This window comes from Vitis vinifera, chromosome 7, assembly GCF_030704535.1.
Source record: "Vitis vinifera cultivar Pinot Noir 40024 chromosome 7, ASM3070453v1".
NCBI classification, from domain to species: Eukaryota; Viridiplantae; Streptophyta; class Magnoliopsida; order Vitales; family Vitaceae; genus Vitis; species Vitis vinifera.
Window position 1 is genome coordinate 22,870,401 of NC_081811.1, and position 72,089 is coordinate 22,942,489.

The window sequence follows — 72,089 nt, forward strand, 5'->3', positions numbered from 1 at the left end:
TCAATAGTTAATTTGGACTCTTCTCCCTTCTACCTGTTAATTAATTAAACCCTAATAAGACTAATTAATTAATTAGAACCCAAGTGGACTAGATTAAGTAACTCAAATCCAAATTAGGTTCAAGTCACTTAAACTCACAAGGAAGCCTATATAAATCCTCTTAGGGGTTTATGGCTTCAATTTGGTGCTCTTCGTTTTGAGATTCCAAAGGGGAACTTTAACTTCCCTTTCTAGAGAGGAGACTATCCTTCTCTAGTGCTTATATCCATGAAAGAGAGTGATTTGGTGGAAGGTTATTTAGTTGACAAGACTTGTGATTCACCCTACATGACTTCATATATGATTGAAATTGATATGAGAACATCAAAATTATAGGTTTGATATTTATTCTCTCTAGATCTATATTATTTATGGTTTAATTATCATATTGTTTGGTTGCGATTAGATCTAGGGAGTCCTAGGATTGGTAGCATGCATCCTAAGTGATTCAGGGTTGGGAATGAAGAGATTTAGGGATTCCCTACATGTAATATGTGGTAGAAACATGATAATGACATATGGATGAAAAATGGAGAGCAAGACAAATTTTTAAAATTTTCTTGCTTTAACATATCTTGAGAAATGTTTATAAAATAGAAATTAAAGGAATTAAAGTTTGCCTTTTATAGTTTGAGCATAATGTAATGAATGGATTCACTTGTGCATTGTTAAGAGATTGACCCTATTATCTCTCTTTTTAACTTATTGCCCATTCTATTAGATGGTTGAGACTAAGTCACCGTTGCCTTCTATTTGCCCCTTCATAGAAAGGATAGGTATCTTGTTCTTTCATCCTTCATATGTCCTCAAGAGGTATAAATATATATCTCATCATCATAATACTTCATAATCGTGTGTGTGGAATCAAGATACTACCATTGCGTAGAGACCATGGATAGACATTTGTTAGGGATATCCATCCTCTCAAGGAGCTATTCCACGTGTCAAATATCTATGGGGTCCCCCCATGATATATGTTTGGCTAGCTTGAGGCTAATGTAAGACATATGTCACACCCTACTTCAAATGACCCTCCTCCCTTAGGCTTATATAGGGAGCATGAAACTTTTAGAATCTCTTGGAGGCATCCACTAGTGGAAGAGTGTGGAAGGTTTTAGAGATGCCTAGAGACGTCCACACATCTTTACATTAAGGTGGAAGGCATAAGAAGAGTAAGACATCCTAGAAAGTTCCAAAGACATCATGAATATACTTGTACATATATAGCTTGTACATAGTTTTTGTCTATGATGTTTTAGAGAATTCTTGATTTGTAAGAAACCCTCAAAGGTTTCAGAGAGTTTCTAAGGTGTTTATAAATAGGTGAGGACCTCATTTGGCTAAGACATCAAGCAAGTGAGCTTCCAAAGCATTGTAAAACATCCTTTGTGTAATAAAAACTTCTTTTCCTTAAGTATTGCCTTCGATTCTCTTAGCTTTCAAGTTGTGTGCCTAACTTAGCCTAACTAGCTAAGTACGAGGGGAAGGTTGACTTAATGACGTCAAGTGTCTTGAAGTTGTCTAAGTAATGCGCATGAGCTTAGGAAAAGCCTAAGTCTATGACACATAGCTAGCTTCTTCAATCTCTATATCTTTCTTTCTCTTTTCTTGTATTGTAGTGTAATCTTAGTGCTAACCTTAAGAGTAAAAATGAATCTTTTTAAAAACCCATATTTGATATCCCTTTTGATTGTAGGAAGAATGAAGTTAGTTAATGGATGAGATTGCCACACATCTCCATAGAGTTGTAGATTGAAGACATGGAAAGAGGGTTTTGTTGGAAAATTATGTTTCAACAAATTTACTCACATATTCTACCTCTTCTTAATTATATTTATCATTTTGAATAATGGGCTTATAAGTTTCATATAAAAAATTAAACATCAACTCTTAACTATTGCTCCATGAGCTTCTCATCATCGAAGTTGAAAGATTGGGCTTGAATTTATACCTTACATGAATGATTGTGAGGTTATGTTATTTTCTGAAAAGATTTATTTTAAATTTAAATAGTGAAACATTCTCTCAAAAAGAAAATTAAATAAAAGAAAAGTCTTTAACTTTCAATTATCTTGTGAATATGCAATCAAGTATATCATAAAGTAATTCTTTTTTGACAATTAATAGAAGCTTTGTCCGAAAAGGGGAAACCTAGGGGAGGCCCATTTCTTTTCGGCCTTTCCGACACTCAAAATGGGCAGAGTAAATTGGACTTCAGGCCACAGTCTTGGAATATTAAACTGGCCCAGCCTTGATCAGCAAAGCCTGTAATTGGGCCGGACTGCCTAGGTTCATCACTTCCACAGAAGAAAGAGTCCAATTTCGGGTCGTCCCTCTTCGATTTCCCGTAGCTGGCTTTTTTTCCTCGATCTCTCCTTTCTTCCTTGCTGTTCAGATGAGCTCCCACCTTTGGAAGTTAATTTAAGTATCAGGTATCGCAATTCTCTTCCATCAATTACATCAGCACCATTAGATTGTTATCTCTCCACATAGATCTGAATCAATTCGCTCCCTCCTCTACGACACCATTTGGTGATCTTTACAGGAGAAAAAGCATAGGATCCATGGAGTGGGCGACGGTGCAGCATCTGGATCTGCGCCATGTTGGCCGAGGTCAAAAGCCGTTGCAGCCGCACGCGGCCGCATTTCATCCAAGTCAGGCACTCATTGCCGCGGCCATAGGAAACTACATCATAGGTATGACTCTAATTTTCTTTCACGACAACCCATACACAGAACACTCCTTCACCGCGAGATCTGCCGTCGCTGATTTGGTCCTAATGCTTATATTCTCAAATTCATGTGGGCTACTGAATAATTTCTTTGTTTTATAGGCATTTATTAAAACCATTTCCTAAATTCTCGTGGTCAATAGCAATTATCTTTTATTGTGTTAGCGTTATTATTTTAGTTAGATTTCTTATTTTTTCTGTTATTAAGAGACTTTTAGTCTTTGGCAGCACCTAAGTTAATGCTAGTCCTAAAGCTTTTATTTAACCTTCCCCTGGCATTCGCTAAGGAGATTCAAGTGCCCCTTATGTTTTTATTCTTTATGCAGAATGTCTTGCTAGGAGTATTTCCAAAATTTCCAAGGAATCATAGTCCTTTTTTGCACGAGTAGAGCAGTTAGAAAGAAAAAACGTGTGTTGTTATGGTTCCAACATGCATTGGGCTTTCCCCAAATTCCATACTTGTTTTCTCTGTGCTCATTCCAGATTAACACCCAGGCATTGTTGATGAATTGTTCATGAATGCATAGGATAATAGGAAAATAGGGGGAGTTGATCCTATTATTTAAGTGGTTGAAGTATCATATCTCTCTAGTAGTTTGCATTTTTGGACCAATTTCCCTTAACAGAAGAAGGAAGAAGAAAATTTCATGTTATTGGTTGATTGAACTGTTGCACCTGTGATTTTCATTTGAGTATTAATCTCTAAGATTTTGCCTTTTACACTTGAGCTGAATGATATGGTGGATAATTATACATTGAGTTAAATGATATAGTGGATATGTTTATTAACTGGGCTAATCCTATATAAGCTAATTGCTCATCTAACACTCTAATGTTGATGTATTTTATAATACAACAAAGCTGTATGAATGGATGTAATTTGTTAGAGATAGATGATGTAAGGTAACTCTTGTTACCATTGCTCCTTGTTGATGCCTGAAACCTATTAACAAGCATGTGGACAGGATTGCTAGGGTTTGACATAGCAAACCCAAAGAACCTGAATTGCTATGGAACTATAATTAGGGATATTTAATTTTTTTTGCCTACCAAAAAAAAAAAAAAAAAAGAAGTTTTTTGGCATCTAGTTGTTTTCTCAGGACTGGAAAAGTCACATATGTGTCTCACTGTCTACTGTAAACAATTGTCTGTTGAGTATTACTGTACATTCAGAAAATTTTTCAACAAATGCACACAGAGATCTATGCGTGCATCCTTGCTTTTGCTGTTATAAACAAATGTGTCATATGATGATCATTTTTTTTTCTTTGGTATGCAGAATTTGATGCACTTACCGGAAGCAAGGTGTCTTCCATTGACATTGGTGCTCCTGTTGTCCGTATGTCTTATAGTCCTACAAGTAGTCATGCTGTGGTTGCTATTCTTGAGGTTGGTTCTGTACAAAATACTTCTCCTTTTAGGCTGTTTGGATTATATTAGGCATCTAGAAGTCACCAAAGGTAGAATATGTTTGATGGTTTTGAATGCAAATATTTGTGCTTCTGAGTGTCTACAGTTGAGATATTTAAAGCACAATAGTTTCATTGCAAACAGAGGGAACTGTAGCCACATTAGCTGTTTTTTCTTGATTTCCATGAAGTTGTTGTTGCAATCATCTAATATGAGACATAGTTCTAGGCTAATTCTAGTCATTACATTACATGCAATTAAAATTTGATTTGAATTTTTATTTTTTGGATAAAATTTGCATTTTGTGTTGCTTTGTAGACATTATTGTTTCACTAGTCATCTTTTTTTTTTTTCCTTGTAAACAAATATTTTCTTTTTATGGAGGTTGTGATTATGCATATATAACTACTTAATTGTTTCATTCTATTTGTCTTTCTATTAGTGGGATAGATTGTGACCAAAAGTACCAAATGGTGAATCCATGTGCAATGGAAGCATAAGAGGCATGTTTAAAAAAAGAAAAGCCAAAAAGAAAAGGAAAATGAAGCAAATAGAAACCAAAAGACTATAACAACTCTAAACAAGATAAACCATAAATAAGATAAAAAAGGGCACCTCCTTAGACCATATGATGAACCCAAGTGCTTTGGAGGTATGCAAGAGACATGTTAAGCATAAGGAGCCAAAAAGAAAAAGGAAAATGAAGCAATAGAAGCCAAAGTACTATACAACTCCTAAAACAGGATAAACCTTCAATGAAGTTAAGAAAAGAAAGCCTCCTTGGACAATAAAAGACATAGACCGAGAAATAAGGATTGCATATCCTTTCTTTCAATCTACTCTCTGAATTTAACACCTATCTAATATACTCATGTCTTTCCTTCCAAATGCATCTAGTAAGACATAGGGGAGCTTATTGTCGCAATGTCCTTTTTTTCATATTGAACTTTCCATGCTAACTAGAGAACAAATCTTTTTCTGGTTTGGAAAGATCCAAGTCACACCAACATCTTAGGTGTGGGTGACCTTGGCTCTCTAGTTGCGAAACAATGATCAAGAGATGGTTAGTTGTGTCCTCCTGTTTGCAAATAGTGCACATCCCAAATAGGTCCTGATACAAAGAAGGGCACCTTTGAAGGAACTGTTAGATCTTGGACTGCATAAATCGGGTTTCCACCCTCAAGCTAACGCCTTGGAGTGGGATTTTGGTTGAAATGTCTCCTTTTGAGTTAAGCTTCCATCTTATAATATCCACCCTTTCTTGATTAACTTTGAGGAGTAATCATGATCATTAGAGCAGTAACTACCCCAAATTCCCAACCATTTATGTTTCTAATAAAAGGTAGAGGTTAGCAAATCCTTTCCTTTAATCTTACCATAATCCATCATTGTGACACTTTTGTTTCATTAATAGTGAATAGTTATTGAAGGAAAAGTTTAGCGTTCTTCACACCTTACCATCTCCCACTAAGAAGCAAAAGAACATGGAGCAACCTATTCAACATGTCTTTGTACTCTTTCGTTATCCTTTGTTATAAACCTGTACATTGCCATTGATTTAGCATCGTGCGGAGTTGATGATTCTCCATTCCTGTGAGGCCACATGTCTCGTGTCTCCATGTGTTTGCCATACATTTATCTCTAAATTGCTTCTTGAATTATGTTAGGGTAGCACCTTAGCATGGATGCCTACCCAATGCCCAGGTTAAGTGCTAGTAAGCTATGTGATCAGACTAGACAAAAAGATACCTGGGAGGTAGGCACACTTTGGCCATACCCAGTATGACTATATAGTTAAATCATGAAGTGACTTTTTCCTTTTTGGCAACCCCTATTATAATAAAGAAACCTTCAATGGAAACCTTCAACATGATGGCATAATGGAGCTCTCCTGGAAGTGTTGGTACAGGGTGGAATCGAAGCCCTTTGAGATTTTGAAGGAGATGGTTAAAGGCAAGGAAGTTAGTCTACTTGTGGAGAAGGGATGACGTCTTTCCTCTTAGGTCATCAGAGAGGCCTTGCTATGTTGTTGAAGGGGGTTGAACTTTGCTGTGACAATAATACCATAAGCCTTTTTGAGTGGAGTGAAAGGAAGGGGTAGAGTTTTTAAGCTGGAACTTCAAAGCAATAATGCATGTAGTTGTTTGCACCGGTCTGTATTGTCGGTAGCAGGGAAGATATTCTCCTTAATCTTTCCAGGAGGAAGGGGTATTCTAGGGGGTTGGAAGACTTTGACAAGCAAATCGAGGAGCATCAGTGTTGCTCTAGTAACCATTCTTGTGAAGATGCCCTGGGGGGATGTTCATCAACTGAGTGGTGTGCAGAAGAGACCCCTCTCAAAGGTGTCTTTTATGTAGTGGTGATTCCAAAGGCAAGAGGGAATTGGTTGAGGTAGTTTGGATCCAGCACAGGAGAGGTGCTTCTTTGCCACCTCTGACAGTAGTACCAAAAGCTCTTTAGGATGGAGTGGAAGGAAGAGAGGAGAGTTTTTTAAGCTGGAACTTTGAAACAATAATGTGGGTGGTTGTTTGCAGTGGTCTGTATTGTCCATAGAGGGGAAGAGATTCTCCTTAATCTTTCCATAAGGAAGGGGTATTCCAGGGGGTTGGAAGGCTCTGGCAAGCAAATTGAGGAGCATTGTTGTTGTTCTAGTAACCATTCTTGTGAAAGCCCTTCGGTAGGATGGTCATCAATTGAGAAGTGTGTGGAAGTGGCCCCTCTCAAAGGTGTTTTTTGTGTGGATGTGGTTCTAGAGGCAAGGGGGAAGTGGCTAAGGCAATTTGGATCCAGTGCAGAAGAGGTGCTTCTTTGCCATCTCTAGGTGGGATGATTTTTTGGTGACATATTCTTCACCAAAGAAAGATTTTCCTTTTCTTCTCCAAGATGTGGGTTCCCCCATTTTTATTGAGGTAAGGTGTATTAGTTTTGCTAAGGTAGTAGGGGTCCCTTTATTGTTTATTAGGCCAAAAGAACTGCCCATACTCTAAAGGATTCTCCTCAAATTGTTGAGGTAAGGGTTTCTTCCCTGGTCTGGCCTCATTACATGGCCATCTCTTAATAACCTCCTCACACTCCCTCTAAATTGCCCTTTTTGGTTGTAGAACATTTATGCTATTATGCTTGCTTGTGATATAGAGGGTGTCTAGCATGAACTTGGTGGCTAGATTAGAAGACTCACTTAGATGGGGATAGATGTGTATCAAGACCATGTCAATGAGATAGAGACAAAAAGGGACCTGTCAGTACCTGAAGGACACATGTTAATGACAAAGTGTAACATGCTATCTTAGGATGATCTACAGGCCTATACTTCCTTGTTCCCAAGGCTTTGCAGGCCTTAATTGTTAGGTGTGTACCAATCTGCTAGCCTGTTTGGTTGGACTCCTATATAAAAGGCCCAAGAGGGCTCATTGATGGTACAACAACTCCAGAGCTCATAAGCCCTTATTCTGGACACCTTTGGGTATTCCCGAGTTCTCTTCTTGGGGCTTTGATTCCTTGGGTCTGCCGCCTCTCAATTTGCTTTACTTTTCTCTCAAACCTCAACATCCCACCATCCACATGGTTGGGTGACCTCTCCTCCTACTAAGCACCTTACCCAAAAGATAGCTTTTTATTATGTATTGGTTTTTGCTATGTCAGAATGGACCATATTTACATGATTTCACGTTTTTCTTTTTGTTGTCCATTTCTTGATATTTCATTGTCACTTCAGTTATCACCAGATGTAAGATTGTAAGTCATGGGTATTAAGTTTCTTTGCAGTATGTGGTTATTTTGAAAATTCTTGTTGTAATAATTTTTGTTGAATTTTGTTTCCTGACACGAAACATGGGATGAAAAATAATAAGTTCTGTATGTTAGATTGACTATACACAGTTTATATAGGAGATTACAAGAGAAGAAATAGGAAACAAGAGACATAATAGGAAACTAACTTATTCCTAAATTATAAAACTATCTATTTACAGAAATAGGAAATTAACATAATAGGAAAATAATTCTTCTATTCTATTTACAGCTCAACACTCCCCCTCAAGCTGAGGAATAAATGTCTTCCATTCCCAGCTTGAATACAAGATTGTGAAACATTGAACTGTTCAACCCTTTTGTTAGGATATCGGCTAATTGATGTTCTGATGGAATATAGGACATACACACTACTACTTATCAAAAAAAAAAAAAAAAAATAAGACATACACACTACTCCTTCCTTCAATTTTTCTTTAATGAAATGCCTATCAATCTCAATATGTTTTGTTCTATTGTGTTGTATAGGGTTATGAGCAATATTGATAGTTGACTTGTTGTCACAATAGAGCTTCATAGGACCATCCCACTTGATTCTCAAATCATCTAGTATAATCTTTAGTCAAAGTAGTTCACACAACCTTGAGCAATGACCCTAAACTCTGATTCTGTAGACGACCTTGCTACCACATTCTACTTTTTACTTCTCCATGTTACCATATTACCTCCAAGAAAAGTACAATACCCTATAGTTGATTTTCGATTCACTAGGGAACCTGCATAGTCAACATTGGTGTATGCTTCTAGAGCAAGAGTATTGTTCTTCTTGAACAAAATTCCTTTCTCGGGGTTGCCTTTCAAGTAATGTAACACCCTGTAAGCAGCTTGAAGATGAGGTTCTCTTGGATCATGCATGAATTGACTGATCACACTCACCGAGTAGGCGATGTCTGGCCGAGTGTAAGCAAGGTTTATGAGCCTACCAACCAGCTTCTAGTACATTCTTTTATCCACCACTGGTTCTTCTTTATCTTCTCCCAACTTGTGGTTTGGATCCATTGGGGTAGAGACTGGTTTACATTCAATCTTCTCTGTTTCTGCCAATAAATCAGTCACATACTTTTGTTGAGAGATGAAGATCCCTTGTGTGGAATATGCCACCTCAATACCGAGGAAGTACTTCAGTTTCCCTAATTCCTTTATCTCAAACTCCGTTGCTAATCTCTGCTTCACTTCATGCTTTTCTCTCTCATCATTTCCAGTCACTATGATGTCGTCAACATAGACTAGAAGAGCAGTTACTCCCCCTATAGCCGAGTGCTTAATGAAGAGAGTGTGGTCACCTTGACTTTGTTTGTATCCAGATTCTTTCATGACTTTTGCAAATCTTTCAAACCAAGCCTTAGGAGATTGTTTTAGCCCATAAAAGGGCCTTTTTCAACTTGTATACCTTGTTACTTGTGTTTCCCTCAAATCCCAGTGAAATGTTCATGTAAATCTCTTCATCTAAATCACCATGAAGAAATGCATTCTTAACATCATACTGTAGGAGTTGTCAATTGTAGTGGGCAGTCAGTGACAACGGGATTCTTATAGTATTCAGTTTTGCAACTGGAGCAAAAGTCTCCTGATAATCAACTCCATAAGTTTGAGTGTACTTTTTGGCTACCAATCTTGCTTTATGTCTCTCAAGAGATCCATCAACCTTATATTTCAGTGTGAAAATCCACTTGCAATTAACAATGTTTTTCCTTTTCGGTCTTTCAACAATCTCCCATGTTTTATTCTTTTCTAATGCATTCATCTCCTCTCTCATAGCATCCTTCCACTCTTTTTTTGTCAATGCCTCAGAAATAGTGTTAGGGACGATAGTGGTGTTTAGACTCACAATAAAATTCTTGTGGGCTGGTGATAGGTGCTTAAGAGACACATAGTGTGATAGTGGATAGAGTGGTCGGTTTGTGCATTCTCTGGTGCCATTTCTGACAGCAATGGGAAGGTCTAGGTCTAGGTTGTCTGTTGAGTCAATGGAAGTTTCACCAGGTTGTGTATGTAAAGGTGGGTCTGATCTTATCGTGATTTCATTCCCAGGGTCTGAGTTGGATTCTTGGACTTGCTTTTGTTCTAGAATGACCTTTTCCCTTGAATACATCTTAGGAAACTATGGAAAATTGCGAGTGACACTGGCTAGAATAAGGGATGACACGGGTTCGGTGGTAAAATTGGGTGACTTAGGTGTTATTGACTCGGATGACTCAGGTTCTTCATCACCATGGGTTAAGACATGAGGAAGGTCAAGAGGTTCAAAGGACTCACAAGGACTGTCTTCCATAATTGAAATCTCCCCCTGAAGAGAGGACTTGGGGAAAAAAGGTTTATTTTCTGTGAAGGTGACATCTATAGAGATGTAAAATTTTCTGGCTGAGGGATTGTAACACTTGTATCCTTTTTGAGTGGATGAGTAACGAAGGAAGACACATTTTATGGCTTGGGGGTCTAGCTTGTCTCTATGTTGGCTGTGGACATGAACAAATGCAGTGCACCTAAATACCCTAAGAGTGAGCCCATTTGAGGTTCTGAAGTGTGGATAGAAACTATTAAGTATCTCTACGGGGCTCTTGTTGTCTAGCACTCGTGAGAGAATTCTATTTATCATGTATGCGGCAGTAATAACAGTTTTCCCTCAATAGGACTTAGGAACATTCCTTTGAAAGAGTAAGGCTTGGGTTGTGTTGAGTAAATGCCCATTTTTCCTCTCGGCTACCCCATTTTGTTGGGGTGTGTTAACACATGATGAGTCATGGAGAATGCCCTATGTTTGAAAATAGGGTGACAAAATCCTGTTGAAGTAATCTCTAGCATTATCTGTCCTAAAGCTTTTTATTTTAACCCCAAATTGGTTTTGAACCATTAAGTGGAAATTAGGTATAACAATGCTAACATTAGATTTTTGTTTAAGAAGAAAGATCCATGTAACCCAAGTGCAGTCATTAATTAAGGATACAAACCAACGAGCCCCAAAAACATTAGGTATAGTCGAAGGACCCCATATGTCACTGTGAATCAAATGAAAAGGATGAGAACCTCTTTTATTGCTAATAGGAAAAGATACACGAGTATGTTTTGTCAATTCACAAGTTTCGCAATGAAACTCAAAAATATATAATCCTTAAAACAAATGAGGAAACATGACCTTTAAAACCCTAAAAGATGGATGACCTAGACGTAGGTGATACAACTAAATGGTATCTTTATTTGAGGAACTGAGAAAAGACAACGACAAATTATTACTAGTTTTCTGAGATGATTCAAGGTGGTAAAGACTGTTCCTTTCCTTAGCAAGTCCAATCCTCCTCCCTAAGCCTTGTTCCATAAAAACACAATAAGAATGAAAAAAAATAGCTTAACATTTAAGATCATGGGTAAGCTTTTGAATGGAAAGAAGGTTGGCTGACAATTTTGGTACATGGAGGACATTTTTAAGAATAAGGGTAGGTGTGATGTATATGTCTCCGAAACCTGCAACGGTAGCTAAAGAGTCATTGGCCACTGCAATATTCTTGTTACTTGGGCTTGGGGTATAGGTATGTAAAAGTTGAGATTTGGAGGTCATATGGTCTGTGGCACCGGAATATATTATCCAAGAGTCATCATAAACCCTGTGTGAGGCATTTATGCAAAAAGAGAATGAAGGTGTACCTAAAAGAGCCAAAGAACAAGTTCCAGTAGGTTTGTCAAGGAATCCCAACAAGCTTCTCAGCTTCTCCATTTCTTCACTATTGAACCTGTCTGTTGCTGAATTTTCCTCAGTTTTGGGCTGCTCTGCCATCTGTGCTTGAGGCCTTTGCTGCTCTTCACGGTTTCCCCATTCACGACTTGGTGGTTTACCATTCAGCTTCCAACACTTCTCTTTTGTGTGCCTTGGTTTCTTGAAATAGGTGCACCAGAGATTGTCTTTGTTCTCCTTCCACTGATTGTCTCTACCTAAGTGTTTAGGCAAATCATTCTTTCCTTGCTCTGAATATTCTGTTTTTGCAACTAAGGCTAATCCATCCAAGGTTTGTGGTTCAAGCATAACACTCCTTTGACTTTCCTCGCCTCAAATTAGTGCCACCACCTCATTAAAGCATGGAACCTCCTGCTTGCCAAGAATCTGGATTCTCACTTGATCAAATTATGGGTTAAGCCCAACAAGAAAATCATAGACTCTATCTTGTTCAATGAAATCCTTTAGAACAGCGGCATCCTCAGGACATTTGGTTTTTATCACCCTATAATGATCAAGTTCTTGCCACAAAGCTTTCAATTGATTAGCATAATCAGTAACCGTTTTACTTCCCTGTTTTGTAGCAATCGTCTTCACCTTAACCTCATATACTTGAACCGCATCTCTAGCTTTTGAATACGTCTATTGGATTGCGTTCCAAATATCCTTAGCCGTAGCCAAGAACATTCATGTGTTGCTAATCTCAGGAGTCATAGAATTCCACAGCCACACCATAATCATAGAATCTTCTTCATCCCATGCTTCAAAACAGGGATCTCCTAGTTTCGGCCCTGTACCCATAAGATGGTTGATCTTCCCTTTCCCTTTTAGCACAGTGCGAACAAGTTGAGACCATTTAAGGTAATTTTTTCCATCCAACCTATACGCAACTTGAATGTTTTGCAATTCCCCAGGTTGTTGAGATCGAACAATCTCCTCCGATTGTGCTGTAGTAGTCGTCTCTACAACCTCCGACATCTTCCACGAAAAAAAACATGATCTCTTGGGAATTAAGGCAGATTGCGAAACAAAAAAACCAACAGCAATGAAGGCTGGTAAAAGAACACGTGAATAAAAAAAATCCAGCTATGAAGGCTAGAAAAATGGCGATGAAGGCCAAAATGATGCCCAGGTCTTAAAAACCTACAGCTCTGATACCATGACACGAAATATGAGATGAAAAATAATAAGTTTGTATATTAGATTGACCATACACACAGTTTATATAGGAGATTACAAGAGAAGAAATAAGAAACTAACTTATTCCTAAATCATAAAACTATCTATTTACAGAAATAAGAAACTAACATAATAGGAAAATAATTCTCCTATTCTATTTATAGCTTAACATTTCCTCCTTATGCAGGTCAATTTTTTATGTTTATTTTAATGTATTTTGTTTTCCATTTTCAGGACTGTACAATTCGGTCCTGTGATTTTGACACTGAGCAAACATTTGTGCTGCATTCACCTGAAAAGAGGATGGAACAGATTTCTCCTGATACAGAAGTTCATCTTGCTTTGACACCTCTCCAACCTGTTGTGTTCTTTGGTTTCCACCGAAGGATGAGTGTAACAGGTTTGATGTTACTTCCTATAGTTATCATTCACTGAATAGTTTTGCAGTTATGGTTGTTAAATTTTGAAGTTTCTGTTGTATCAAGTACCTGTGTTCTTTATGTTTTTGTGCCTAGTAGTGCTTCTAATTCTTGAATTGTTTCACTGCATGAAGTTGTTGGAACTGTTGAAGGGGGGAGAGCACCAACAAAAATAAAGACAGATCTGAAGAAACCTGTTGTCAATCTTGCTTGCCACCCCCGCCTTCCTGTCCTGGTAACATGTTTAATTTGGTTGAGATTGTCCTATTTAGCACCGGATATGCATGGTATCTTAAGTGTGCAAACCTTTTGATTCTTGCGCTGATGGATACGTTTAGCAACTTTTTGCCTTTCATTTTTCAGTATGTAGCTTATGCAGATGGCTGGATTCGAGCTTACAACATTCAAACATATGCTGTTCATTATACACTACAACGTGAGATGGGTGTAACACTGTCTTTTTTGTTGAATATTTGACAGTTTTAATCCCCTTTTAACATAAAATTTCTCCTTCTTTTCTCCTTGTTCCAGTTGATAATACCATTAAGCTCATTGGTGCTGGTGCCTTTGCTTTTCATCCAACTTTGGAGTGGATTTTTGTTGGTGATAGACGGGGTACACTACTTGCATGGGATGTATCAACTGAAAGACCCAATATGATAGGAATGTAAGCTCTTTATGGTTATCTTTTCTTTAGTTGTAAAAGCATGTGATTTCAGAGTTTTCTGGTCATTTCTATAATAATTGTTATAATATTCTTAAAATCCAAATGTTTGGTATTAATTAGAATGGTAAAATAAGAGGCTGATAGGATGTCTATCAATTGGTTCCCGGTTTTGCATTTCCAAAAAGAAGTATTATTAGAGAAATGCGTAAAAATGTGAAATAGGAGAAGAAAGTGAAAATAAAAGATTGTATAAATGGATAAGCTTGTGTCATCTTGTAACTACCCCATTTCAATTATGGCAAATGCCCAATGGCTTGGTCCCGTTACCTTACAATTGTGCCATTTGGCATTGGCCCCATTACCTTGGTGCTTGGTCCTATTACCTTGGTGCTTGGAACTATTACCTTGGTGCTCAGTCCTATTACCTTGGTGCTCATTATGATGATGATTATTATTATTTTTATTTTTATTGTTATTTTGGGGTCCATGGTGCAGCAACATATACATGGTGTATACATTTGATACTCACCAAAGGAGACTATCTTCCTAGTATTATTATTATTTTGGGGTCCATGGTGCAGCAACGTATACATGGTGTATACATTTGACGCTCGCCAAAGGAGACTATCTATGTATGCATTTGACGCTCACCAGAGGAGACTATCTGTGTGTACATTTGACACTCACCAAAGGAGACTATCTTTTCTAGTAATCTTATCTTGGAAACTAATTAAATCACCAAACTTGAAGAATTTTCACATTTAAATTCCAATTGCCTTTAGCTGTATAACACCTAAAAACCACATTACTCTGAATACACATACAAGATCTTAAAACACTCTTCCTAATTCAAAATGAATCATAAGATAGTTTGTCCTACGTAGGCTGCTTCATTTGGTATACCATTTCTTTAATTAGAAGATTCACTTTTAAGATTTTATTTAATCCCACAGTCACATTGCTGGTTGCAACTGAATCCAATCCACTTCTGGCCTCTGGAAGCATTCTATTCTTTATTCATTAATCATTGATAAACAATGGAGTATGTGGTATTCACTGGACATAAAAAGCACCCTCTTGAGTAAAAGCCTCCACACAAGGGTTACCAGGAAGAGGATCTTGATATGTATGAGCTATCAGTCTTTATGCAAAAGAATGCTGTACGTATAACCTAAAATTTTCTTGCCAACCTATTCAAGGCTGATTTCTAGATGTCAACAAAAAGATTGCTACATGCATATTTTATCTTTTTTGGGCATATGGAATTGAACCTGCAACCTTGCCTATCGCTACTCCAACCATTTCCCACCTAAGCCAGGACTCAAGTGCCTACTTATGTCATATATATTTTGCTTGACTTTTGTAGGATTTGCACTTAATATTTCCTTAGATTTCTGACATGCATGATTGACTAATGACATTAACAATTTTGATGACTATCTTGCAAATTTGCACTGCTCTTTCTCTTATGCTTGTAGTAATGTACTATGAGGCCATGATTTTAAGTGATATATGACAGCTGGTTTCTGAAATTTATCCACTGAATGTGGGAGCTCAGATTGATTATTGTGATGGATGAGCTGGGTTTTTTTAATGGGTGTTCTTGGATGGGTAGGTCTTATCTTCTTGCAGGTTTAAGATGTTTTTAGGTATAGAGCTGTATAATATCTAACACAGCTTCTAAATTCATTGCACTTGCTTTACAATTTCATGCATGAGATTATTGGTTTTCTAGAAAGTTGTGATTTTTCTACTAAAATATTTTAATTCCATGTTTATCAGTGTAATCATCATTGTTTTTAGGAATTGACATTCTAATGGTTCATTTCTAATTGCTTTTCAGTACACAAGTTGGCTCTCAACCAATAACATCAGTTGCTTGGCTCCCAGTGCTGCGGTTACTTGTCACTCTTTCCAAGGATGGAACTCTTCAAGTGTGGAAAACACGAGTGATGCTTAATCCAAATAGACCTCCTATGCAAGCAAATTTCTTTGAGCCTGCTGGTTAGCTGATTTGCTTGACTCTTTCTGCCTTTGCTATCAAAAAAATGATTCTTATGTGGTGAAATTTCTAGGTACATATGCTGAATTTCACTTTGTGAAAACAACTGTGGTTCACATATTTCTCATGTTTCATTCTGCAGCAATTGAATCAATAGACATCCCTCGCATTCTATCTCAGCAAGGTGGAGAGGCAGTTTATCCCTTGCCACGAATTAGAACTATAGAAGTTCATTCAAAATTGAATTTAGCAGTGTTACTGTTTGCAGTTAAGTGAAGCCATTTATGCCATTCATATCTGGTTTATTAGTTACAATCTGAAGAGTAAGTGATGTTCTCTGTCTACCAGAATATGACTGGCGGAGATAATTTGAAAAATAGAGCTGCATACACAAGGGAAGGAAGGAAACAACTTTTTGCTGTTCTGCAAGGTGCAAGGGGATCATCAGGTGATTGTTTATTCATATCTGAATATGTTTGTTTCCAAAATTTCTTGTGCAGTTGAAACTAAGCCTCAACTTCTTTGGATTGAACCCAACCCAAAACAGTTACACTACGGTTGAGAAATTTAATCCAACCTAAGGTTGGTTGAGGCCTTAGGTATCTCAACCTGAGACATGCATATGTTAATATTTTACCTATGTTTGATGACATTACCATATTTATTTGTGCAAAAATGTGCATATGTTTTGTTGGAAAGCATACAAATTTTTTCAAAGTAGTTTTTCTTACCTGTAACATTTGACACTAGTAATGGTAGTTCTACCAGCCACTATTCTTTTGCCACATCCATTCTTTTTGAGATCATTATGGTGCTTAAATACAAAGAATGAATGGATATAGGAAAATATGGAGCAAAAGTTAAGGCTCATCCTAGCAATTACAAACATGATGGGGAACCCTAATTTGAATTGAATCGGAATGTTTCTATTATTATGTAAGCTTAATTACAAACATTTTTTTGCTTGAGAAGCTGTTTGGGGGAAGATCTTAACTGTAGACACCTTAATAAAGAGGAGATGACAAATGGTTAATAGATGTAATTTTTGTAAAGAGAGTGAAGAATTGGCTGATCACATTTTGATTCATTGTACCAAGAGAAGAGAGCTTTGGATCTTTTTATTAGCCCTCTTTGGGGTGGCTTGGGTTTTTCCAAATTCAGTGAGAAATCTCCTCTTTCAATGGAAAGTTAAGGGGTTCCAAAAGAAGAATAGAGCAGTTTGGTGCTTGGCTCCCATTTTCTTATTTTGGTGTGTTTGGAAAGAGTGTAATTGAAGAATCTTCAAAGATGAACTCTCCGACCAAGGTTTAAAGGATTTCTTCTTTTAGACTCTATTTGAGTGGACTAGGGGTTATTTGGAGTTGGATTTCCTCTCTATGTTGATTTTCCTAGAAACCCTTTTTTTTTGTGGTTAATTTTGCTTTGTTTGTTTGTGAGGACTTTCTTTGTTTGAGGTGTGTGTTGGTTGTTTTTGTGCATACAGCCTGTATGCGTAGGGCACACCCCTTCCTTTTTTGGCGCTCTTTAATGCATGTTCTTGTTGTCTATCAAAAAAAATAAAAATTGCAAGGGGAAAAGAAAATACTAATGAGAACAAGAAAGAGAAAATAAAGAAGGAAAAGATAGAAAAATCTTAGAATCTCATTAAAGCCTCAACTAAAGTATGCCAAAAAAATCATTTTATTCATTTATTCATTTATTCATTGATCTCTTGGTTACATCAAGTAGCCTTATTTATAGGTTTTAGAAAACCCAAAAGACTTAACAAAATATAGAAAAACAAACCTAATCTATGTGGTAACTTATTAGTACTCCTCATTTTTTTTCTTCAAACTATTAAATCTTCTACTTCAAACAAAATAGAAATTTTAAGATATAAAAACTTTTTTAAAGCCTAGAAGTTTTAAAATAATAGAAAACTTTAGAAATTGAAGATATTTGAAAAATACAAAAGTTTTTAGAAAAAATAGAAACTTTAAAGGACAAATATCATTGATTTCGAAAAGTACGAAAGTTTTTAGAAAACTAGAAACTTTTAAAGGACAAAAATCTTTATAAAGTATTTTTTAAAATTAAAACTTTTTAGGAAATAGAAGCTTTTTAACAGTAGAAATATTTTAGGAAAATAAACACTTTTTATTAAAATACAAACATTTCAAGAATTAAAGTTTTAGAAATTGGAAACATTTAGAGTATAGAAACTTTTTATAATAAAAAATCTCCTGGAGACTTTATAAATTCAAAATAAGACTCAAAACATTATTGCTTATGAACCTAAAGAAACTAAAAATCTACAAAATTTTACTTTTCTTCATTTTCTTGAATAGATCTTATCATCTTGAATACTCATTTCTTTATCAAGTACCGTTTTATTAGTACTTTTTTTTTTTTTTGATGAGAAACAACAATGTGATATATTGAATTAGGAATTAAGAAGTATAATAGAAGGATAAGGAATCCTCCCACAAACCAAAGCTAAACATAAGGAATATTAACAATCATAAACCATTAGGTAAATACAAAAAGCAATCTCTCCTTACTAGTCCATACCCTTGGAACTACACACTGCTAACCAATCAAGTTGAACTACATTAAGGGGGATGCCCTTAAAATTTATGGTGCAAGAGGTCTAAAAAGAAGCAATGGAATGAATGGTATGCCAAAGAACCTTTAAAGTTCTTGCCTTGCTTTAAAAAATCCTAACATTTCTTTCCCACCACACAATCCAAATTAAAGCAATACAAGCAGTTTACAACAATACTAGATCTCTCATAGAGCTTCCTAATACCTTATATGAAATGGTTATCATGTCATCTTGAAACGTTTAAAATTGAAAGACTACTTAAGTTTATATAGGAATATTCCTCGGGGAAACCTAATCCATCTTGGCCAATCTAAATAATTTGTACCATAATCCTATCGTTATATATATATATATATATATATATATAATTTGTAAACACCCTCTTAAAAGATGTTCAATTATATACATGCATACATACATACATATATATATATATATATGTATGTATGTATGTATGTATGCATGTATATAAAAAATGTAAAATAAAAAGTTGTGAAAGCAATAAACGGTTGGGAGTGGTAAATAATTTCCCTGAATATATCAAGATAGTTTGCCTAAGGTAGGTTCCTTAGTGATGTTGGAATGAAGGTTAGAGAGTCAATTGACCACATTTTGCTACATTGTAACAAAGTGAGGATTTTGTGGCAGCTTTTGTTGTCCCTTTTTTATGTTTCTTAGGTGTTGATTTCCTCTATAAAAGAGACCTTGCTAGGGTGGGGTCACTCCTTTGTTGGAATGAAAAAAAGTATGGGCAAGTTGAGAAGGGGTGTTGAACTAAAAAGTGAGAAAAGGGTACGATGTGGGGTGTAGAAGGCAATCAAAGGTAGCTGAGAGATTTTCAAGATTAGAACTGGGTTTAAGGTTGGGTATGGGAACATGGTGAAGTTCTAGAAGGACAAGTAGTATGGGGATACGTCCTTGAGGAAGTTGTTTCCAGAGCTATATTCCATAGCTACCTCAAAAGATGCTGGGGTGAGTGATCTTTAGGAGGATGGTGGCAGGAGTCCTAAGTTTACTAGGCAGTTACATGATGGGGAACTAGAGGAGTATAAGCTTTCTTTGGGAAGTAGTTTAGACACCCCATCTCTCTGGAGACTGCTGACGTTATGGTATGGTTGCCTACAAAGGATGATGCTTTTTTTGTTAAGTTCTTCTACTCTCTTTGGCAAATAAGAGAGTGGAGTCGTTCCCTTATGACATAGTTTGGAATTCTTATGTGCTTTTGAGAATTAGCTTTTTTGCTTACGAAGCAACTTAGGTCAAGATTTTGACTCTAAATCATCTCAAAAGGAGGGGTTGGAGGATTCCTAATAAATGTTACTTGTGTAAGGAAGAAGAAGAAACAAGGGACCATATTCTCATTCATTATTTGAAAGCTCGCCTTTTGTGGCAATTGATTTTTGCGCTTTTCAATATCCAATGGGTAATGCACTCTTTAGTTAGAGAGGTTCTCTTGAGCTAGCACAGGTCCTTTGTTGGTAGAAAGTGGAAAAAAGCTTGGAGGGTTGCTCTATTGTGTTTGTTTTGGACATTATGGCAGGAGAGGAATAGAGGAGCTTTTGAAAACTATGAAAGCATGGACCAAACAATTATAAATTCTTTCTTATATCTTCTTTGGGATTGGGTTAGATTATATTTTGGGGATGGTTCTTTGTTGCAATTAGATTTTGTGGATTGAGTAGACTCTTTGTAAGGTGCGGTAGCGGGTTTTTGTGTTTTCATGCTTCTTTTTCGGTCTTTTCTTTATTTTGTATATAATGTGTATACATTCTTCATTTTAATACAATTCTTATTTACCTATCAAGAAAAAAAAGGAGTTTCACAATCCTATATAAACTTGAGTAGTCTTTCAATTTTAGTCAATGTAATTTATTGAGAATTAATAGTTATATAGCTTCTTAAAGGTGTGATTGTTTGGGAACCTTGGTATGATCACCTAGGATTATTAATTTATTTATTTATTCCTTTTTTTCTTTCTCTTAATTTTTTAAATCTCTCATCACATTGTACAGCAAATAGAGAACTTTATAATATTGGAATTTTTATGGTGTTGTATCAGAATTCCTTCCTTACTAACATTGACTACACAAATTAATCAAAAGCAGAAAAATTGCACTAATATAGAAAGCAAAAGCAACTGCACAACTCAAAGTAGTTACTAGGTTAATCTGAAAACTAATTGGATACGACCTAGGAAGGAAGAAAATCCCCTACAAAAGAATCCAATGCTTGGTTCCATACTTTACTAACGTATCGACCATGTGATCCAAGCAAGGAACTTAACAAAAGAAACACTAAACTCTGACGCAATATCAAAAGTTTGGCCCAACCAGCCATCAAACTTTAACAAGTCTCTTTCCTTTAAGTCACCCAAGATAGGACTTCATGAAATGTCCTTTACTAGAAGATTTGATAGATCCATAGTTTTAGCTAGCTTCAGGCCTTACAACAAGGCTAGAATCTCAACCTTATCTCAAAAAGGCTGAGATTTATTTTCACCCCATGTCTGTAGAATGCTCTCACTAGTGTAGCACATTGATATGTGAGTGTTCCTCCAACCTTTGGTTCTCCTGGGCTACTAAAAATGCATCTGTTAACATTAATTTGACATAATCCACTAAAGATAGAATCTATATAGAGAGTGTCTCCTCATCCAACTGAGTAGATCTACATATTAGCCTCCAATCTAGCGATATAATTTTCAAAAGGGTGCTTAGTAATGCTACATGAGTTGAGGCCTGGAGAGAACAGGAGAAATAAAACAAATCCCACTCTACCTCAAAGATCTTTATCTATCCTTGTATATTTTGGCATTCCCTCTCTCATTAATACAAATTAATGCGAGGATAGTAAGATACCACACTAACTTACCTCTAAGAAGTCCTACAAAACCCTTAAAAGAAATGATCAACATCCTGACCACATTCTTTGGTGGAACCCAATCAACCTCAGTAATCTTAACAACCCATTCATAATGCCAATGCTACTAGGCAACTCAAAAAAGATGATCCACCCATTTTTGGTCTTACGTTTCTTTAGATTTTGCTTGTTGCTCCTATTAGATTTTATTGATTGTTTTGGAGAAAGATATGATATGTTTTGCATGTTTTGTTTATTTTGTCAACCTATGATGCCATTCATATACATCCTTTGTACTTTTTATCTTATTTTTATTCTTTTGTAGGCATATACGTCCTTTGCACTTAGGTTGTGCTCCCTTTCCTTTGCTAGGCTTTTTGTTAATACATTTCTTTTATTTGCCCATCAGGAAAAGGGGAAAAATGATTTAGTTATTTACCTTACCTGATTAACCCAACTGAATGTAACCTAAGTGAGCTTGGGTTGAAAACCTTGAATTGAGGTGACATTGGTGTGGGGTTCAGGTTAACCTTCAACATGACCTAAGAAGCAGTAGTTTTGAACCTGCTTGAAACCATTATTTACACTTTCATTTTTTATTGTAGCCATTTCTTTCCTTATATCATGTTTGGAACCACACCCTTGAAGGAAATGAAATGCAAGAAATTGAGATTCATTTCCCTTATCATGTTTGGTATTAAGGAAAGTTCAAATGAAGTGTTTTGTTTCCTTTATTTGGGTTTGTGTGGGAAATGGGGAAAAAAAATTATTCTCTTACCACAATAATCCTACTTGAATTATAAAAATTGAATTTAATGTGTTAATTTATTCATCATCCATTGGTAAAATGAAGACAACAATAGCTTTTTGTAAATACTATTCATAAAAAAAAAAAAACAATAGATTTTTGTAAATACTAGATGAGCGATTTATCTTGAGAAGTAGAACAACCTATAACTTAAAATAAGTGTAGGACGTATAAGAAAATTAAAAATATAATATATTTTCATGGAAGGACTTTCTTTTTCCTTTTTGAATCAGAATAAGAGTGTTTTAGACAAAAAGATATTTACAAATCCATATGGGCTTTGATGTTTTTACCAAACCAAAATTTACTGTAATTGGGAAAAAATGTTAATCAAACTCATTTGGATTTTCTAGAGATTTTAAATTGGTAAAAAATTTTAAAAATTTAGTGCAAGGAAGATAGACCAAAGAGATACAATAATTGTGAGGATGATGATGAAAAAAGAGAGGAAACAAGAAGCTATTTGCAAAGAGCTAGTAAACCTGAACCCTTCCAAATTCCTCCCTCACTGGGAGGATTTGAAAGCTTGAAAAGCCAAATTATTTGAAATCCATTCTATGCACACAAATTGAGATTTCAATTTGTTTTCTTTCTTATGTTCAAATGCCTCTATTATAGACAGTGTTGTGGATTTTTCCTATAAGCTGTTTTAGTCTTACCATGCTTATTCTTTGATGAGATATCCTGATTAAAAGGAAGAAACTTTCTGTCTTTTAATGATGTTTTTCTGCCATTACAGTACCCTTATGAATATCTTCATTGTACATCTTTTTTCCATTAGCTATGCTCCCATGTTCTTCGATTATATGTTTTGATTAAAAAAAAAATTATTTGATTAGATGATATGCTATGGTAATGGCATTTTGCAGCATCTATTTTAAAGGAAAAACTTTCATCCTTGGGTTCATCTGGAATTTTAGCTGACCATCAACTTCAGGCGCAATTGCAAGAACATCATTTGAAAGGGTGAGTTTAAGATGATTGTTTTTAAAAAATTATTATGCAGTTCAAGTTTTTTCACCTAGGAGATGCATTGCTATAAAATTGCACAATTTTAATTTTCCTATTTGGGATGATTCATCGCTATAAAATTGTATAGATTTTAATTTTCCCATTTAAGATCCATGATCTCATCTTCTTTTCATGATAATATATATGTGCCCTTGTAGGATGATAATTTTCAAACAACTTAAGGTCCTTTTTTAGGCTAGACATGTTAGATTAACCAAACCTAGGTTTATTTGTTTGTGATAGCAACGGAGGCCCTTATTTGCCTTCTTAAGAGAGGAAGGAGGCTACCTTTCAAGGTTTAAGGTGAGGGGGAGAGGCAATGAGGTGTCCTATCTGTCGTTTGTTAATGATACTATTATATTTTTTGAGGCTTTTCAAGATTAGATAACTCATTTATGTTAGTTGCTTATGTGGTTTGAAGCCATCATAGAGTTGAAAATAAATTTAAAGAAGAGCGAGTTGATTCCAATTGGAAGAATGGGTAATGTGGAGGTGGCCTTTGAGATTGGTTATAGGGTAGGAGGGCTTTCAATGACCTACTTAGCTCTACCTTTGGGTTTCCTTTTTAAATCAATGGCAGCTTGTGATGAGGTAGAGGAATAGTTTTAGAAAATGTTGGCAATGTGGAAAAAGACAATATTATCTCCAAAGGGTGAAAGGGTGAGGTTTACTCTAATATGGAGCACATTAATCAACTTGCTCATCTATGTTATGTTTTTGTTCAACATCCCAAGGAAAGACAAATTTAATTTAGAGAGGGATTTCCTATGGGGAAGGGGAACTCTAGATAAAAAAATCACATTTAGTGAAGTGGTCAATTATTTGCACAAATAAAAGAAAGGAGAGTTTTGAGTGTTAAAGGTCTGTCTTTGCTTAACAAGACCCTTCTTTGCAAGTGGAGTTGACAGTGTGCATCCAAAAAGGAAGCTGTCAAGAAACAGGTTATAGATAGTAAATATGGGAAGGAAGAAGATGGGTGACATTTTTGTGAAGTGAGAGATGTGTACGAGGTTGGGATATGAAAAGCTATCAAAGAGTGGGACCTCTTTAATAGTAAATATTCCTTTTTTTTTTTCTTTTCTTTTTTTTATGGCTAATGGGAGGAAGGTAAAATTTTGGAAGGATAAGTGGTGCGGAGAGGAGTCTTTGTGTGTTTCCTTCCCCTCATTGTATGCCTTAACCATATCAAAAGAGACATGGGTGATAGACTTCGAGGACTAGACTTATGAAGTGGGTCATTGGAGTCTTGTTTCTTTAGGCCTTTGAATCTCCCAATTGGACATTGTAGAACTTTTTTTTTCTAGACTGCAAGGGAAGTCAGTAAATAGGGAATGGGAGGATAGGGTGGTATGGATGGATTCTAGGAATGGAACTCTTCATGTCAAAGCTCTATATTCAACTTACAACCAAGCAGTTCAATTCCTTTTCTAGTGGGGGATAATTTAGAATTCCCAAGTTCCATCTAAGGCGAGTTTGTTTGCTCAAGAGGCCAATTAGGGTAAGATGTTAACTTTGGATTAGCTTTAGATAAAAGGATGGTCTTTGGTAAAGAGATGCATTCTTTGTAAATTTGAGAAAGAATCCATTGATTAGCAATTCTTCTTCATTGTGCCTAGGCAAGGGTTTTATAATAGGAGTTGTCTTTTTTGCTTGGCATATCTTAGGTGCTTTCTTCTATGGTCAAAGAGATTCTCTTAGATTGGCATGACTCCTTCGTGGGAAAAAGATGAAAGGTGGTGTGAAGAGACACTCCATGTATTTTTTGGACAATATGAAAAGAAAAAAATTGAAGATCATTTGAAAATGAGAAGTTTGACCAAACCCTGAAAAACACTTTCTTAGCAATCTTTTCTTGTGGATTAAGTTAAATATAGATTAAGGTTTTATGCCATTAATTAATTTTATTGATTGTTTGAGTTCTAGCTGATGGGAGGGAGTAGCTTTTCATGTTCCCTCTTTTTTGGCTATGCTTTTTGGCGCCCATTGTATATGTCTTGTGTACTTTGGTGCTTTTTATATAATATTCTCTCTTATTACCTATCAAAAAAGAAATTATTATTAAGAATATCTATAGGAGATGGTGTGTAAGAAAATTTTATGAGATTCTAATTAATTTGTGTCATTATAAACTATGAAACTTTAAGGTGTTAGGTGAGATGTAAATGGCAATAAGACTGTATCTATGTACTTTTGGGAGTCAAACTATACGTTAGCAAAAAATTCCTCAGAGTTCTGCTAGAACACTAAATGTACTGCACAGAGCTGCTACAGCACAAAACCACTCAATTAGTCAACCACATGGGTAACAAGTTGACCACTTGGTAAGCAGTGGGAAATATAAGGCATTTTTTTATTTGTAAGGGGAAAACAGGGCATATAGTTGACCACATGGTTGACCTGCTCTGCTTAATTGTTCCACATGCAATGCTCTTTTGGTAGTCTTTGGGTATCCTAACCAGCCTTCAATCATCTTTATAATATTCATCCATCTTTAATTGACTTTAACTCTTCGAGTATTTTTCAAGTTTAAAACAGGACAAGAGTTTTAAATAACCTCAAAGGATTTTCATGCAAAAATTGAGGCTCAAAGTAGCCTCTAAGTGTCTTTCATCCTCATGTAATGCACATACACTAGCTTACATCCAAAAAGATTAATGAAGGATAAAACCAATTAAGGTCTTAACCTGAATTTCCATTTCTCTTGCATGGTGGAATCTTCATCTTGAATTTTGCTTGACATGCTTTTCGAAGATGATTTGAGTCATTTGAACTGTGTCATATGGAGTTGATATGATTTTTTTTTCACTCCTATGAATTTCAGATAATAAAACCATTCATACCCTCACCCTTGTTTTATATCTTCAAAATTCGGGATTAACCAAACCTTGGGCTAACAAATGGTTGGTTGGCAATCCTTGGACTGTCAAGTTAGAGTTGGTTTTCTTTCTTTTCTCAAACTGTACTTATATTTGTGATGCCAGACTGGAATTTATTTATTTTAACCTCATAAGGGTGTTAAAAACTGTTCACCTATACAGATTGCAGTTATTTTTAGGGCATACAACTACGTAATCATCCCTTTTTGGTGATGATTTATAGGACAGTACTAATCCTTCCACCTCCTTCACCATCATTTTTACAACCTTGCTGGGTGGTGTATATATATATATATATATATTATTTTTCCTGGCTCCAAACACCACTTGCCATGTCAGCAAGGAGCAAAAAGTTACGGTGGAGGAGAGCAAGTTAACAAAGCTCTTTTCTAGAATAAACTACTCTTTCATTGTAAGATCTTTAATTTTTTAGTCTTTATTTTTATGCCCTTGAGGTCTGGCTCAAGTGGTAAAAGGATGGGGAGGATTTGTGGGAGGGTCCAAGTTCAAGTCCCAATGGGGTCAAAAATTTACATATCAAAAAAGATTTTTAATTTTTTTACATTGATTTCTTTTTCAGAAATTAGTCTCTTGTTTTTAGTGGTATTTCATATGAAATTTGTCACATGGATTTCTGTTGCTGATCACAAATAATTGGAATGTGAGGTTTTGTGTTGAGAATATTAGTGGTGCTTGGAGGTTGTTACAATGGCTCATGAACTATTTGTGATATGTAAGGATTTATAGATAAACCTTAATTATAGTTCTCTCTTATGATTCCTTTGCTTGATGCATTGTCAATAGTTTGGAAATTTTGCTTTTTGGCATATTTTATGCATTTTATTCATCAATGGTGAAAATTTATTACCATCACATACTATCGGTGACAAGTTGTTCTTTATGCCAGCCATAGTCAGCTTACAATCTCAGATATTGCACGGAAAGCATTTCTATACAGCGTATGTTGCTTTCTTACTCAACTGTACTAATTTTTGTAATTTAGAAACTTTCCATTTTAGATGCCACATGATTATATGGATAAAAGCAAATTTGGATTTTGCATAGCAAAAAGTTACTGGGCTGTTACTTTGGTTGGCCCAATCCAATTAACCTTGTCTGACCTTTTTTTGTGGTCAGACATTGTGGGAGATACTTGAAGTATGGTTAAGGCATTTATCTTCCTAATTCCTGACTGATATATATTAAAACTGTTTATATATTTCATATATATGAACACAGTGAAGAAAGTGTTTCTTCTATGTATTGATTATGAATCTGTACAAGGCTACTTAAAATACAAGAGAGTTGACAAAAAACAGACAAATAAGGAAAAATTAATTCTAGCCTAAGTACAGACCTGATTTCTAGGACTTAACTAGAATAACAGCTATACAGACAGTTATCACATATATTGCTAGACAATTCAACTATACAAGACAAATTATAGAAAGAATTGTGTGTGTAATTGGACCCTATTATTTCACAAATCTTCCAAAATGTATTCTATTAAAACTAATAGACCCTAACTAAAGTCTGCACTTTTTATCAGTATTTGTATATTATCCGCACAAATATTAAACATGCAACTGTGCATACTAACCTTTTTGATATCTGAATGATGAAGTTTGATTAGAATTGTTTGTACTATAGAGGCCTATACGAATACTTTTTATAGGCTTGTGTTAGGTTATTTATCACAAACTTTCAGCTTGCATTGAGTATCACGCTGATTTATGTGGGGAAACCCTATATTCACTTTTCTAATTTAAAGGTAGTGTTAATTGACCATGCTTACTTGATCCTTACAGCATTTCATGGAGGGCCATGCCAAAAGTGCTCCAATATCTCGGTTGCCTCTCATTACTGTTTTAGATACTAAACATCATTTGAAGGACATTCCTGTTTGCCTGGTAACTATTTAATTTCTGTTAATTATGACTGATACTTTGGGTTGCTTGTGCTTTTGCTTGAGTTTGTTTTTAATGTGATTGACTTCATTGGCAGCCATTTCATTTGGAGCTAAATTTCTTCAATAGAGAGAATCGTGTGCTTCATTATCCAGTCAGGGCCTTTTATGTGGATGGTGTTAACCTTATGGCATATAATCTCTGTTCTGGAGTGGATACTGTATACAAGAAGCTTTACACCTCGGTAATTTTGGAATTTGATAGTTATTTTTCCTCAATGAAAATTTTGAGGCGGTTTACTTCACCCATTATTTTAAGTTTATGTGAACTTCAGATTTACAAGCATATTTGACTGGGTTTTATCATTTTCTGCTTTCAGATTCCTGGAAACGTTGAATACCATCCAAAGTACATAATTTATAGTAAAAAGCAGCACCTATTTCTTGTTGTTTATGAATTCAGTGGTGTGACAAATGAAGTGGTTCTTTATTGGGAGAATACTGATTTGCACACAGCTAACAGTAAAGGAAGCACAATTAAAGGTCTGTCTAGCTATTTAAAAAGGTTTATTTTTTGCTATTCAATTCAACTGCTCAAAAATGTTATCCTGTCTGCTTCAGGATTTGTTTCTGCTATTGTGCATAACGTTGTGTAGTGAGAGCAAAATAATCACTCCAACCCATTTTCTTTTTTCTTTTTCGACTTTGTTAGGTCGGGATGCAGCATTTATTGGTCCTAATGAAAATCAGTTTGCAATACTTGATGATGATAAGACTGGACTTGCTTTGTATACTCTGCCGGGAATGGCTTCACAAGAAATTGATGAAAAGAACGAACCAGTTGAACAAAATCAATCAGCAGATACTAAAGTTGGTTCAATTCGGGGTCCAATGCAGTTTATGTTTGAAACTGAAGTTGATCGTATCTTTTCTACTCCACTAGGTGCTTAAGGAAAAGATCCCTCATGTTTAATATTAATCATTAAAGATATATCATGCAGATCTTAGTCTAAAATAAATCATACTGATCGTAGTCTTCTATAATTGTAGAGTCAACTATGATGTTTGCTTCTCATGGGGATCAGATTGGCCTGGCAAAGCTAGTCCAAGTATACCGTCTTTCAACTGCTGACGGTCATTACATATCTACAAAAGCTGAAGGGAAAAAGTCAATCAAGCTAAAAGCGAATGAAATTGTACTTCAGGTAACTGATTCAACATTTTCCAGGATTCTTGGACTCATTGTTCAACTGGGAAACAAACTCATAGAGCATAGGAACCATGATATCTGTATAAAAGAAGCAAACTAAAACATGTATCAGGCCCCTTTTAAATATGCTCTAGTAATGCATTTTTTTTGATAAATAAAGACTTAAATTAAAGAGAAAGAGCTGCTAGAAAAACGGCCCATGGTATACAAGAAAACAAACCTCCCTTCACCACTAAGGCTCAACCAAAATAGTACAGAAAGAACCTCAACAAGGTATACTCTAGTAATGCATAACCACTCATGATAACTAACCCATCCCTCCCCCCTGCCCTCTTATGTCTATTGGTTTTTCTTGGTATCCCTCACATGCTTTGCAGTTATTGTGTCTCGCCTTACAGTAGTATAACATGTCTGGCATGGTCGCAACAGAACCCATGCTTTTGTTTCCAGCATGCATTAATGTTGCTGCACATTACATTAGAAATGATTAAACTAGTCATGCTGGCTTTTACATAACTGATTGATAAGTCTTTCGTTTTGTTAAAAGAAAGAAGTATAAATTGAGCTTAAACCACATATATAGGTTTTGTTGCTTGACTTGATCCTATGGATTGTTAATCAATAACATAGAATGCTTTCTATTTCTTTGATGTGAACTATGGTTAGAATTATTTGCATTTTCTGCTATAAATGTCAGTACCCATTTTTTTTTAGATGACTTCATCCAATGCACAATAATTCTAACCAAGCTATTAAACAGTCTTTCATGTTCTTTTTGTTGGATCAGGTTAGGGTGTCTATAGGAGACCTCTCCTTGTCCATCTTGGACCTAGTAAAGTGATAGGTTCTAAGTAAGGCATGGTTGCTGTTTTTTGTGTTCCCCTTGCCTCATTTTTTTGGCCTTTTTGGCATGTTTTTCATTGTGTACATTCTTTTTGTGCCTCCTTAGATGCTATTAATATAATTGTTTTTTTAACTATCAAAAAATAAAAATAAAAATAAAAACCTAAATAAATTGATTTCTTATTTGTGAACGAAATCTATCTATCTATATATATTTTTTTATAAGAAACAATGATGAATTATTAAGTACAAAGAAGGATAAGCAATCCTTCCAAAAAGTGTGTAGTCCTCTATGCAAAGAAGGATAAAAAAGACAAATGAATGTATGCTAGCCCAAAAATTCAAATCTAACTACAATTCACAATGGTATAAAATCTCCTAAAAAAAAAGCTGTATAATTTTAGCTTAAGGCGGTTTAGCCTTCATATCATTTTTGAATGCTCTTGCGTCAGTATGACCTTCACAACCTACTAACCAACACTCTCTCCGCCACATACTAATACACTGCTTGAACTTTGGATGAAATACCATGTTCTCGAACCTAAAAGGACATGATCAGCAAAGGATTGTTATCTAATATGTAAGGGCAATGATCAAACACGGGATAGGATAATGATTCTTAAAGTCTATAGGGAAATAAAAAATGTATACTATAACAAAGGTACACACACTACATATATACAAAGTTTATTTACAATGAACACCCTTTTAGTTTTAAAAAACCACCTATTGTTATCATAACTCAAATGTGTCAATATTTTGGGAAAAGAAAATTCAAGCTCAATTGGAACTTTTGTAGGAGACAAGAATAAAAGTAGAGTGTTGGCGAAGAGTGCTTGTATTATAGGGAAAAAATTATAGAAACTAAATCATACAAGATTAAGAACACAAATTAAATACCCATAGTTCGCTTAACTTACATTTAGAGCTATTGTATATCAATGAGAATGGAGAAAGGGTTGGGATCCTACTTGAAATTTGTCAAGTCCTCTCATTGGCTTCATTATATGGTTGGTTCTTTTTTCAATTCTTCATTTGTTTACATTCTTTTATTTTATGAGAATTGTGGGAATGTAATCTAAATACATGTAATTAGAATGGAATTATTTTATAAAGAGATGAAGATGTGATTGATTTATCTTCCAAAGAGATGAAATTGCAATTAATTTGTTTTTTCAGCTAATGGAAATGTGTTGATGACAACATGGACCTTCTATAATTTGTATAAGGATATACTGATCATTTTAAAATTGAACTTGAATTACATGTGGTTATAATGGAATTGTTTTATAAAGAAATGAAGCTGCAGCTGATTTAAGTACTAAAGAGATGAAATTATAATTGATTTGTTTTTTTCTACTAATGGAGGTATGTTGACGACAATGTGCACCCATTATAATTTGTATAATGAGATATTGATCATTTTAAATTATTATAAAGCTATTATTTAGGAATGGATATGGCAAACTTGTGTTCCTAGATAGGTTTTCTCAGATATATTACCAATAAAGTGTATATTGATTTCATAGCATGTCTGTTAAAACATAACTTAGTACCAATAAACTCTGTGCAAAAACATAAAGCTCAACAATCCGACTTTAGTGCCTTTTGTTCTGTTGTTATTGATCCTGATTCAATTTTCTATATTATTCATTGTTGATACAGATGCATCTAGCATATGCCTTCTGAACTCATTCAACAGTTGCTTACCAGAAACTGCTTCTTTGTTAAACCATCCATATGGATCTCGTTCCAATGAAGTAGATTTTGGTCTTAGAATCAGTTATAAGAGTGATTTGAAACTGCTAATTAAAAAACTCATTTGTTTAACTCGGTTTTCCAGGTTCACTGGCAAGAAACTCTTAGAGGCTATGTTGCTGGAATATTAACTACCCAAAGGGTGCTAATTGTTTCTGCCGATCTAGATGTACTGGCTAGCAGTTCTATGAAATTTGATAAAGGGCTGCCTTCAATATCCTCAAAAGATTTTCCATGGGACATATTTCTTTTAACTTACATATTTTAATCATATAATTGAGGTTTCATAGGTTTGTTTGGGAACTTAACTTATGTGCACTATAGATCGCTGTTGTGGGTTGGGCCTACACTTCTTTTCTCCACTGCTACAGCAATCAGCGTGCTTGGCTGGGATGGAAAAGTGAGGACCCTTCTCTCTGTTAGTATGCCCTGTGCAGGTAAGTTGCTTATGTTGCTGTAAATTTTGGTTGGTTTTCCTTTCCCTTTTGAGGGTTCTCTGCAGCTTGTCTTTGTGCTAGGGGTGCAACTTGGGCAGGTTGACCTGATCCAACCCAATGTTTGGGCAAGCTTGGGTAATCATTTTCAATACTCGGGTTAGGCTTGAGTTAGGTTTTTTCAACCCGAGTTTAATTTGGGTTGGGCTTGGGCTAAGGTTCGGGCAACCCAAGCCTAATCCAAACCCGATTTAATGTTTTTATAATATTTATAATGCATATTATCCAATATAATAAATATTCATTTTCTTTTTCTATTTTTAAGAAAAAATGTCAAATTATATTATACCATATGTTTTTTATTCTTTTTAGAAACATATAAATTTATGTTTATTCTTTTGTTGCTATCTTGAAATTTAGTCCTATTTATTATTTAAAATTTCATAGAGATACATTAAAAATGTTTTTTAAAAAGTTTTATAGATGAATTTTGAATTATCCAACCCGAGTAGAACCCAATCAATCTAAGTTTAATTTAAACAACCTGAACTCAACAAAATGAGGTTGGGTTGGACTTGGGTTGAGTACCTTGGGTTAGAGTTTGGGTTGATTTTTTCTTAATTCGGGTTGGGATCAAGTTAGTCATCGATCCGACCAACCCACCCAAGTTGCAGCCCTACTTTGTGTCTCTATTTGTGGTGTATAACATGCATTCATTTTTTGCAACTTATGTTTTACCATTATCCTTTTGACGAGAAGGATGAACTTCATTCTTGCAGTTTTAGTTGGTGCTTTGAATGATCGATTGTTGCTCGCAAACCCAACAGAAATAAACCCCAGACAAAAAAAGGGGTTCGAGATAAAGAGCTGCCTTGTGGGGCTTCTTGAACCTCTTCTTATTGGTTTTGCCACAATGCAACAAAATTTTGAGCAGAAGCTTGACCTGTCAGAAATATTGTACCAAATAACATCAAGGTGGTCTTCTTTCTGCCTATATAGGTTTGGTTTTTTGTGGCATGCAGAACTTCATTTTATGAACATTTCACCTCTGGATGCTCTATAAGATATAGGATTTTGGTGTTCTTTCTTTCCATTTTGCCATATTAAAATGGTTCCATGCATGAAAGTAGTGACAACTGACTTGTAAGGCTTATCCAAATGAAGGTTTGATAGCTTGCGTATTACTCCGAGGTCTCTTGATATTCTTGGTAGAGGCCCTCCTGTTTGTGGAGATCTAGCTGTGTCATTATCCCAAGCAAGTCCACAGTTCACTCAGGTGGGCTATGGTTTGTGTGTTAAGTTTTTTTCCATGTTTTATGAATTTTTTTTTTTAGTTTCTGAATTTGTTGTGAATAAAATCAGGTATTGCGGGGTAGCTACGCAATCAAAGCTCTCCGTTTTTCTACTGCTTTGTCTGTTTTGAAGGATGAATTCCTACGATCTAGGGATTATCCACAATGTCCTCCAACCTCTCATTTGTTCCACCGGTTTCGCCAGCTGGGTTATGCCTGTATCAGGTATGTAGATCAGGCAAAATTTTCTTTGAATTTACAAGTTGATGTAATCCTGATGCTGCAGATGTTTCCAGTATGCTCTCTTCGTTGCCACTTGTCCCCCTATCATGTAAATTTTTTTTAGTTCAATATTAACCCTGGCCATGTCTAGAAGTAACTATTCCATGCTTGAATTTTTTGACAATCCATCATGGACTGTTGTTTGAAATCTTAGTTTAGCAACATTCAATGAGGCCTATGTGTGTGTGTGTTTCATTCTCTTTTCATTTCATATATTGCAATAAATTCAAGAGAAAAGTTGCGAAGATTATGGTTATAAAAGTTAAGCACATAAAGATTTGTCTAGATGGTTTGAAAATTTACTTTTCATGATTGCTGTCTTGAGCCTGTATCATCAAATTCTGGATGCAAGTTTTCCTCTCTCTCTCTCTCTCTCTCTCTTTGATAGGCAAAGATCAATTATATAGTAAGCACCTAACTAAAGGGCTCACAAAAGCATACATGATATATACAAACGTGCTAAAAGGCCAAACACGATAGAGGGGTACACAAAAAACAACTCCCTCACCTTACTAAGAGCTCAAGTAATCAATGAAGTCTTATCATTGATAATAAAGTATAACATGGACAATGAGCAATTTCCTATGTACCATTCAACCCACTCCAAAAAATTGTACATAAATGATTGTTTGATTACTTGATCCATTTTTTTTCAGTATTTTCAAACTTTCTCATATTTCTCTCTTTCCATATAGTCCAAAACAACTACAAAGGAACTGCTCTACAAGCTTTCTTCCCAACAACAAATCCATACTAGTTTAGAAGGACATCTTTGACTTTGAAGAACATTACCCATTGTACTCCACAACATGACTTCTTTTGAGCAATGAAGGCAAATATGATTAGTTTCTTCTTCTCCTTTGCCTAGATAGTATCTGTTTGACATTCTTCAACCCTTCATTCTGAGCTAATCCAATGTCAATATTCTTCCTCATATAGCTTTCCAAGTAAAACAATTAGCCCTCACCAAAACCCATGGATCCAAGCAATGCAAAACAGGAGTGCCTCCATTTTTCCATTTGATAAAGAGGAATATAGAGTTTTAACTGTAAATTTGTCACACTTCAAATTCGTTAAAACCCTTTTATTCTTTATATCTATACTAATTTTTTGCGCTTACAATCTCCTAAAAAAGGCTTCCACCTTGTCTTGCTCCCAATCATGAATCTGTCTTATTAATGTAGGGTTCCAATAACTTCTTTTCCTTTCTTAATCCCACACCTTGGCTACCTATGCATCTTTGGTAGTGGCTATTGAGTACAATGCAACAAAGGCATCTTCCAAGGTACATCACCACACCGTATATACTTCCAAAATTTCACTCTTCAACTGTTACCCACCCTAAATCCAACTCTACTATTAAAAATCTCTCATCCACTCCTAATTGCCTTCTACGCACTCACCCCTTACCCTTCCCTCACTCTACTAGAGCACAATTCCCCCTCTTCCTACCCATACTTCCTTGTAATAGCCGCTTCCAAAGGGTTCATTGTCAATTGTGGATCTCCAACACCATTTACCAGGAAGTGCCTTGTGAAGAATGAACAAACTTCTAATACTCAAAGCCCTCACTCCTCTTATCCATTCAAATTTTTAACCAATTTCTCTAGATGTGGCTTTCTCTCAAGAGCCCTTCACCTTAAAGGAAATCCTTTTAGATCTGTTCTAGCCTTGAACTTACTTCTCTTGGTATGAAAAATAATGTCATGTAGTAAATTGGTAAGCTAGATAGGGTGTTTTTTTTATCAAAATTAGTCTTCCTCCTTTTGATAGGTACTATCTCTTCCACATAGTGAGTTGCTTCTAAAATCTCTCCACCACATCCCAAACTCATGAAGATCTAAACAGAGCTCCCAATGGAAGGCCTAGATAATTGGTGAGGAGGGTCCCCACTCTACATCTTAGAACTCTAGCTAGGTCCTCTACATTAGCAACCCTCTAAGTGGTTTCAACTAAGTTTTCTCTAAATTTGTTTTTAACTTGAGATTACCTCAAACCACATCAATGTCCAATTCAAGTACTCCATATGCTTCTTGTCAGTATCACATAGAATAAGCGTATCATCAACAAATAATAGGTCTAACACCTCTATAAACTCCCCACCTCTTCTTCTAATTGAAAACCTCACGATAAAGCCTCCTTCCTTTTCCCGATTTGGGATATAGGAGAATGCCTCCATGGCTATAACGAAGAGATAAGGGTATCGGGTCACCCTGTCTCAAGCTTTTAGAACTCTAGAAACATTCTTTTTGGGTCCCATTAATCAGTATGGAGAAGCAAATTATAGAGATATACCACTTAATCAATCTTATCCACTTAGAACCAAACCTCATGTTTTAAGCCCATTTGACATGATCATACACCTTCTTGATATCTAGTTTACATATCACCCCACTCTTGATGCTTTTAAGCCTTGATTTAATGGCTTCAATTATTATGGGGATTGGATCTAAAATTTGCCTACCTTCTACAAACGTATGCTAAAAGGTTGAAACAATTTTTCCCACCACTTTGTTTAGTCCCCCTCCCTCCCTCTCTCTCTCTCTTTCTCTCTCTCTCTCTCTCTCTCTCTCTCTCTCTCTCTCTCTCTCTCTTTCCCAAAGCAAATTGACCAATTTGAAATCTTTAAATCCTCTACATCCCCTTTTTGGGACTAACACCATAAAAGTGACATTTAAACTTCTTTCGAAAGACCCTAGTTCATAGATCTTTGCACAAAAAAAAAAAAAAAAAAAAAAAACCATCACCTCAATTTTCACAAAGTTCCAACGAATTCTAGATGTTAGTTATTATGTAGTTATGTTTGTCCAAGCCTACTATGACATATTTGTTTTCTAGCAATGATGGATCTTGAATTTCAAGAAGGATTAATGTTTACTAGAAAGGAGTATCTATTATGTGCATGAACTGTTGTGACAGCACTAACCTTGAAAAAGAAAGAATAATTTGTTAGGAGACTTTTACAATTGTACCTTAAGGATGCCTTTTGTTCACGGTAGTTTAATAGGGAATAGATATCTTATATCCAAGTATATTATTACCATGTTGAGTGAACATGACTTAGTTGGACATGAGGTCCCATTAGGAAAATCTCATTACTATGAATGCTTGGTTTTCTTTCAATTCTCATTCCTAGAGAAGAATAATAATTGTTAAGAGAGAGAGAGAGAAGAAAAACTTTGATTCTCATTCATTGTGTCTACTTACAATTAAGAAAATATATATATACAAGGCTAGGAGTCCTAACTACCATACATGTGACCTATATTAAAAAGGAAACATTGTACACTATAAATTCATTATATTCAACACTCCCCCTCAAGCTGGAGCATATACGTCATATGCACCAAGCTTGTTACAAATGTATTTAATCCTAGGACCTCTGAGAGATTTAGTGAAGATGTCTGCTAGTTGATCATTTGACTTAACAAAACTTGTAGCAACACATCCTGATGCGATCTTCTCTCTAATGAAGTGACGGTCAACTTCAATATGTTTGGTCTTTTCATGAAAGACTGGATTTGATGCAATATGTAATGCAACCTGGTTATCACAGATGAGTTTCATTTGTTCATCCTTTCCAAATCTCAACTCTCGAAGAAAATGTCTCAACCATATGAGTTCACATGTTGTCAAAGCCATAGCTCGATACTTAGCTTCAGTACTAGATCTGGCCACTACATCTTGTTTCTTACTCTTCCAAGATATTAGATTACCTCCAATAAAAACACAGTACCCTGAAGTGGAACGTCTATCTGTGGGTGAGCCAGCCCAATCTGCATCTGTGTAACCAACAACCTGAGTATGACCTCTGTTCTTGTACAACACACCTTGGCCTGGTGTACTTTTGATATATCGAAGAATGCGGATTACGGCATCCCAATGGGCTATCACATGGTGACTGTAGGAATTGACTAACAATACTCATAGGAAAAGAAATGTCTGGACGAGTAATGGTGAGATAGTTCAATTTACCTACGAGCCGTCGATATCTCCCAAGGTCTCCTAAAGGTTCCCCCTGTCCTGGTACAAGTTTGACATTCGGATCCATAGGTGTGTCTATCGGTTTACAGTCTAACATACCAATTTCTTCCAGGATGTCTAAAGCATACTTACTTTGGGAAAGGACCACACCGGAACTAGATTGAGCTATCTCAATTCCCAAGAAATACTTGAGTTTCCCCAAGTCTTTGGTCTGAAAGTGGGTAAAAAGATGTTGCTTTAGTTTCTAAATACCATCCTAATCACTACCTGTAATGACGATGTCGTCCACATAAACAACCAGATAAATACACTGCCCCAAGGAGTTATGATGATAGAAAACTGAATGGTCTGTTGTACTGCGAAGCATGCCAAATTCTTGAACAACAGAACTAAAACGGCCAAACCATGCTCGAGGAAATTGTTTCAAGCCATATAGAGAACGACGTAACCTGCACACTAAACCAAACTCCCCCTAAGCAACAAAACCAGGAGGTTGCTCCATATAAACTTCCTCAGCAAGATCACCATGAAGGAAGGCATTTTTAATATCCAACTGATAAAGAGGCCAAGAACACATAGCAGCCATGGAGAAAAGCAAGCGGACAGAAGCAATCTTGGCAACCGGGGAGAATGTGTCACCATAATCAGAACCATAAACCTGAGTATAGCCTTTAACAACTAAGCGGGCCTTAAGGCGATCAACATGACCATCAGGACCAACCTTAATTGCATAGACCCAACGACAGCCAACTGTAGATTTACCAGAGGGCAAAACAACAAGATCCCAAGTGCCATTAGAGTGCAGAGCATCCATTTCATCCACTATTGCATGTCGCCAGCCTGGATGGGAAAGAGCTTCATGGGTGTTCTTTGGAAGAGAAACAGAGGATATAGCATAAACAAAAGCAAAATAGGGTGAAGATAATCGATGATAACTCAAAAAATTGTAAATAGGATGAGGATTACGAGTAGAGCGAGTACCTTTCCGAATAGCAATGGGTAAATCATCAGGAGAAGGCAGAGCCGGGGCAGGAGAAGCCGAAGGAATAAGAAGTGAGTCAGCAGGTGCCTCAGCAAAAGGGAGAGGAGCAGCAACACGAGGGCGACGATGATAAACCTGAAGTGGTCGAGGAGGCACAACATCAGATGGGGAGACAATGGGAAAGGGCAAGACTTCAGAAACAAGAAGAGACTCAGAAGTGGTGGAAAAGAATGGTAAGTCCTCAAAGAAAGTGACATCAGCGGAGATAAAGTATCGATGAGTCTCAAGGGAATAACAGCGATAACCCTTCTGAAGTCTGGAATATCCCAAGAAAAGGCACTTCATGGCTTTGGCGGAAAGCTTGTCCTGTCCAGGAGTGAGAATATGAACAAAACAAGTACAACCAAAGACACGAGGAGGAAGGAAATAAAGTGGTTGGTCAGGGAAGAGAAGGAAATGAAGAATCTGATCATGTAAAACAGAGGAGGGCATACGATTAATTAAATAACAAGCGGTAAGAACAGCGTCCCCCCAAAAACGAAAAGGAACATTACTATGGAGGAGGATAGTACGAGCTGTCTCAACAAGATGTCGATTCTTGCGTTCAGCTACCCCATTTTGTTGAGGAGTATGAGCACAAGAAGACTGATGAAGAATCCCATTATGAGACATAAATGAAGTAAATGGAGCTGAAAAATATTCCCTGGCATTATCACTGCATAACACACGAATAGAAATATTGAACTGGGTCTGGATTTCAGCATAAAATTTCTGGAAAATAAAGAATAACTCAGCTCGATTTTTCATTAAAAATAACCAAGTACATCGAGAATAGTCATCAATGAAAGTGACAAAATACTGAAATCCTAAAGTAGACGTAGTCCGACAAGGACCCCAAACATCAGTGTAGACAAGCTCAAAATGAGACTTTGCCTGATTATTCAAACGCTTTGGGAACGAGACACGAGTATGTTTCCCAAGCTGAAATGACTCACACGAAAGCGACGACAAAGTGGAAAAACGAGGGACCATCTTCTGGAACTTGGAGAGATTAGGGTGGCCCAAACGACTGCGAATGAGGAGAGGAGCATCAGTGGAAATGCAAACTGTAGGAGATGAATCCGAGGTGAGGTGATAGAGGCCTTGAGACTCACGTCCTATGCCAATCGTCTTCCCCGTACTCCGGTCCTGCAAGGTCACAAATTTATCAGAAAAGGTAATAGAGCAATTAAGAGTACGAGTGATTTGCTGATGGAAATAAGATTAAAAGGACATTCAGGAGTATAAAGGACAGAAGTGAGAGGTAGAGAAGGCAGAGGAAGGGTCAAACCAATACCTTTAGCTACAGTTTGAGAACCATTAGTTAAGGTAACAGTAGGTAAATCAGAGGTAGTAGTAATAGAGGAGAAAAGATCCTTATTACCAGATAGGTGATCAGAAGCTCCAGAATCTAGAATCCAGGGTCCAAGAGAAGATGTGTGGGTAAGGCAGGCAGAAGCATTACCAGGCTGGGCAACAGAGGCAACAGAAGCCTGAGATGCCTGAGATGCTTGAGATGCGGAGGAGCTCGGAGGCTGAGGCAGCGGAGAATCAGAGGACTGGGCCACATGGGCAGTGCGAGAAGGCCGTCCATGTAACTGATAGCAACAATCGCGAGTATGGCCAAGTTTATTGCAATAAGTGCAATGAGGACGTTGGCCTCTACCTCGGTTACCACTGCGTCCTCCTCAAGAGGTAGTGTGAGAAACTAACACAGAAGAATTTGAAATGCTATCAGATGGCAAAGTTTGAGTGGACGAGATACGAAGGAGGCGAGCAAACACATCATCCAAGGACGGAACTGATGAACTACCAAGAATTTGATCGCAGACAGGCTCAAGATCCGGACGGAGGCCAATAAGAGTAAGGACCATGAAGAACTTATCAAGTTGTGTTTGTTGAGCCCCAACATCAAGAGTAAGAGGCATCACAGTCAAGAACTCCTCCTTAAGAGAGGCAATCTGGTCAATATACGTAGATAGATCCAAGTCTTGTTGGCTGATATGGACAATAGCAAAAGCCACCTTATAAAGACGCTGGATATCATTTGTGTATAATCCTTTGGCCTGAGTCCAACATTTAAAACAAGTTTTGTAGGCCCGAAGATGAAGAAGGATCTTGGGATCAACGGATTGCCATAATACACTACATAACTGGGCATCTATCTTTCTCCACTGTACGCGCTCAACCTCAGGGATATCTGCCTCCTGTGTAACCAAGCTATCCTCATATCCTTGTCCCATAAACCAAAGTTCAACAGAGGCAGACCAAGAAAGATAATTTTCACTGCCAACCAATTTCTCCGAAGTAATCATAGGAGATCCAGATATGACAGAGGAAAAAATGGAAGTTTTAGTAGTCATATCCACTTATCTGGAGAATGAAGTATATTTGGATCGAAGAGAGCCCTAATACGGCTTCAAATGCGGCTGAAAAAGGAAAAACCGAAGAATCGCCCGTGTGAGAGACCAAATGGAAAAGAAAAACAGCTGTGGCACCACCGGAAAGGTAGAAGAACACTTCCCAAGGCACGTGCAAGGATTGGGGTTGAGAAAAAATAGCCGAAGGACGCCGGAAAAACTGTTCGGAGAGCCGGCGGAGGCAAAAGAACCCCAAAAGAGGCACGTGCAGGGCTCGGATGGCAGAAACAAGTATGAAGGGTGGCTAGTCGGCGTCAGGCGAGGCTGGAGGAGGAAGCGCGTCGTCGGAAAGTGGCTCACTCGTCGGCGCGTGAGATGCAGTCGCCGGCCGGAAAAACGCGCGTGGCCGGCGCGTGGGTGGTTTTCTGGCTTCGGTGCTTTGGGAAAAATTGGAGATTTCCTCCAGGCGCTCCTTGCGGTGTGGGAAAAAGACGTCATCGGAAAAGTTCGCCGGAAAAGTCGCCGGCGGTGAATGTTTTCTGACGACGATTCGACCGACCGGAAAGCTTTGGGGTCTGGGGAAGGTGACCGGAATGAAACACGGTCACAGGAAGGTTTCCCGGAATTGATAACATGGGGAAATTGGAAAAAATTAGGTTTTCTCCCTTGGCTCTGATACCATGTTAAGAGAGAGAGAGAGAAGAAAAACCTTGATTCTCATTCATTGTGTCTACTTACAATTAAGAAAATATATATATACAAGGCTAGGAGTCCTAACTACCATACATGTGACCTATATTAAAAAGGAAACATTGTACACTATAAATTCATTATATTCAACAATAATAATAAAAATAAATAAATAAAAGATGAGCAACACATTTTTATTTCTTTCTTTATTTATAACTAGGTCCAATTTTTATAAATGTTATTTGGGTTGCTATATAAACATTAATTCCCAGGATACCCACATGCCATAATAGAAAAAGAAATGATGGGGATTTCAAATTTTCAACTTTAACCAATCACTAAAATTGAAATCTCATATCAATTGCATTCTAGGAATTTGCTTAACAGAATTATGATTGTCAATTACAAAGTTTAGATGCACTGAACCTAATCCATCCTAGTTATTTAATAAGTTGCAAGGGAATCAAGGTTGTTATTGGTAATTTTACAGGAGTCAGACAAAGATATGTTCTGGATTAAATAGATAGTATTAGATCATTGCTGAATGTAAGTTTACTACTGATACTGTGCATCTAAAATCCAGGATGTTTGGTTCTTATGACCAATGGCTGATGATTCTCTTGTATGCTTATCACTGTCTGTTTGAATTAATAACAGGTATGGCCAGTTTGACAGTGCGAAAGAAACTTTTGAAGTCATAGCAGACATTGAAAGCATGCTTGACCTATTTATATGCCATCTCAACCCCAGTGCCATGCGGCGTCTTGCACAGAAACTGGAAGAAGAGGGCACTGATTCAGAATTGAGGCGATACTGTGAAAGGATTCTACGAGTCCGATCCACTGGATGGACCCAAGGCATTTTTGCGAACTTTGCTGCTGAAAGTGTGATTCCCAAAGGACCTGAATGGGGGGGTGGGAACTGGGAAATCAAAACTCCCACCAACATGAAAGCTATACCTCAGTGGGAGCTGGCTGCAGAGGTGATGCCATACATGAAAACAGATGATGGTTCCATCCCGTCCATTATTGCAGACCATATTGGTGTCTACCTGGGGTCAATTAAAGGAAGAGGCAACATTGTAGAAGTAAGGGAAGATAGCTTGGTCAAACCTTTTACACCTGCAGGTGGTAACATCAAGGAAAATGGACTTCACACATCTCTAGCAAAATCTATGTCTAATAAGTCAAAGGAAGTGCAAGCTGGCGATTCCCTGATGGGTCTGGAAACCCTTACCCAACAAGTTTCTGGTTCCACTTCTGCTGATGAACAGGCAAAGGCCGCAGAAGAATTCAAGAAATCGTTATATGGTGCTTCTGCTGATGGTAGCAGCAGTGATGAGGAGGGAGTATCAAAACCTAAAAAGTTACAAATTAGAATACGTGATAAGCCAGTTACTTCTGCTGCTTTAGATGTTAATAAAATCAAAGAAGCCACAAAGCAGTTTAAACTTGGTGAAGGTTTCGGACCACCCATGAGTAGAACCAAGTCATTACCTGGTGGACCCCAGGATATTGGCATGATTTTGTCCCAGCCTACTCCTCCAACCACTGGAACTCTGACAGCTCCAACATCATCTGCCCCTGTTGATCCTTTTGGCACTGAAACACTAATGCAACCTGCACCATTGTCACAACCAGGTTCCATGCTTACAAGTATGGGAGTTGTGTCTGGACCCATCCCAGAGGACTTCTTCCATAATACAATTCCATCTCTTCAGGTTGCAGCTTCACTGCGTCCTCCTGGGAGTTATCTTGCACAATATCAGGGGATTGAAGGCAACAAGGTTACACCTAACCAGGTTAATGCACATGTAGCTGATGTTGGTCTTCCTGATGGTGGTGTCCCACTACAAGCCACTCAACCACCTGTTATTCCTCTGGAATCCATTGGACTGCCAGATGGTGGTGTCCCACCACAAGCCATGGGTCAGGCTGCTGGCCTGCCACAACCCATGGGTCAGGCTACTGTCCCAGCTCAATCCATGGGTCAGGCTGCTGGCATGCCACAATCCATGGGTCAGGCTGCTGTCCTACCACAGTCTGCAAGTCAGGCTTCTCAGATGCCAATCTCCACACAGCCTCTTGATCTCAGTGCACTTGGAGTTCCAGGTTCTACAAATTCAGGCAATCCTCCTGCACGTCCTGTTTCTCCACCAGCATCTGTACGTTCCGGACAAGTGAGTATCTTTCCTTCTTTTTTTCTGTTTTTTGTCTAATAGCTTTTTTTTTTTCAAAAGCTGTTTCTTTTCCCTTTTTTTTTTTTTTTTTTTTTCATATTCCTCTTTTTGACCTGTCATAATTTTTCAGTTAGTGAAATTTAGAAGATAGAAACAACCCAGGTTTCAAAAATTAAGACACCCAGAACTATGTTATGTGATGATCATTTCATATGGCTCTAGTATCTTAATTGTTATTATTATTAGTGAAATTTCGGTTAGTGAAATTTAGAAGTTAGAAACAACCCAGATTTCAAAAATTAAGATACCCAGAACTGTGTTGTGTGATGATCATTTTCATATGGCTCTATTACACAAGATCAGTGGTTTAGATAAACCATACACTTTCAATTTATTATTGTTGTTGTTGTTGTTATTGTTGTTGTTGTTGTTGTTATTGTTGTCGTTCTTGTTGTTATTGTTATTGTTCTTGTTGTTATTATTATGTTATGATAATAATATATATTTTTTTTGGTGAAGATTATTATTACACATTCACTAATTTTTGTCATAGATGACACATGGATGAACATGTGAGATTTTAAATTTTAATTATTTTATTTTTCTAAGTTTAAAATGGGAGTCACTAGATACATGGTTCTGTTTCTTTTAAGAAATTCTTGATTTTATCCTCATAGTCTGAAACTTCATAAGCATAAGAAAAAAATAAGGGTATATGTGAAAGGTTACCATTCTTTACTGTCTTTGAACCTTTTTTATTTTTTTTATTTTTTTGTTACATAGTAAAAGATGTTAAAAGTTGTACATATTTGTTTCATAATTCTAGGTAGGGTACAGTTACTCTTCTTTTAAGATGTGGAAGTTATGAAGTCAAAGCTTAAAAATATTGTTCTCCAGTTTCTGTATGTGTGGGTCAAGGCTGTTGGAGGAAGAAATGCTTCTCTGGAATTTTTAAACAGTTTGGATTCTCATGGTTAGAGGAATATTGTAGTTCATGCAGTCCATTTCTCTTTTCTTTTTGTTTTCTTATGTTTTCTCAGGTGTTTCTTGCATGCATCCCAGGGGTGGAGCCAGGCAGTGCCCAGGAGGGGCAAATGATCCCCTGAAATTTTGATAAAAATGTTAGGGGTTAATGGGATTTGATCTCTTGACCTTAAATTCTGAGAAACCTAACTGCCTACCACTAGAATATGCAAGTACTTTGATGTTATTTTGCCCCCCTTGACCTATTTTCTGGCTCCGCAACTGATGCATCCCATATACACGTTTTGCCCTCCTTAGTTTTCTTAGTAATATACTAGACCCTTTCTTTGCTTTAAAAAGGAAAAAAATTGAAGTATGGTAAAATCAACAACACCCAAGGGTGTTGAAATCCATTCTTGTATTCATTAACTAGAATAAACGATCATATATCAACCAATAAACTGTTTTAAGAAAAGTGATATATTTTTCCTAGGTTGACTTTCTGTTTTTTCTGCCTTTCCATTTTTTTCCAATAACATGAATTGAAAATTAGTGAGAGAGTGAAAGAGCCATTAGAAAAGATTTATAAGTAAAGCAGATAAGTTTTCTTGTTTTCTACTTGGGAGATACAAACTGAATGTTATGTTCCATTCATTTTCGATGTTTCAATAAAGCGTATTTTTCTTTTCAGGTAATATGGGACACATTAATTTCACCTAGTTTCATGAGAACTTGTAGTTGTTTTGTTATTGTTATGTTGAAAGTAACTGTAACTTAAACATCACTGAGTTCCAGTTTGATATTGTTCTCCACTGAGGAGCCCTCATGAAGACGTAGCTCATCTGAAATCAGCAATCTGATTTTTGTCTGCCAAAATTCCATGTGCCTATTGGCTGTTCTGCATGTGCTATGTTTGTTGGGCCTTTTTTTTCTGATCTAGGTTCCTTCATTCTCCTCCCTTACTGGTTTCCTTATAACAGGTTCCACGTGGAGCTGCTGCATCAGTCTGTTTTAAGACCGGAATTGCTCACCTTGAGCAGAACCAACTTTCTGATGCATTATCCTGTTTTGATGAAGCTTTTCTGGCACTGGCCAAGGATCAATCTCGTGGAGCAGACATTAAAGCTCAGGCCACCATCTCTGCTCAATATAAGATTGCCGTAACTCTTCTTCAGGTAAATCCAAACTCCAAACAACTTAATGAGTGCAAGCTCATTTCTTGAGCCCAAGGGTGTGCACAAATATCAAACACACCTGTTGTTTCTGTTAGGACAGCTTTTCTTCTATGGATGTGGCACCTATGCATGAAAACCTAGGGTAACTGTCTATCAAAAGAAAAAAAAACTAGGGTAACTGACCCTGTGGGAGTTTAGACTGGATGAGTTGAACCATCTAATTTCCCTTTTTTTTTTTTTCTGGAGTTTGAAATTCTGTGGCTTTAAGTTGCTGTCTGATGTTGGTAGATTATTCTTTTCACTTGCACTTTTTATCCGTGTTTACTATGCTCAGTAAACATCAATCTTGAGCAAAGTAGCTTCATATTGGAGTCAAGTCTTAGGAATTTAGGAGAATAGTATCTATGTTGGTGGAGTGTGCTGTTATACTGGTCACAAGGTGGTTTAATTGAACCAAACTTAATTCCAACATGACTGGTGGATGAGTTTGGGCAAGCATTTTTAGATGCAGGGTTGGGATTAGGTACAAAAGGTCCCAACTTGATTTGTTAGATGCAGATTTTGGATTGCCTTGAACATTTCCAAATCAAAGGTAAGCATTAGGCTTGGTTGAAGTATTAGGAGTGGCACACAAGAAAGACATGGCATGAAAGATGTGATTAAAATAAGTGTTCAAGAGAAGTACATTAGACAACTACCATGATTGTGATATGTCAAAGGAGTTGTGTGCATCATGAAGACATATCACATAGAGGTGGAAGATTGATTTGATGAAATGTCAACCAAGATTGAGGTTATTGAAAATTGAAAAGAGTCTCAAATTCGTAATTGGTATATATTCCTTTGGCGCGCGCACACACACACACACACACACACACACACACATATATATATATATCATAGAGCATTTTATATATTAGTAATTTAGTATTGATTTGTAAAATTAGTTTCCTTATAAAATAAGGAAAGTTGTTAGAGCAATATTCTAAGTCATGACGAAAAAACTATGAGATAGAGATGGACATGTAAAGTCTATACTGAGTAAGTAGAGAGATATGAGGAAGAGTGGGAAACACTTGGTAGAGTGAGGTCTCATAATTCAAAGAGTAGGGAAATGTAGGATATTTTTAGGGCTCAATAGTTGTATTTGTTTCTATGTGTCCTCTATAATATTTTCTATGGTATTATAGAATGATTCTCTCTCATCCGTGAATGTTGACATGATTGGTTGAATCATGTTAAAAAAACTCATGTACTTTTATGTGTATTAATTTTATCTTTGTGTTATTGCATTAATATATTAGAATTGAAGCTTTCATTGGTACAATAGGTGGTATTAGAGCTTTTTTTTTTCAACATAAGAAGTGGTATCCATAGATGAAAATATCGGGATATATAGGCTATATATTGTCGATATATCATGTATCGGAGAAGGTGGAAACAATATATAGTAAGATATATCGACTGACAGAAATATCAGTAAATATTGGTGAATATCGGCGATATAACGGTGATATATCGGTAATCACAGATATAACAACGATACAAGTAAAAAATTGGCTTTAAATGGAAAAATATCATTGAAATTTCGGAGATATATCGGTGAAAAATTGGTGAAAAATTAAATTATTATAAATAAGTTAATTTTAATTTTCTCATAATCTATTTTGTATACTAATTAAATGTAAAAATATTTTTAAATAAAAATATTGTGTCAAAATACCTCCCATATTTTTAAATAAAAATATTTTGTGTCAAAATGTACTAATATTTTTAAATAAAAATCAATAAATACATTTAAATCACATAATTGGTACATTTGCAATAATTTAGTTTTAAATTAATAATTTTATTTTAAATTAATAAATACATTTATTTGCTCTTTGAGGTTTAGGCTTCCTTGTATACATCTTGTATGCTTTGTGGTTGTTTGCCTTTTGATAATATACTTTATGTTTATTTATCAAAAAAAAAAATTAATAATTTTATTTTATTTTGATATTCAAGTGTAATAATAGTCTATTAAGAATAAATTAACTTAGTACATTTTTAAATTAGTAGAACATTGAATTTAAATTAGTGCATTTTTACAATTAATTATTTTCAATAGATGTCAGTAAATTAACTTAGTATAGTAAAATATTTGAATCACATAATTAGTATATTTATAATAATTTAGTTTTATAATGAGTACACTTACAAAATTCACATTTCTTATCAATCAATATGATATAATTAAATTTAATATCCCAAATCATATCATACATATATCAATTTCTTCAATAAAACAACTTTAAAATGTCTACTATACTTCTAATTTCATTTCTAAGAGTTTTTTTTTACATTTCATGAGTTTTGATCAATTTTTGATCCACCAATATTTTGTTTTAAAATATCCGTCGATATATCCGTAAAATTCAAGTACCGATATACTCGTGATCACCGTTATATCCGTGATTACTGATATTTTCATCTTTGGTGCTATCACAACTTCCACTAGTACAAATGGTATTAGAGTTTTTGGTAGCATAACAATTTATTCATAAATTTTATGAAAAGTGAGATGTTGGATTTCTTCATGGAATTCCATCGCAATAAGTCTTTTGAGAGGATCTTAAATGCTACTTTCTTGGTGTTGGTCCTAAAGAAAGGAGGTAATGTCCCTTAGACTTATTACCTAGTGAGGGTTTTGTGTAAGCTTCTAGTAAAGGTATTGGCAAACAAGCTGAAAAGAGTGGTAAGGAGGGAAAGTGTTGTTTGGACCCTCAGAGGCAAATTTTGAACATAGTGCTTATTACTAATAAGGCACTTGTTCAAGGTTGAAAAGTTCTAGACTCTATGTTGTTTGCAAGTTAGATGAGAAAGCCTATTGACCATGTTAGTTGAATTTTCCTTTTATTAATGCCTGGAAGCATAGGCTTTGGTAACAAATGGATTGACTGGATTCGATTTTGTATGTTAAGAATGAAGTTCCTTGTATGTTAAGAATCAAGCTTAAGGGGTTTAAGGCAAGGGAACACTGTTTTCCCTATCTATTTGTATTGATGATGGAGGACTTTAGTTATATGTTAAGATGGGCTCTGGAACATGGTTAAAATTCAGGTTTCATGGTGGGGGAAGGGCTGGAGGTTTCTCACCTTCCTTTTTTTAATGGCACCCTTCTTTTTCACGAACCTTGTGTGGAGCAATACTTATTTGAATAGTTTTGAAGTTTCTTCAAGTCTAAAAGTTTATTGGGAGAAAAAACAAATTAATTCCCATAGGAGAGGTTTGAAGTGTAGTGGAGTTCACTTATTTATTGAGTTGTGGGGTAGTTAACTTGCAAACCACTAATACAGGTCTCCTATTACAGCTCTCTGTTCAAGTCTTTGGCAGCTAGGTAGTAGAGGGGTTTCATAAAACAACAGAAAATCATTAATAAACAAAACATGCAAGATCCATATTCCTTCACCCTCACACCCCTCCACCTTGAAACCATTGAAAAAACCCCTTTCTGGAATCCTAGCGATGATGCTGCTCTATACCTCCATGATGAAAAGGAACAAGTATCTGGAAGAGGGATCCTCTATCTCAAACCGTCCAGTTCTTAAAATAAAATAAAAAGAACACTATTTCTTTTTACCAATACCATGAAAAAACACATCACAGAAATGCAAAACCAAACACATCTTTAAATACAGAACCTTAGCCAACCAAGCAATTTCCTCCTAAAACTTGTCCTGTTCCTCACTGTAAGCAAAAGCTTTCAATTCACAAGCTCTCCAGCTATCTTATTTTTCAATTTGGGTCACTACTCTTGTACTTGCAATTTTGGTTCTCAATTCAATGACGTCATTGACAACAAGAACTGCATCCAAAACCTGCCGATTCTCAAAAAAGTGATGATGCAACTTGGGGACCACCTTCACAATAACCACCTTCAACCTATCGACTAAAATTTTCACCAACAGCTTATATAGGCTCCCCACTAAATCAATAGGCCCAAAATCCCTAATGTCATTTCCTTTACTTTCTTGGGAAATAAGACTATAAAATTGACTTTTAAAACCACCAAGACTGGTACAACTCAACCAAGTTGTAGGATTAGCCATGCCCATTACCAAAATAGTTATGGAGTTTGAATATTTTGTTGGCTCAGAAAACAACTCAGTTGAATTGCAGGTGAATTAGTTGTCTCGGGACAATTTTGTGATGACTCCAAGATGACTCTGAGAGGATGTTGAGACTAAGCAATTCAAAGGCAGTGATGTCAGAGAAAAGGGTAGTGGAAAAGAGAAGAAAAGTTATAGAAATGAAGAAGATTGAAGTAGAGAGGAGTATGTTTGGATCTTTGAGATCTGTTTGCATCTTCATCTACAGATGGATCTTTAAGTTGCTTTTTATGCCAATAAATTTTACAAAAAAACTAAAAACAAGAAGCATGAACCCTGATTATATGTTGAATGTTTCATCATTGTTCATTGTTATATTTGTTTTCCTTGTGTAATTTAAACCTGTGTCCTTTTCTTTTAACTTGAAAGTTGACCCTGAGGTGTATTTAGTCAACAACCGAGTCTAACCTAACCCAAGCTTGATTATGCACCTCAAACACTAGGCTGGATTGCATTATTTGTTAGGGTTGGGCTTCAACCCAACTCTGCTCAAATTGCAGCTATACCAGCAATCACCCCATAATAATTGATGTGTGCTTATTTCAATCTTTTCACCAAAGATTTTAAATGAAATCAACTTTATTTCCAAGTTCTGTTCTATCTTCCTGGCCTTGACCATCTCCTGATTGTGTATACATTGAATGTATCATTGTTCAACTTCTCCTAATTGGTTTCATTGCAGGAAATTGGACGGCTGCAGAAAGTCCAAGGCCCTAGTGCGATCAGTGCAAAAGATGAGATGGCAAGACTGTCACGTCATCTGGGTTCATTGCCTCTTCTGGCAAAACATCGCATAAACTGCATTCGAACTGCCATTAAAAGAAACATGGAGGTGCAGAATTATGCATACTCAAAGCAGATGCTTGTTCTCCTCCTCTCCAAAGCACCTCCAAATAAGCAAGATGAATTGAGAAGCCTGGTTGAAATGTGTGATAAGAGAGGTTTATCCAATAAATCCATTGATCCTTTGGAAGATCCTTCCCAGTTCTGTGCTGCCACACTAAGCCGTTTGTCCACCATTGGATATGATGTTTGTGATCTATGTGGAGCCAAATTCTCAGCTCTCACAACTCCAGGATGTATTATCTGTGGTATGGGAAGCATTAAAAGATCAGATGCGCTTGCAGGACCTGTCCCTTCACCTTTTGGCTAACATCAAAATTGGGACAACTTTCCTCTTGCGCTAATCCACCAGGGAATTTTGCCCCTCCTGTCGTAGGGGGCCCTCTTCTCCACGGGTCCTACCCCAAAATGAAAATCTCTCCAAGGGGTTAAAATAGCAGCTACCAGGTGTATATTATAATGATTATGTTTTGCGGGAAAACAGGTATATACGTATTACTTTGTATTCGAGGCTTTTGGCTCTTTTTTTTGTTTTTTTTTTTTTTTGTGTTGTAAATTTCTTTGTGAACCTCATTTTTTTTCTTGCAATATACTTCATTGTTTTGGCTTGGCAGTTCTTGTCGTTACTATTTTTCACCTGATTTCAGTATCTGTGTTTGGTTATCACCGTCTTCCTCCGTCTATATTGTAACTGCAGCAATATTAATGGTAGGGATGCCAGTGCTAACCGTAGGATTGGAAAATGACTTGAATTGCAAACACCAGGTAAGAACTTGGTTTGCCTCTTTTGATGACGAGCAACAAGATTAACAAACTCCTGCTGAGAAGAATACGCACCCAGTGAACCTGCGATCTGAATGGCAGTTCTAATTATAAAATAAAAGAGCTCTGTTTCCAAACAAGTATGTCCATCTTCAATTGTAATCTTATTTTGGAAGGTTGCATATGTCAGAATGGTTCTCCAAAGTGGTTTTTCTTGTTCAACATAAAATTAAGGGGGAGGATGTTGGTGAGCAGCCTTTCATGGACGGAAAGCTCTTTCTTAATATTGAACACCATTTTTAAGGACTACACAAAACCCAGCTAAACCGACCTTGAATGATGTCACAGCAGGAATCTCTCAGAGGTGCAAATCAAATCTGAAGACCTCTTACGGCTCTGGTTAGCTTTCTTAATACTAAGACATGGCCGACTTTCTCATAGTTTTTATACTACCAAGCCAACTCACAACTAGTGGGAAAATATTTATGGTTGTGTCAAATATGTTTAGAATGGATTCAAGTATCCACTCTCTAGTTTAAAGGTCAGATTCGACCTAGGAACCAAGACAAGCTCCCATAACACAACTGATGTAAAATAAGAGTTTCTTTATGTTTATTTCTTGGGTGGTTCCAGTTTCTGTTCGCTAGTTTTCGCTTACCCCCAAAGAAGCTCAAATGAATTATCATCTCACGTCTGAAATCCAAAAGATGCCCAATTAAATTCCCATTTCTCTAACATGATATAATATCCACAAATGACCAGGTAACACTTATGGCAGGAGCAACATGGCAGGTTGTGTAAATAATCATCTTTGAGAACATTTGGAACTTTGTTCCTGTGTCTTAGCCTTTGGTAGGCCATTTGAGAGAGAGACAATGCATGCCCATGATCTTGATATCACTTATGAAGAAATGAAATATCACAAGCTATTCAAGAGACAGTATCTTTTGGGATACAGGGATGGATCTTAGGACATGCCGTAACCAGGCTGGTGGATAGCTTTAGTAGTAAACGCCCTAGTTACCCCCATGCACCCAGATGGTGGTCAGTCATCGGTGGTCCCAATCTGACATGGCAAGACCACCCCGGTGCGAAACAAGGAGCTCAAGTACTGGACCTAATCACAAGCCATTGTTGTTGAAGAGTCAGGTTAATAATAGAGTACCACCGGAAACTACTGTAGACTGCACCATCAAGTTTGCACGTCTTTCCAGTTCCCAAACCTTAGAGAAGAGCTGGACCATTCACTTGTGTCTAAACTTTGATAGCATGGGACAAAGATAGATCCAGTGTTTCATGTGGTACACACGTAAGGTTGCTTCATTGTGTCTACCAGCTTGCATCTCTACGATTGTCTTTATTCACCTACTCCTTTTACCAAAATCTTCAGTGTTAGTGGATCAAGAAGAATGCCTTCCATGTGTGAATGGGCGTGGGCATATATGCACGTCGGCATGTGTAAGAGGGAGTGGGGGGTTTGGCTTTCAAGATCGATTGGTTGGTGAAAAGAAAATGAGCTGGAATAAGACAAAAATGGTAGGCACAGTGCCACCACTAGTTCTCTGCAGGTGGAAGCTGAATCATGCCAAAGATAAAGCAGCTATCTATCTCCGCTCGCATTCTTCCTCGTTTTCAGCATCATTATCTACATTTTCTTCTGTTAGCCATATCCATTCCGGAGTTCAAGGTGAAAGACGATGTCAAAGAGGCACCGCATGCTCTTCTATAAGGAGATACCTTTTCTAGGATTTTGTACAAGGGACATGGTCTAGGCAAGGGTAGTTTGGTTTCATATGCTGTCACTGAAGCTTATGATCCAAGGGCAGGTTTGGTCACGCGAACGTCTGAAGTCTGAACCAAGAATCCTAGCCTTGAAGAGGAGTTTAGTCTATGCCCCTTCATATATACAGCATATTATTTATCAGTTGCACAGTGCAACCTGGAATGGATCAAAACCTACAAGCCAGAACTGATTGTATGGGTGGATTTTAAGTTACTAATACCTCTCTCTCTCTCTCTCTCTCTCTCTCTCTCTCTCTTTAATGACAGAAAATCTTTGCAAAATAATAATAATAAACCCAAAATTAAAACTAAAATGGGTTACGGAATTTCAATGCAGATTTCCTCTTTTATATCTCAAAGTCCACAAAGTTGGATGAAGGCATCATTTCAGATTCATATTATGCTCAACAATTTCATTGCCAACAATATTTGTTTAAATCAAATAAAATTATGAAATAAATTCTAAAATGAAACAAGAAATATAAAATGAATTAACTAGAAGACATCATCATCTTTCATGTGCTCTCCCCCCAAAACCAAATAGAATGAACCAATAGCAACTAAAACCCATTTGTGGGAGAAAATTGTATCTCTCCAGCAGTTCCTTACATGGGCTAGATCATATATATATATAGATATTTTTATAATGTCTTTTATATCCATATACAAAACCCTGATTTCAAAACTCAAAGAACTATACTGACTGAAGGATGAGATAAGAAACAGTCTTTCACCGGTGTAAAAGGTACCTGAAACTGAAATCATATGGCATCACTTGTACCAACTGTGAAAGAGGCCCTCTTCCCCTTCTCTCGAGGCACTTAACTGCTTCATTCCGGAGGTCATCCGGGAGTTGCAGACTGATCCAATCCAGAAATGATTCAAAGTCCTTTGCAAAGTCAAGTAGATACCAATCCAACAGTTTGGGGATAATTAACTTGTTTGTTACTGAGATACCAACTGCTGCATGTAGATAGTCTCTCTTTGCCACTTCCAACTCAATTTCCACTTCAGATGCTGTGTACACCCTCACCTTCATATGACAATTCCATGTTAGCAGAAGTTTATGCATAAACTTTATTTAAATTCAAAGACAATGCTAAGGTGGCTTTGGAAATATTATTATGCAACAGCGATTGTCGGTTACAAAAATAAATCATCAGAAAGAGCTATTTGAAAATGAATCTCTGGTGAATAAAGAGATGTCTTGTGCCAATAACAGATTTCATAATTCATCTCCATTTTTCATCAGATAGGAGGGCATTTTCCTCAAGAATGTACTTCCTGGTCAAATTCATTCCCAATCAGCAAAGTGGGGATTTATAATGCACCACACCAAATTTTCAAGATTGTTAGACCATGGTGCATACAAGATGCCATGAGGTCAGCTGCTAAAGTCTGCTGAAAGTTGTGAATGCTAAAAAACTCTCAAGGGTGGGTGCAATGCATTGCACCATCCAACCATAACCCCAACAATTGCATTTGCACAATTCAAAATTTTGAAATGGAAAGCAACCTATTATGATAAATGTCTTGTATCTGAGCCCAAGAGGCATCCTTGTAGCTCAGGGCTGATATCTTTTCCAAAACCCATATGGTGGTCAGTGACAGTGGGCCCGAGGAGAAATTTCTTGGGCATACTAAGGTATTTTCATCATTGGGTTGGATGTAAGTACCCCCTCACAGTGCAATTAGAGTTGTATTGCAGCCTTGAGATTTCTGTAATGAGAGATGAGAGTTGGGACTTTTGCAACCCTAATTCATTATATGTGATAGTCAATTTAATAACCCTCTCCTATGAGGACATAGGCACATTGTTAAATCACATAATTCTTGTTTCATGCTGTAATTGCACTTTAATTTCCTTACAGTTACCAGGTTTGATGATTTCAGGGCCAGGCACCCAACCAAATCGAAAAGAATTGTCCTCTATAACTGGATAGCCAAATCTAATATTAGGTAAAACTTACAGCAGGAGAAGACCAGCTACCGCAGGAGAGTGCAAAGGTAACCAAAGGTTCGGACCACTCCAATCCAAATGTGCTGCGAGCCTTCATCTCATCAGCTTTTGCAGCTTTTGAGCAGGTCTAGTAACAAGACGGAAAAAGGAAATCCACCATGCAATTTAAGATACATATTTTGCCAAGGATGCAGTCCAGTTAATAAAACTTGAGATGGTTTTAACTTACATATTTCAAGTGATAAGGCAGTCTCAAGATGAAATGCTCAATTGTAATTGCATTCAGCAAGCATCCTCCAACATTTATTGTTGCCTGAGGAACCAGAATTGAAAAGCGGTTACTGTTTTTCAACACCATTACCACTGCCATTCAGGAGATCATGTCCATAAAGTATTGTTGGAAAGTCAACTGAATCTTCAAAGTAATTACTCAGAAGCTAGAATTTTATGAAGAAGAGCATGGTTATGGTGGAGTCACACCTAGATATTTGTGCTACTAATAATGATAGTTCCAAGAGCATGTATTTAAACCAGTTCTAACTTCTAACTTCTGAGCCTTTTGTAGACTAGACCATACAAGAAACATGAGATTCAAGTTTAAGCAAATATAATGTCGTGGAATATTGTTAATATGTCCATATTCCTAATATACATTAATACATGCACTACAAGAGAAGAATAAAATAAAATAGAAAGGCGTTTGCAAGGTTATACTGGATAACAACAAACAAGAATAATAGGACAGACTTACCTTCTGCATCAGAGCTACAACCATTTCAGGATTCTCAGGCACTCCATGCTCCAGAAATGCCTGAAACACTGGTAGAATCAGTACTCTTGCCTTGCTTTTCTACGGTAAATTGTCTAAATGTAAATAACTTGCAGTAAGCCATACAACATCCATGTGAGTAGTTCATTTTGATAAATTTATTTATGCTCGAAACTATGAGCCAATTGTCTTTTCTTTTCTGCATTGTAAATTTTTAAACATGAGGATGACAGTGAGATCTCTTACATTCATCATGCAGGAATTGTATATGTTTATCCAAAATGCGAGCTTCTGCTGATGGGTAAGACCCTCTAAGTTGACACAGGCAAGCTTCCCCAGTAGGAGCCTGATTATTTAGAATGGGAAGGTAAATACAAATATTGGAAGTATTAAATCAGACAAAAAAACATAAAACTTACTTTAGTCCAAAAATTACTGGAAGTATCAAATCATAGGAAGAAACATAAAACTTACTTTAGTCTGTGGATCAGAAACAGTGCATTTGTTTTTCTGTTCAGATCAACTGAACCAGCTTGAATGTCACAGAGATGCTTGTAGGGCCCAACATTTCTTGCTCCAAATTCTAAACAGATACCATAAGGATCCAGAGACTCTGCTTCTCCATTACTTTCATTAGAAGCAAATGCTAATGGAGGGGGGGTGGCATCTGATTCCACCACTTTTTCCCTCAATGTGCTCATTCTTAAGAAAATGCTGGACAAGCACTTCACAATGTCCTCAGAGATTTTGTTCGGTCCGCTGTCAGCTTCTGATACCCTTTCATCTAAAGAAGCACAAGAGCTTTCTTGTGCTCTTTCCTGGTCAACTAATCTGCACTCTAGCTGGACAATTGATGGCGGTAATTAATTTTACTATAAAAATGCTCAAATCTTATTTTTACTGATAACTGCTTATTACTAATAGATACCTGCAGCTTCAGAGGATCCCGAAACTTTTCTACTGGTTCGTGCTTAATCGGAGATTTCTTAACTGGGGTTATAACTCTGGGAGATTTCTTATCTGGAGATTGCTTATTCTTTGACGAGTTCATACATGTTTGGTTCTCCTTTCCTTGCCGATCCTCCTCCAAAAGAGGTGAAGATGAATTGCGTTTCTTTAAAGCCTGTGTCCCATTCACAGTCCTGGTGGAACAATGTCCTGCTCTATCAGAGACAGAGTCAGCTGATAATAGCTTTCTACTTGAAGTACTTCTGGTGAGAGAAGGCAGAGGTCTGGTGGCAGATGTTTCTAAATTGATTTCATTTTGGGATAAAGACTTTGATTGCTCCTGTTTGGAACTTCCAACACTGGATTGATCAATCACATCGGTCGAGTTTTCTACATGCCTCTTGCAGGATATGTATACAGCTTCCTGATAAAGACCTTGTCGGAAATTCACAACCTGTTCTTCCAGCCGAACAACCTCCTCTTCCAATACGGCAACTTCAGCAAGAAGCTCTAATGTCTATAACAAAGCAAATCACATTCCACCATTATTCTCAAAATCAAAGTTCAAGATAATGTACAAATTTTCCAAATTAAATATCACATTGATATGTTTTCGTGTTGGGTTTCTCTTATTTTCCTCTATCAAAGCCCATCTATGCCATTGACCCTTCTCTATTATGCTAAAAAGTTAAAAGTAAATCATGAATTATACTAACATATGGAGGCAGATAAGGAGGAAGACGAGGAAGAGCTCCTAAAGGTCTAGTAAATGCCCTCTCCAATGCTCTGTGAACATTCTCTTCATGCCTAAGCTTCTTCTTTAGCTTGTCTACCTGAAAAATTGAATGCGAAATAGTATCAGATCAACCGAAAACAAAAGAAAATAATAGTGAAAAGCACAAAATGGAGATAAAATTGAGTACATCTTGTAGTAAGGCCATTTTCCTTTCTCTGCTCGACCTTCTGCGATTCATGGAAGTTTTGTTAGCACCCACTAATCTGCTTCCCTCATTCTCCATCTTCTTCTCCTTTGAAAATTTGGAAGGAAGAAAAAAATTATAATGAAAAGAAAAAGGTTACAACAAAATTAGACTCTGAAGAAAAGAAACTATTCGTTTCTTAAGAGAAATAAAGAAATCCAGAGATTTGGATCAAAAGTACATACTTTTTCAGTCCGGAAGGAGATTTCACAATCAGTAAGAATAATTAAAAGGAAATAAAGTCGCATATTTTCTTTATCAAAAGACAATAGTCACAATACTATAAAACAACAATGTAACAGAAGGGAGAAATGAAATAAAAAAAACTAGATTTTCTAGTGAATTTGAAAACCCCAACAAGAGGTGCTTCAAACACAAACTTTTTCAGAATTTCTAGGAACTGAAACACCAGGGCCTTATTTTCCGGAGAAACAAACAGACCCATCTTGAAATTGGTACGAAATGAGATTATGAGAGAGAGCATACTTTCTCATGAACCAGAGGCGTTTTCATGGTCTGAAGAGCAGTCCGGACTCTGGTATTCATCTCTTAGTTTCCTGCAAAACCAAAGAAAGAGCAACAAAATTAATACCCAAAAAATCGATTAAATAAAACGAAATATAAAATGATCGTAAAACCAGGAAGTAACAGCAAAAGAAAAGGTAAAAAAGGAACAGACCCTTTAGAGAGCGAGAGCGAGGGAGAGAGAGAGAGTTCATTTCATAACTTTACAGAGCGGGAAACTTGAATGCAATATTACACAGAGACACGAATGCCTGCATCTTTTCTTTTCGATGTTGGTGAAGCTACACAACAACCCCACACACCAGAAGATGAAAAGAATCACAAAACGACGAAGTTTCGAGCTATAACGTCACTCAAGGAAAGCGTAACAGATGGTGAAGAACAACTGTTTTTTCTCTAATAATATATTGCAAACATCATGCTTGGGGGAGCACAAGAGAGAGATAGCTTCAAACAGAGTTTGTTTTTTTCTTTTTCTTTTTCAAGATTGGAGTGAGAGAGATTCACAATGGTTGTACACAAAAGAGCTTTTCCCGGGAGAGGAAGAAGTGGGGATGCGAGTGTGATCTGGCACTGAGGACAGTGTCCAGTGAGACGTAAGTGATTGGCTGGAAGTGGGAGGTGCACTTTAGCCTTCTGCCCGACTACATGCTCTCATCATTATCTAACGTGCGCTTCTTCCTACTTCATTTGCCTTTATTCACACGCTATACGCTACCCACATTGCTATTTTCCTTTCTTTTCTTTTCTTTTCCTTTCTTTTCTTTTCCTCTCCATCAAATACTGAAATTTGGAAAGTGGTTCTCAAGTCTCCACCACACACTGCTGGGTTATCTCTCAATCATAGCTTATCATTTTCATAGATACCCACATACCAGTACTAAATATCGTAGCAAAATTTGTCCACATTAGATACTTCATAATACATTGAAAAAGCAAAAACTTCAACAAAAATACAAAAAATGGGAGTGTTTATGGAAGAGGCCTCCACGTGATCCTTAGCAACTCTGCAGTCTGCATTACCCACAATAAATGATAATTCCTTTATCTGCAAGAATCTGAAACATATTGATAAGCAGATCAGCCTTTTAATTATACAAAATTTACTTTGGAAAGTTTATTGTCCAGAGGACTTTAACCTCAGTAGTCTTGAGTCTTGACAAGTAAGCAAACCAACATGCTAATCAATGATGGTAAGTTGGTAACCAGTCACTAACCTCTCACTTCTTTTCCTGCACCCTTTGTTTTCCATTTTTCCAACTTTTTCAAAGCCATTGCAAATAGGACCATCGAGTCTTATCATACGAGTTAAAATACATATTTTATAAATTGATTTTATATTAGCTCTGTCAGTGGAACAAGGTGTTAGATGGACTGAACGCTAGTCTTTGAACTTGAATTTTTTTAATCCACTTCACACAAATAGATGATAAAAATTTGTCAGTATGAAAGGCTTGGACAAGGGAAAACAGACTCTGACTTCTTTGAGATACCCAAAAAAGGATCCAAAGCTGACAAGAGTTCGAAGTTTGAACACTAGCCATTTTTAAGGGGCATTGGACTGGATAGAGACAACCATCAACCAGAGCCAACAAAATAAGTTTTATTTCACTTTTTTAAATAGTATTAGGAAATAAATAAATAGCCTCATATTTTTCATGCAGTGATTTTAGAGGATATGTGGGTGTGGATATTATCAGCCACTGTTTTATTTTTGTTTCATTTTCTTTTCTAACTTAAGATTTCAGGACTGAGAGTTAAGGTATGTGAATTGGAAGCAGGGGGGAAGGGAGGAGCAAGTAATAAGACTTGCTGAATATGAGAAATTAAGTGTCATAAAGATTGGTAGAGATTATTTAATGAAAAGGTAAGACATTGTGACATTCCCAATGCTTTATATGATTATATTTGAAGGTTAGGTGAATGAATTTGAAGATAATTGCATATTTTTTATTAGCAAGCACGTGATTTAGACACATTCATCTATCCATTCATGCATCCCCAGATCTACAAGTGGTTAGTCTAACAGTCTTCACTCTCGCTCTCATGTTCTACCGACTAAATCAACATCATTCTGTATCCTTTTTGTCGGGCGAAAAGCAATTAAAATGACCCCAACAACAAAAAATCATTTACTTAATCAAAGTATTAATGTTTGAGATGCAAATTGTATTAATTTGTAAATAATGGGAAGGAGAGAAAGGAAGTGGTGGAGTCATTGATTACAAAGAAATGGGGGTAGGAAGTGAGTGCCTAGCATATGAGCACAGATCCACCACCATGCTTAAAGGTGTTGGAACCTTCCTACACCAGAGAATGCCTAATAAATGGGTTGTGTGGGGGGAGGTGGTGGACGGGTGGTCATGCACCTACCTGGCCCTTCTGGAGGAGGGGCGAGCGCAGCTGTGATAATGGGATGGGAGTCATGCGTTATGCCACCCAAATCATGATCTCCTTCACTTCCTTTTTAGTTTCCCCGTCATATTTCTACTGTATTTCCATGTATATAATGACGTTTTTGTATCATGTCTATTAAAACAAACAACTTTTTTATTAAGGGGTAGCCTTGTGGACTAAAAGTCCAGCAGATTGATAAAAGATGGGGCTCTCCCTACCTATTGAAGGAGGGTCACATCATGGCACAGTATTAATATGATTTTAAAGAGAAAAAAACGCTTGGTTAATATTATCATAATTCTCATAAATGTAGCAATGTCTTCATTGTTTAGATGCACTTACTAGGATGAGCACCGCACCCAAATGCGAGTGAAGTCAGAAAATTATGTTAAGGCTTAACATATCTTCACTAAACACAAGCCGATTTATTTCATATAAGATGAACAAAACTCATCCAAGAATCATTTTATATGAAGCATGGTTGGTGGAGAGAGACAATCACAATGGAAAAGAAGAAGGGACCGCAGATGCTACAAACCTTCCATTTTCTTTAGAAGTGGTCCCGCAAAGCAAAAAGTGGAGACCCTGTAATTGGATGTAATGGCCCAAGGGGCATAACCAGAGAGGCACATGCAAAGAAAGGTGTCCTACCCCATTCCCTTCCACTGAGGAGCCAGATTCAATAGCGATCTTGCCTTGGGACTTGATGGCTCTGAGGCTATATATACTGGCCTCACATTCTTTTTAGGTTTGTATTATTTCTTATATTATATGTTGGGTATGCCATGTCTAGCATGACTACAAAGTACAAAATATCTTATTGTCAAAATGCAAAAACAAACAGTGATATAGATGTACATGCTTAATCCCTTTCAAACAGTGTCAAGTCAAATTAAAATCAAATGATCAAATCATCAAATTATTACAATTAGACAGTCATGATTAATGCCATAAATCCGGATCACTTTGGGAACCTGAAGATCCCGACAAATCTATAGCCACACCTTCTCACATCAAGAAAGGGTTGGATGGGACTTGGGAGCTAGGACTGAGGTGCCGTGGGGTTTCAATGCCTTTGTGAGTCCTGGGTCTGCTAGTCCTTAGCTCGTTCATCACGACACATGATCCAAGGAATCGACCATCAAAGGACACTCTCCCATGTGAGCGATGCTCCATTTGTCTCTTGAAAAGGAAAATACAAAAACTAAAATTTATTTGAGAGGTAATATTTTTCCTTGGATCCAAACAGAAGCATGAGATTGAAGAGGTAGAAGATGATGGATGAATTGGCAGTTGGTGATGGGTATAATCAGTTAGCCTGAAAGTTTCACAATCTGCAAGGCCTGTACTAATGTTGATTTCTAGATGTCTAACCACTCTTGGTACTGGCTTCATTCCTATTGGCTAAGAAGTCAACCTGAGGAAAATGAACTAATTTCAGCAAGAATATTATTATGCCATTTTCTTATGGTACTTGTTCAGGATTGCAATCCTGTCAATCTTGCCCAAAGCTACAGATAAACATACGAGTTAGAGACAGAAGGAAGAGGTCCCCCTTGAAGAAAGACCCAAGAGCAAGGAGTCGTCACAATCCTCATTTGCTGTAGACGTGGTCCAGAAAACAAAAGGAAAAAATGGACCACATTCTTATGCTTTCTCTTCTCACAGCCAACAAATTGATTAACTGGATCAAAACATTAAGCCTCCCTCACCATTTAGCATCAAACACAAACACCGTTGCCATCTAAGCACCTGAGAATTTAACACTAGAAAAGTAAGGAGAGAACGAATTGTCATCTAAACAAAGTCGTTGGGAGATGGATCAGGATGTTGGATTGAAGTGGTCACCCTTCAACTCTATGGCGTGCATCCAACTTGGTCTGCCAGCTCTGGTAAGAAGAACATGGTCCCAGAAAATCACAATCCATGAATCATTACCTACAACATGTATTCTTTATCTTTCTCAATTGCCGGCTTTTCTCCAACACCTGTACCCGTTTCTTCTCTTCCGTCCATATCACTCTTCACGAGTTGAAGTCTGTCTTATCTTTATCTGTCCCTCTCACTATCAAGCCTATATCAACACGGCAGGCCGACTCATAAACAGGCCATCATTGCTTGAAAGTTACAGCGGTCTAACGACCTTCATAACAAAATGTCCTGGGTAGAGGGCGAGGGCTCAATCTCAGTATGTGCGTTTTTATCTGCCATCATGCATGGGCTACTGACTCGTCAGGAAGCTAGGATGGGCTCAAAACCATCGCTGGAGAAATCACAAACTGTGAGGTCTTGTTGCCTTCAAAGGGTTGAGTTCACGTGGGAGTCATTATATTTCCTGCTTACTGGAGAAACGCATTCCATCAACTTGATGCTTAATCTCATGATCAAAGTTGAGATTGTGGAGGGAGAGATTCCCCGTCTGCTGGCATCTTTGCCTAACAGGGGTATCCTAGATATTAGGCATGCGGCATTCAATACAGGTTGTCCTGTCATTCTATACCAATAACCACTTTCAAGTGTTGGAATTCATGTGTATCTTATCGTGGGTTGCAGGGCATGCATGCTTAAACCCTAGTTTGTTTGTAAAGCTGCAGGAAGATGGGCTTCTATTCTAGGCTTTGGCAGAGTGGCCATCATAGCCCATGAAACCCCCTATCCTGCGTGACGAGCTATCAGTTAAATGGCATGGCCCCTCCTAGTAACGTTGGCTTGCACTCGACTGTGTCAATTGTCATTACTTCGTCATCCTGTCAATACAAAACCACATCATTTGATTTTTAATTAAGAGTATTGCTTCTTCCCTTTTTGTGCAGAGCCACCCCTATTCAAGATTTGGAACTAAACAACTAAACTAAGATTCTGAAACCCAAATTCTAAAGATGCCCATGGAGGATTGTCCCTCATGCATTAAACCCCCGACTTCATAAACTATGAACCACCAGATGGACATAAATTCTACAAGTCAAAAATGCAGTAGAGAAAGAAGCAGTCTTGGGCGTAAATAAATTTGCAAATCTGAACCAAATTTAAGCATTTTAAAGGCTTCTCGAAATCTGACCAAGAGGCGTGATGTATCATATGACCTTAATGCTCGTCTCGAACAACAGATGGCATTTGTTCTCCACTTTTTTGTGCTTCAATTTACAAGCAGCAAGAATATTTATGGATTGCATGAATCAAAATGAACTCCAAATGTCAAGGTGACGAGAAGGGCAATGGATCAATCTGAAGCTTAGTTGAAGAGAAGGCAAGACCCCGCATAACAAACTCCTCAAAATACCCTTTTTATAATCAAAAGAGTAAGATACGAATATTTCTAATTGAAAGCGGATTCTTTAATGAAATTATTCTTCTAGCATAAATATATGTATATATATATATGAAAAAAAAACCAATGTGAGGAATCAAAATGAAAATAACTAGTCTTTGAATATTCATCTAGGAGTGGTAAAGTTTGATACAATTCGTTAACACAACAAAAACCTAACACGTTTTTTGCAGGTTTGAATCAAATTCGTGTCAACCTATATACCGGTTTAATAAATAGGTAATTTTGGGGTCAACTATGCACGAAGTTAACCTCAATTAACCCATTTAATAATCACACTATTAACATAATTATATTTTTAACCTATTTTTGACTCATTTTAAATTTGTTTTTAAAAAAATAAATCAATTAAATCATAAACATGTTTGATTAAAACATAAATCATATAGAAATATATAAAACCTAACTCAACTTGATTATTAAATGAGTTACATGATATGTTATCTGTTTAATAATTATGTAATATTTGAGTTTATGTTTTCTACACGTATTCGTGTCGGGTTTGGGTTGAATTAGGTAGTAGAATGTCTAAATTCTGACACAACATGAACACAACCCACTAACACGAATTGTCACCCCTAATCTATACACCTATTTATACTTACTACTAATACAGCTCTGCAAATAACCAGAAATTTGAATTAAAGATAGAAATTGTTCTGTATGGTGCAGGCCAGGATTCTCTAGCTGCAGCCAGGTTATTGATCGGTTCCTGACCACAAACTCCTAGAGTCATCCCAGCTGTTTTAGCTTTCTTCCTCCATCCCTTTTTAATACTAGGCATCCTGACATATCTCTTTCCTCTCAAGCACCGCCAACACATCTCAAACCCTCAACCAACAAGAGCTGGAGGTGGTGATGAGCAAAGCAAACCAAGACCAAATCAACCCTCAACCAAAAGGGTGATATGCACAGCAAAAAACATGTTGCAATATCTTTGGCATCAGCAAAGCCCTAAATCAATGAATAAAGAGATGACAAATCCAGAATCTGAAAGCAGAAGGTTTTAAAACCAATAAGATGAGAGACTTACACTATTGGGATGTGTACTTAGCTGCATACTAGAGAGAATAATTTGGTGCAAGCAAAGCTCTATGCTAATGCAACCACAGCCCGGAAAATTTTCTTCCTTGGACAATCCTACTTATGAGAATATAGGTTCTGGGTAGAAACACCACCCCTATTTAAAATTTGGCAGTTCTACATATGCAAAGCTATTCAAATATACAGAATTTGATAGCACTCTTTTCATAAGCAAGCAGCAGACTGAATCCATAGTGCCTAACCCAAGAATGTACAATAGGTAATACAAATTCAGCTCCAGGCATGGCTCCAAACAAAGATGAACCTCAACTTAATATCACAATTACATAAACAAACGGAAGGAAACTTGACATGCAACAAATTTAACCACACAGAGATACTGGTTAAATTAAATGCATGGTTACCTTTTGACCCACAAATCTTAAAAGACACAAGACACATAGCAAAACAAGGCAATTGCTTGATAAGTTATGCAACTATTTATAAAAGAAAATACTATATTAGAAAACACATACCATAACCATCAGAGATTTTTAACTTTAAATCTCTGAACAATAGGGAACTAAATTCCATTTGTATAATACAAGTTGTTTGGCTCTTTTTTTTTCACTTTAAAAGAGAAGACAATGCACTCTAACCACAAATGATATGCAACAACTGATAAGGGTCTCTGAAAGCAATCAAAATAAAAATATTGAATATTACGCTACTGTGATTTCAAGTAGGAGTATACTTACCCTGTTGGATCTTATATAGTATAAATTTGACCATCTTTAACTTTTATCTCTTTTAGCCTTCTGATCATTTTGGCACTGCATTTTCTTAGTGGTTTACAGTACCATTTCCTTGGGAACTTTTTCCCTTTGTGCAGACCACCCTATAGGTGTTAAAAAGGGGTAGAAATTTTGAAAATTCGAAAATTGGTTGATCAGTCGATATTCTCACATTGGTTTGTCAGGTATGGGAGGAAACTTCCTTCCCAAGATAACATTTAGTAATTAAGAGACTTAAGTCTTTTGTTTTTCATTTTATGGCAGAGGCTTATTCATTAAGTACAGTCCAATTGAGTTAATGGATATAATTGGGTGAGATGGAGCATATGATGTTCTTATATGTGAGAGACCCCTTATATGTAAGAGATAGACCATGCATGAAAGAGAGAGACACCAAAATATAATAATAATTTGGTTATTTATCATTAACCCTCTTGTAGAGAGCAACTTACGGATTTTGGTTGGGACTTTGTCATGAGGGTTTGTGGACCCCTTACAAAGAAGCTATCAGAATCACTTTTTGTAGCACTGGTAGTCATGGCAGATACCTCTGTTGATCCATTTAAATGGATAGCAGAAAAATGGTCAGCCCAGATATCATATCTGAATTTATCCTCACGGCCTGACTTTTCCTTTGCTTGAATTTTTTTCTGGCTGTAGAGGTTGGATCCAGGAGCTCGAGCATGCAGAGCAATTGCAGATGATGAAGCCAAAACATGAGAAGGGCACTGTAAACTGGTGGACGGCCTAACAGCACAAGGAAAAGTTGCAGAAGGCTGCAGAACAGGTTTACTAGCTGCTTTTCTAACCCCAGTATGCTGCTCCTGATAAGGAAAAATACAATTGTTATTGCAGTACCTTGCAGAAACCTCAGGGCTGAATATGTTTGCCTTAGTAACAGGTTCAACAACTTGATCCTTCTCACAGCGTTGGTGTGCTTCTAGAGTAAATGGATTCCTAGCTTCACTGGATTGGTCTACATCAGGGGAGAGTGACCACACTCGTTTGGGTGTGAAAGAACCAACCGGGGACAAAGGTGATGAAGGAGTAGAGTTTCCACTTTGACTACTTGAAACTTCAAGCAGTCCTGTCACTCCTGCACCAGCACCCTTCTTCATCCTTCGCCTTCGACCCTTCTCTTTTCCAATCCTAACTGTGAGTTTCCCAGGTTGTGATGCTTCTAGAAAATCAGAGCTCTTAACTGCCACAGACTTCGATAGCAAAGAGGAAGGCAATAATCTTTCCTTTTGAATGTCCAACAAACCATTAGTTTGTTTTTTATGTCCCATATTTGTTTTGTCATATTGAGAAGTCACCCCCTGTTCTGGCTGCACATCCTGAACATCAGGATCTGCACCACTGGAACCCAACATCAAGGTGTCAGTTTCCCCCACTGATCTCAACAAACCATCCACTTCATGGGATGCTGAAACCTTAATGTTTTTCTGGTTACGGTGCACAGAAGATTTTCCTGCTCTCCTTAAAGTGGCAATAGAACTCTCAGCCTTAAACAAGTAATCATGGGATCCCAAACCCATTACTTGCGGAAAGATGCAAAGGAACACCAGGAATATTAAGACCGCAGCAAGAAGAAACACAGAGAACTTCACTCGCATCCAGAACACTGATTTTTTACAAAGATTCAACATGTATGTAGGGAGAGTTGCCTTCATCGGTATCACAAGAATACCAGTAGTCAAGGCCAGTTCCAGATCCCTGTGTAACATTGCTGCAGAAAAATCTGTCTGGTATGATATCAGAAGCTTTGTGGACTCCCCTGGCTCAAGAGCAAAACCTTTACAATTATGTACCCTAAACCCATCCAATCCACACTCCGTCCCTGAAATTTCAATCCTTCTCACCTCCACTGGCAGATCCCCCGTGTTCTTTGCATACAGTTCTTTGGACAGTGGCTGAAAGCAGGAATAAGTGGTGTCTTCCACATCAAAAGATATGTCCAGAGGAGAGTGATTGAAAGCATTTGGCAAGTTGAGGTTGAATTCTAAGCTCTGAACAGGCTCAGACCCCTCAAGCAGCACTAGGGAAAGTGACCCTCCAAATCCACGCAACGATAACCACTCCACACCTGAAAGATTGTTCCTTATCAGGGCTGAACTTCTCCATCCACATCGATTTGAAGGGTGAAAGAAAATTGGCCCAAAAGACGCTTTTCCATAAGGGTGGACAAAGGCCTCTGTTAGTGCACTCTCAGCTATGGAGAATCCATACCTTGTCGGTGTAATAGATTCAGTGGGTGAAGGGGGTTGTAATAATCCATCTGGGCCCCTGCACTCATCAATTATTACTCCTGAGTTCAGAATGAGCTGCATTACAACTGGTTGTTGGCTTGGGTTTTTTACGGTGATCCACTTAGAGAGATGAGTTCCAACCTGAACCATTGGGAACAGTACTTCATGATCATCAAGCACTGACATGCCACTTGTGGTACCTTGAGATTTCCAATTTCCCAACACCAATTCATCTACTTCTGCTGTCTCCAATGCCTTCAAATAAAATCAAAGGCATCATCTTAATGAGAACATAGACAGCATATATGTGAATAAGAAAAACAACATACATGAAGATCAATGATTTCACTGAGATTGTAACACCTCCATCCCAACTCCCCTACCTCCAAAACCAAACCCCCAAACCAACAACAACCAACACCACACTCCCAATCTCCCCCCACCCTCCCCAAGCGCACACACACAACAGCCAGACACACACATAGAGAGGGATGGAGGAGGTAGAGACCAGAGATAGCACATGACTTGAGAAAATTCACCAGTTGATCAGTAGTAAATTATATGAGATTCATCTGTATATCAAACAACTTTGCAAGACAATGATTATTAATCAATCAATAACATAAACTCAGAGGCATACACAAATAAAGAGGGAGGGAGATAGAGATCAGAGATAAATCATGATCTAAGAAACGGTAAATTATCATGTGGTCCATATGTATATCAAACTTGGAAAGAAATATAAGTACTAAACAATCCATAACATGGTAACAGGTTTGGTAATAAAATCTTGATGGATAGAGCAAGTGAGTGCTACATAGACTGAATGATCACCCTCAAAAGTAATGTTAAGAAGTCCTCTTGCAGGCAACAGGTTTTTTTCTCAATTATCACTGGCAAAAAGATTCTGAATGAGCATGCAATTTAATCTAAATATGAGGAAACTTATTTGGCATCATCAGCAATCTCTTAACTTCACAGATCATTTCAAGAAGATAAACTAGGAAACTGAACGGATACCCTATTGCTGAAGCCTGGGAGTTACAGGATTTTAAGCATTTGTCCCCCAATGTTTTAAGTACCATTCAGCTTTTCATTTAAGCTTGTATAATATTTATGTTTTCGTGGCACAATTCTGTTCACTTTCAATAGCGTATTGAAGATGTGTTCAGCTACTGTTTTGTGCCTGTGTGCACATGTGCATGTGAGTTTGCCAGTGTATCTACTTTGTTTTGCAACTCTTTTTCAGAATTTTTCAAATCTCTCCATCAATTTTATTTATTATAAATAGATCCCCTGTTCAGCAGCCCTTGTTACAGCTTGCGCATGTGGTTTAATTTAGTTTTCTATTTTCAGGTTTTCTTAGCTACTCTGTTCTAGCATCTTTTAATTTTGACTCCATACGTTTTGAATAATTTTGGTGTTATTTTAAATAATTTTGACTCTCAAGTCCTTTAAATTCATCTTTCCCTGAAAACCCTTCATATTTTGGAGCCCCAATCAGCAGTTTTTTTGCACATATTCCTAAACTTGTGTTTCCAGTGTTAAGAAGTCCTCCCCTTCAGGCTCTTGGCTACTTGTTACAATCCAAATATGCTTCCATTCCATGTCATGGAACCTTTCTTTTTTGGTATTTTTCATATTGCTCCTTGTGTTATAAGGTTCAGCTGACCTGGTTATGGACAACCTGTATCAATCATATATAGGCTTCAGTTGCTAGAACTGCCATACCTTTTTAAAATTACTAATCAACCTGCTCTTGGTAGGCAAACTAAAATTCTATTAAACAAAAAAGGAAAAAAAACCCTAACAAAAAAGGGTACAATGTATTTATAAAGGAAGTATACAAAGAGCATCAAAGGCAACAAAAACTCAAACCGATACTTAGTCTCTCCTTAAAAATCAATTAAAACAAATAAGGAGCTAAAATCACAATTCAGATTAAAAGTAGTCGACCAAGGTTATGTTTGATTCTCAAAATGTATTAAGGAAAAAAAATGCTAAGCAAAATAATTTTCTCATGTTTTGTTGTCCTATAAAAACTACCAAACAAAATCAAATACAACTAAAATTAATTAGAAACTTATGTATTTTTAAATTATTTAATTTTTATATATAAAATTTAAAATAAGTAAAATGAATTTGAAGTAACATACAAAAATAACTTATTGACTTTAAATCTAACTTTTTTTTTTTCTTCGCTTTTTTTTATTTCTAATTTTCCTCCCTATTTTCTTTCCCTCACATTTTTCCTTTAAAATTTTCCCATAACCAAACATAGCCCAAGAGTATTTTTGTATCGCCTTGTTTATTGGATAAGAAATGACTACTGAGAAAAAGAACTAGAATTGGAAGAGATGGAAGGAACAAGGGAAGGAATAAAGACTTCAAAACAAAACCTATCACATAAGGAAGAGATTCCCTGCATGAACCACTATCATCCATTGGTTTAACTTCTCTTCTATTTGATAATGACTCACTGCATCCTCTACTTGCGGGAAAGGATTCTATGTTGAAATTAACAAAATTAAGAGTACATTTGGCTGAAAAAAGTGAGATATCTGGAATTAACTTGCCTAAGAATTCTATTTGAATAATAATTTAACTACCATAGAACTTGGTAATTCAAACTGGCTGCAATTCTAATGTGATACAATTACTAAAGATGTGTCTTTTGAACCATATATGCTGAGGAGTCTAACTCCATTGCCCCCCACTTAGTTAAGATGTTTGAAAGATCTAAGACACTGATCAAAAGGAACTCACCAGTCTCCTTATAATTCTTGATTAATGTAAATGTCAACAAAAGCTACTAAAATTTTAGTGTAAGCAGAATTCTGAGACACACAATCCATGTGTATAAAATGAAATGTTTGGTAAAAGATTTTAGGATTAGAATGATTTTATGTAGTCACGTTTGACAGGATCATTTTGAGAGAGTAAAGGAGACGCTCCTGATACTCTCATTCTATTTACCTTAATATGATGCCATAGACAAGCTTGTTGGCCATGTTGGTTTTGGTGTTTCCTCCTACCTGAGTTTTACTACATATTCTCACTTAGGTCAAAATTATGTCTAAGCCCTTTCAAGGATTATTATTTATTCCCTAGTGATTTCCTCTACATGTAGTGAGGACTGGCATAATTCAAGGGCATAATCTTGGTATAATGAAAGTTCCCTTAAACATAAAACAACTTCCTGCGTAAGCTAAGAAAGAGCCTTCACGAAAAGCGACATCTTTTTTATTTCCATCTTAAACTCTTTCTTAAGTCAGAATTTCATTTAATTAAATTGCTACTACAAACATAAACTTGGCTCTTATTGTGCTGAATCCTTCATGCAGTTTCTACACCATGAATTCTGCATTGGATAGAGTAA

General features: G+C 36.8%; 3 protein-coding genes across 6 annotated transcripts in view; 1 reads left to right on the forward strand and 2 right to left on the reverse strand.

The window, feature by feature from the left end:
- Positions 1-2,329: 2,329 nt before the first annotated feature.
- On the forward strand, positions 2,330-51,806 carry LOC100263199 (uncharacterized). Of its 2 annotated transcripts, XM_059738451.1 has the most exons (26): positions 2,330-2,471; positions 2,585-2,736; positions 4,051-4,160; positions 13,111-13,276; positions 13,430-13,530; positions 13,659-13,731; positions 13,827-13,962; positions 15,806-15,966; positions 16,107-16,231; positions 16,313-16,412; positions 23,085-23,181; positions 27,010-27,061; positions 27,911-28,012; positions 28,107-28,253; positions 28,389-28,551; positions 28,721-28,951; positions 29,059-29,213; positions 31,905-32,033; positions 32,139-32,256; positions 33,033-33,228; positions 33,418-33,529; positions 33,616-33,770; positions 42,540-43,875; positions 43,906-44,061; positions 46,005-46,199; positions 51,033-51,806. In XM_059738451.1, exons 2-26 carry the CDS (start codon positions 2,604-2,606, stop codon positions 51,501-51,503), a joined length of 4,920 nt encoding a protein of 1,639 aa, XP_059594434.1. In that variant the 5' UTR covers positions 2,330-2,471; positions 2,585-2,603; the 3' UTR covers positions 51,504-51,806. The 2 variants fall into 2 exon arrangements, with proteins under 2 accessions (XP_059594434.1, XP_059594433.1); XM_059738450.1 differs by having other exon boundaries at positions 42,540-44,061.
- A 2,399-nt stretch (positions 51,807-54,205) lies between these two features.
- On the reverse strand, positions 54,206-59,664 carry LOC100256691 (uncharacterized). Its single transcript, XM_059738452.1, has 11 exons — positions 59,074-59,664; positions 58,881-58,951; positions 58,338-58,442; positions 58,131-58,247; positions 57,395-57,931; positions 56,941-57,308; positions 56,713-56,812; positions 56,449-56,508; positions 55,927-56,010; positions 55,708-55,824; positions 54,206-54,770 (listed from the first exon to the last, which is right to left on the reverse strand). The coding sequence occupies exons 2-11, from the start codon at positions 58,938-58,940 to the stop codon at positions 54,468-54,470; spliced, it is 1,851 nt and encodes a 616-aa protein (XP_059594435.1). The 5' UTR covers positions 58,941-58,951; positions 59,074-59,664; the 3' UTR covers positions 54,206-54,467.
- Positions 59,665-66,862: 7,198 nt separating this feature from the next.
- LOC100853492 (uncharacterized) overlaps positions 66,863-72,089 on the reverse strand; it is a 15,341-nt gene continuing 10,114 nt past the window's right edge. For all 3 annotated transcript variants that reach the window (XM_059738454.1, XM_059738453.1, XM_059738455.1), the window contains one exon: positions 66,863-68,965. In XM_059738454.1, the coding sequence (XP_059594437.1) occupies positions 66,887-68,965 (2,079 nt within the window). In that variant the 3' untranslated portion in view covers positions 66,863-66,886. The remainder of the gene's footprint in view (positions 68,966-72,089) is intronic.

What these genes read in the sequence shown, in the direction of transcription:
- LOC100263199 (XM_059738450.1), top strand. Translation starts at nt 2,604, where the DNA reads ATGGAGTGGGCGACGGTGCAGCATCTGGATCTGCGCCATGTTGGCCGA. An exon ending in CCGAAGGATGAGTGTAACAG is followed by an intron (nt 13,277 to 13,429) that starts GTTTGATGTTAC and finishes CACTGCATGAAG; the next exon opens with TTGTTGGAACTGTTGAAGGG. An exon ending in TTGCCGTAACTCTTCTTCAG is followed by an intron (nt 46,200 to 51,032) that starts GTAAATCCAAAC and finishes GTTTCATTGCAG; the next exon opens with GAAATTGGACGGCTGCAGAA.
- LOC100256691 (XM_059738452.1), bottom strand. Translation starts at nt 58,940, where the DNA reads ATGAATACCAGAGTCCGGACTGCTCTTCAGACCATGAAAACGCCTCTG. An exon ending in AAATGGCCTTACTACAAGAT is followed by an intron (nt 58,248 to 58,337) that starts GTACTCAATTTT and finishes TCAATTTTTCAG; the next exon opens with GTAGACAAGCTAAAGAAGAA. An exon ending in GTAGCTGGTCTTCTCCTGCT is followed by an intron (nt 54,771 to 55,707) that starts GTAAGTTTTACC and finishes TGTCATATGAAG; the next exon opens with GTGAGGGTGTACACAGCATC.